We start from the raw sequence: 72,089 nt of genomic DNA on the forward strand, positions 1-72,089 counted from the left end.
AGGGTGTTCAAATACTTATTTTCCTCACTTTATTTATTTATTTATTTATTTATATACAAATTTGCAAAAAACAAAAAAACATTTTTCATGTTATTATGGGTGTTGTGAATAGAATTTTGACGGGGAAAATGAATTTCATCCATTTTGGAATAAGGCTATAACATAAAATGTATTAAAAGTGAAGCACCGTGAATACTTTCTAGATGCACCGTACATTTGTCCATGAGTTCAGTTGCTCATAGGCTCAAGGCTAGACTTGTAAATGCATTTTCTTTTCTTCTTCAAAACACTGTTTGTCCTATTAACAATTTTCTATTAGTATTAACAGTTTGTGGCTTCAACTTTGCTTTAAGTGGATTATAAGATTAGCCAGCAGTGTTTTCACTCCACCATTTCAAGGCCGAAGTCAGACAGCAGCCACACGATCGACGCACTTAAAGAAGATGGAGCTGAATCATATCAGTCTGAAGTTTGTATTGTTGGTAAATAAAAGACAAAAATGCATTTGTTTTTCCACAACAGATTTTATTGCATTTGAAGCTCAAAGGTATTGAGAAAGAATACAACTTATTAACAGATCTGGATGCACAAATTTGCATGTGTTAATCAAAAACTGAATAGGCTGGTGTTGTCGATGCACAACAGGCTGGATTGTGATAACATAACTGTGCACGTGTGTGGCTTTAGGAAACCCTTTAACTCAAAGTGAAGTCTTACTTTCAAAGTGCCTTTGGAAAAACTACAGACTGTAAAGGATGCTACGCGGAGGAGAGAGTGGAGGCGCCGTGGCTACCCTCCGTCTGATGTGTGTGGCAGCGTGTGATGGTCCGTGCGAGCGTGTTTAGTGTGTGTATCTGAATGAGACAGAGGGAGAGTCTGAGGCCCGATCAGGATGTCAGATAAAGACTGGCTGTCCAGGCCACTGTCTGCTGGATACAGCTGCATTACTGCCCCCTCCTGGGCACCTTCCTTACTGCATGACTGGCAGCTACAGTGGAAGATCCTCTCCACCAACTTGTCCACGTGAGGAGACTCCACGCTGCCCGGGCACTCCAACGTCACCTGCTCTCACACACACACACACACACACACACACACACACACACACACACACACACACACACACACACACACACACACACACACACACACACAATTTTTTATTATGATGTTTTTTTTTTTAAATAAGGTTTGTAAATTATTTGTTTCATTTATATTATGAAATAAAGAATATTCTCAAATTTCTTTTTTGCTTAAATACGAATGTTTAGACTTTTAAAAATTGTTTTGATGTTGATCTGCTTATTAAAAAAAGGACACCCCCCCCCCTCCACACACACACACACACACACACACACACACACACACACACACACACACACACACACACACACACACACACACACACACACACACACATTTAATTAGAAATCTAGGGTGCCTGATTTTTTTTTTTTTTTCAGAATCCTATAGGTTACTTGGGACATTTTGTTACTGCTAAAATACACAACTACAAACAGTAAATCCATTGTTCTGTTCTTGCCCTGCTGCATCTCTTGAAAAAACCTGAAAAGTCTCAAAGGTGCCCGACCATGCAAAGTGATGTTGCAGAACTTAACAGCATACTATTTATGTTGAACACAATGTGCACCCCCTCATGGCAACAGCCAGTGTAGATCGGCAGCTGGGAGCTTTCCCGAATTGCTTTCGAGCATAAACCAATCTGAAAATGCCAGCTTCATGTTTCATTGGAGATGAGGGAAAATGGAGTTTTTCAACAATGATTACGTAACTCAGCTTAGACACATCTGGAATTAAGCAGCAATAAAGTTTAGAAGAGAACTTCCTGTTGCCTCCAACTCTCTTTTATCAATCATATTAAATGTCACAACAGCCAACCGCACAGCACAGCTGTAGCATTAATGATTATCCTTCCAGACAAACATAAAATGCTGTTTCGAGTGCTGACAAATTACTATATGCCTGTTTACTCACTAGCATTCATGAGCCCTGATCAAATCACAACACTGGAATAGGAGAAGGTTTTGGACAAAAGAAACAGCATACATGAAAACAGGACGCAAACTGGACTAACCAGAGGTTAACGGTGATTCCTGTTTGCTAATGAGCAGAAGAAGAATTTTAGCTGTTTTCAGAGATATTTTTAGCAAGTAACACTCCACTTTGAAAATGAAACTCTCAGAAACTGACAGCTCATTTGAGCCTACAGTACATCTAGAATGTATTCACAGTGGTTCACTTTTTCTACATTTTATGTTACAGCCTTATTCCAAAATGGAGTAAATTCATTGTTTCCTTGAAAATTCTACTCACAATACCCCATAATGACAACACAATTTTTTTTTTTTAATTTTTGCACCTTTGGCAGCAATTACAGCCTCAAGTCTTCTTGAATATGATGCCACAACCTTGGTGCACCTATCTTTGAGCAGTTTTATCCATTCCTCTTTGTGGCACCTCTCAAGCTCCATCAGGTTGGATGGGGAGTGTCAGTGTACAGCCATTTTCAGAGCTCTTCAGAGATGTTCAATCAGATTCAGGTCTGGGCTCTGGCTGGGCCACTCAAGGACATTCACAGAGTTGTCCTGAAGCCACTCCTTTAATATCTTGGCTGTGTGGTTAGGGTCATTGTCCTGCTGAAAGATGAACTGTCACTCCAGTCTGAGGTCAAGAGCACTCTGGAGCAGGTTTTCATCCAGGATGTCTCTGTGCATTGCTGCATTCATCTTTCCCTCAATCCTGACTAGTCTCACAGTTCCTGCCACTGAAAACATCTCCACAGCATGATACTGTCACCACCATGCTTCACTGTAGGGATGGTGCCTGGTTTCCTCCAAACATGATGCCTGGCATCCACGCCAAAGAGTTCAATCGTTGTCTCATCAGACCAAAGAATTTTGTTTCTCGTGGTCCAAGAGTCCTTCAGGTGCCTTTTGGCAAACTTCAGGTGGCTGCCATGTGCCTTTTACTAAGGAGTGGTTTCCGTCTGGCCACTCTACCATACAGGCCTGATTGTCCTTCTGGAAGGTTCTCCTTTCTCCACAGAGGAAAGCTAGAGCTCTGACGAGTCACCTCCCTGATTAAAGCCCTTCTTCCTGATTTTGTTATATGGCTGGGGGGGCCTGGCTGCCTTTTTGTTTCTGTCCTTTGCTTCTCCTTCCAGGTGGTTTGCATTTGGAACTGAGTGGCTGTGTTGCTGAGTTTATCAGGACCTCACCCTGATCACCTGAGGCTGATCACCTGCGGCTCATCAGGACTCACAGCTGTGGTGCATCTGCATGGATTGGAACATGGTGGCATTTAAGACTGGAGTGCACAGTGTGTATTTGCCAGAGACTCGACCTTGTGACCAGACGGGTGAGATCGTCGTCTTGGGAGCCATCTCATCATCAATGGATGCAGAGAACGTCCAGGTTTGATGCACGGTCTGTGAAAGAGGAGGGGGTGAGGTCTCACGCTCGTCAGCACACTTCCTGAGGTACGTTAGATTTTGTGACTAACATTTATACAGTCAGTAAATGTGGTGTCCCTCACACCTTTTTATATTGAGCTGTACGTTAGTCATGTATCGGCTTCCACTGCAGTGGAGTTTTGTGAACTGGATGTTCCATGCCTGCAGGTTGGGAAGCTGATTAGTAATCAAGCCAGGAAGTGTTTGCTGTTTGTACACCTTTAAGTGTTCTCTCTGTGTGTAGAGTGTGGACTCACATAATGGTTCCTTCTTTCACAGACTCGGTTTGTTGCAGCCACCTGGGGGGTGTCGGCGGGGTCCTTGAGTCTGAACAGCTTCTGGCTCCGGACCGTTAGCGCTGCTGGGAGCGCACCACGCCAGACCACACTTTGTTTTTTATGTATCACTGTTATGTATTAAATTCAGTTAGCCTTTGTACCGTGCTCTGCTTATTTCATACTGGGTCTTTCAAACGCTGGTCGGTTCTCCGAGCTGCGTCCGACACATAACAGATTTCTCATTTTACAGTCAATTCCTTTGACTTCATGCTTGGTTTGTGCTCTGACATGCACTGTCAACTGTAGGACCTTATATGTAGACAGGTGTGTGTCTTTCCAAATCATGTCCAATCACCTGAGTTTACCCCAGGTGGACTCCACTTAAGCTGTAGAAACATCTCAAGAATGATCAGTGTAAACAAGATGCAACTTAGCTCAATTTTGATCTTCATGGCAAAGGCTGTGAAAACTTATGTACATGTGATTTCTTCTTCTTCTTCTTTTTTTAATACTCTTGCAAGAATCTCATAACAGTTTTTTCACTTTGTCATTGTGGGGTATTGTGTGTAGACCTGTGATGGAAAAAATTATTTCATGCATTTTGGAACAAGGCTGTAACATGAAAAATGTGAAAAAGTGCAGCAATGTGAATACTTTCTGGATGCACCATATAAAGTCTTAACCACATATGTTGATAGAGAGAAGAGGAAGAAGAAGTAGTGTGTGCTTCTGTTAAATGTCTTCCACATTGTTGTGTGGGTTTGTATCTGTTATTTGAGTTTTATAGTGTACCCGTTGTTAAACAGCCAATAATGGTTTATTTCTCTGATTTAGCTCTCTCTCCATATGTGTGTATATATATATATATATGTATATATATATATATATATATATATATATATATATATATATATATATATACATATATATATATATACTCTTTTTCCTTCACAAATAAATTCATACAAAATCCTTTCTGCAAGGGTTGTTTGGCAGTGTGGCCATCATATATGAGTTTTAAAATATAACCTCTATGAAAGTTGCAGTTTACTTGTCTGATTTAGTATATTTCTCTACAGAAATAGTTTCTTTGCGACTCTTCACTGGCAACCACACCTGCTTATAATAAATTCATCATCAATCCAACATCTCTGAGCTGTCCAGCAGGTGGCAGACAAATCTATGGGATGTTACATAAACAAAATAATGTTTCTTTTTATTTTTCTGGTGAATCAAAGTTCATAAAATTTTAATGAGTATGTCATCACTATATGCTATATATTAAATTGGTGAGTTACAAGATAATAACATTTATTGTGTTTGAATCATTGTGTTAAACTGGAGGGGATAGACTCATCTATCTCTGTTCGCTCACTACATTTTACAGGGTATACAGTTGTATGTAAAACTTTGGGCACCCCTGATGATTACCATGATTTTCCTTTATAAATCATTGATTGTTTGGAGCAGCAATTTCAGTTAAATATGTCATATACCAGACAAACACAGTGATATTTGAGAAGTGAAATGAAGTTTATAGGATTTACAGAAAGTGTGCAATAATTCTTTAAACAAAATTAAGCAGGTGCATAAATTTGGGCACCCCAACAGAAAAAAATACATCAATATTTGGTAGATCCTCCGTTTGGAGAAATAACAGCCTCTAAACACTTCCTATAGCTTCCAATGAGAGTCCTGATTCTGGTTGAAGGTATTTTGGACCATTCTTCTTTACAAAACATCTCAGGTTTTTTGGTTTCTGAGCATGGACAGCCCACTTAAAATCACACCACAGATTTTCAATAATATTCAGGTCTGGGGACCGAGATGGCCATTCCAGAACGTTGTACTTGTTCCTCTGCATGAATGCCTTAGTAGATTTTGAGCAGTGTTTAGGGTCGTTGTCTTGTTGAAAGATCCAGCCCCAGCGCAACTTCAACTTTGTCACTGCTTCATGAGCATTGTTCTCAAGAATCTGCTGATATTGACTGGAATACATGAGACCCTAAACTTTAACAAGATTCCCAGTACCTGCACTGGCCACACAGCCACACAGCATGATGGAACTACCTCCAAATTTTACTGTAGGTAGCAAGTGTTTTTCTTGGAATGCTGTGTTCTTTTTCAGCCATGCATACCACCCCTTGTTATGTCCAAATTACTCAATTTTAGTTTCATCAGTCCACAGCATCTTATTCCAAAATGAAGCTGGCTTGTCCAAATGTGCTTTAGCATACTTCAAACGACTCTGTTTGTGGTGTGTACACAGAAAAGGCTTCCTCTGCATTACTCTCTCATCCAGCATCTCCTTATGAAAAGTGCGTATAGTTGAACAATACACCGAGACACAGAGAAAAGGGAAGAAGCTTGTTATCTGTGAGGAGCTCGGAGTAGAGCTGCTGCTCCTGCAGGTTGAAAGGAGCCAGCTGAAGTGGTTTGGACATCTGGTAAGGATGCCCCCTGGGTGCCTCCCTAATGTTCCAGGCGCGTCCATCTGGGAGGAGACCCCGGGGAAGACCCAGGACTAGGTGGAGAGATTATATCTCCACACTGGCCTGGGAAAGTCTTGATATCCCACAGTGAAAAGTGGTTAATGTGGCCCGGGAAAGGGAAGTTTGGTATCCCCTACTGGACCTTTTGCCTCCCCTGGCCCAATCCCAGATAAATGGTTGAAGATGAGTGAGTGAGTGAGTGAGTGAGTGAGTGAGTGAGTGAGTGAGTGAGTGAGTGAGTGAGTGAGTGAGTGAGTGAGTGAGTGAGTGAGTGAGTGAGTGAGTGAGTGAGTGAGTAACAATGCCAACAGGTCAGATTAAAAACTTCATTTACTCTGTGTGCTGCCAACAAGTCTCCTTTAAATGATGTAAACTTTGTTTTCAAGATCAACTCTGTAGGTCTTTGGAGCAGGTCTGTGGGTTGACTATGACTGTTCTCACCATCCTTCATTTCAGCTTATCTGAGATTTTTCTTTGTTTGCCACTTGGAGCCTTAACTAGTACTGTGCCTGTGGGCTTACATTTCCTCACTACATTCCTCACAGTGGAAACTGACAGGTGAAATCTCTGAGATAGCTTTTTGTATCCTTCCCCTAAACCATGATGTTGAACAATCTTTGTTTTCAGGTCATTTGAGAGTTGTTTAGAGGCTCCCATGTTGCCACTCATTGGAAGTGATGCATATAGGGGAAACATTTGCAAATGGCCACCTTAAATACCCTTTCTCATGATTGGATTCACCTGTGTAAGGAGGTCAAAGGTCAGTGAGCTTACCAAACCAATTTTGTGTTCCAATAATTAGTGCTAAATGTATTCAAATCAATAAAATGACAAGGGTGCCCAAATGTATGCACCTGCCTAATTTTGTTTAAATAATTATTGCACACTTTCTGTAAATACAAGAAACTTTATTTCACTTCTCAAATATCAGTGTGTTCATCTGCTATATGATAAATTTAACTGAAATTTCTGATCCAGACAACCAATGATTTATAAAGGAAAATTATGAAAATTATCACGGGTGCCCAAACTTTTGCATAGTGAACAGCTACATTAGAATGGATGTAGTCTTAATCAAGCAAATCCAACTTAGATCACAAGTTTGATTTGTACTGGTGTCTTGCCCATTAGCACAATAACCACATACTTACCTTTTGTTATTACTGTTTATATCATTCTACGAGGAATACTGGTCAAAAGGCAAATAGCATAAAATAATACGTTACGGTTAGACATGATCGTAAATCCTAAATTGGTTTTACAGATTTCAAATAAATTTGGTGAGCAGATAGGTAATGTTCCAGGAAAAAAGTGCTTCCGTTTTGGAGGTGATCCAGAGTATATTCTAGAACCCAGATCCTGAAGAATGACAGAGAGTCAGTCTGTGTGGGTATGTGCCGGGTGAACTGCCTGAAGAACAGCGTGCCAGACTCTTTATATTCTCCTTGCAGGTGGTCAGCCCACATGGAGGAGACACCAGGTGGTCTGCATCACAAAGAGCCAGCTGAGGTGGTTTGGGTATCGGGTGAAGATACCCCTTGGTCGTCTCCTGAGGGAGGTGTTCCAGGCACATCCAACTGGAAGGAGGCCCCATGGAAGACCCAAGACATGGTGGAGGGATTATATTTCCCAGCTATGGGACTACTTAGGGATCCCCCAGGAAAAGTCAGAGGACTTGACAGAGCATAGGAAAGAGTGGGATGATTTGCATGATCTGCTGCCACTGCAACGCGAAGAGGGAGAGGTGGCAAAAAATGAATTAAAAGAAAGATCCGGAAGAATGTTTGGCACATTGCGACATTTAACTCAAAAGATTGTGAGAGCACGTTGATTAAATTTGGTGAGCAGAGGGATAATGTCCTACAAAAATAAGGATTTTAGTTAGAATTTGATCTGGAATCATTTTAATCCAGGAACCAGAAAAAGTTTTAAGCATTTAGGAACATTAATTCAAAACATTCTTAATAATGCAATTTGATAACATTTTGTGACCAGTTCAGTAATGTCTATTGACATAATGGATTCAATTTTTGAGTCCATCTGAAACACATTCTGGATACTGGATCCAGAAGAATGTTAGAGATATAGCAATATTTAACTCAAAAAGTTATGAATGGCTCTTAATGACATTTTATGAACATACACACAAACACATATATATATTTTTAGGAAACCAGGCATGATGCTCAGTGTGAGTGAAAGTGGGTATTTTGGGGAATATCTGGCCTTGGTGGAGTTGTGCTCTCGCTGAGTGCCTTTGAGTTAAAAATGTATTAACTGTTGAAATGTCTTAATTCTTGAATTTCCAAACCAATTCGTGGAAAAGGTTATAAAGAAGAACAGAACCAAATAGGGGCCACTTCTTTTACTTTATGCTCTCCTCAGTCAATCCTGCTGTCAAATTAAACTGAGAGTGAGAAGGCTTCCTCCAGTCTTTCAGATTTAAATGAAACAAAATCTCCACATTGCACAAGTTCAACTGACCACCTGGACAGCAGTATTGTGCTTCAATCCAAACAATTATTCAGCACTTTTGTCAGGCACATGTGCCAAACCAACATGAAGCAATATTCTCTTTCATCAGAGTCAACTTCATGTATCAAGCTGAAGTCTTGCAACAACAATTGCAGCCGCAGACATAAATAACCACTAAACTAAACACAATGTAAAATCAGACTGTAAATCCGCCTTCTGAGGCCTTTCTCACACACAAAGCTGGAATAAAATGAAAAGAATGTATCAGGTAAGAGCAGTAAAGGAAGAGATCCAGCCACTTCCCCTGAAACATGAGGTGACCTCACCTGCGCTCCCACCTGCCGAGCCAACCTGGCAACCTGCCAAACTACACACATCTCTCCACAAAGCCGTTGTTGTCGTAAAACTGGATTCTTTCTGGCTACGGCAGGTTACGAACTTTAGAAGAATATAAAATACACCCTTGCTGTGCAAGATGCCACAAAGGTCGTGGCAGGAACGCAGTCAGAATCATCCATTTATACGTTTTCTTCACCCGGCGGTTTTACACTCTAGTGTCTAATTCATGTACGCCATTGTTCTGCATGGAAGCTTGTGCGTCAGTCTGAGTACTCACAGTTGGTGTGTGCAGTTTTGCAATGACTCTTACCACTTCCCACTGAGTCTGAGCAGGCATGCAGGAGTCACAGTGCACCAGCGACTCTGTGGACTGTGGGAAGGTGTTGGGTACGCTGTAACTGAAACACTGCCCCAGACAAGCTCTGCAAGAAAAACAGCATGCACTATTTCAACAAAGACACTCATCAAATATAATTTTCAATGACTAAATAAACAAATTACCTAGATTTCGTTATAGATGTGCTGCCTGGTATAACACATTGTAAAAATAAATAAAACTAGACCAACTTCAAAAACTACTGTAATTTGTCACACATAAATGTATTAGTTTTTGTCAAAGTATATTTAAAATTTGGTTGAAATTTTGGGTACCAAAATTGAACCGCTGCTCCTCCACATCGAAAGGAGTCAGTTGAGGTGGCTCGGGCATCTTTTCCAGATGCCCCCTGGACGCCTTGCTGGAGAGGTGTTCTGGGCACGTCCCATTGGGAGGAGGCCCCGGGGAAGACCCAGGACACGCTGGAGGGACTACATCTCTCGGCCGGAGGAGCTGGGGGAGGTGTGTGTGGATCGGGAGGTCTGGGCGGCTTTGCTTGAGCTGCTGCCCCCGCGACCCGACTCCGGATAAAGCAGAAGAAAATGGATGGATGGATGGTTGAAATTTTAAATTATCCAAGTTTGGTCCACATTTCACTTTTTTCAGTGTGTTTGCACCAGGTAGCACATCTCCAGAGAAATTAATATGATTTGTTCATTTATATTGATAGTGGAGCAGATAACTGCCATTCATTTCTGGAAAGAAGCACCACAGTTGGCACACATACTCCTTACACATTACTCTTTTGAAAAAAAAAATGATTGGCCACTTGAATTTTCAATCGGCAACCAGGTAGGGGTCAATTGAAGAATTACACAGGGGTCGGAATTAAAAGATGCTCCAATCATATTGAAAACTACACTACATTGTTTGTCTGATCAAAAGCATTTCTCCAATTTTGGTAAAAAGTGATGCCAATTATTGGTTGAGTTAATAGGGTTTTTAAAAGGAATAGTTTGCACCATGTGTCATGCTTCATTATCACGTTACAGGGTTACATATGTCACATGTCATAAAATCCAATGGACGTCGACATTTTTTGGCCTTTACTTTGCAGACCAAGCACTCAACACAGTCAAAACTATTCCATTTATTAATCCTAATATCTATATGTCACGGACATGAATGAGCAAAGCTCTTCAGCATCTCACCGTGTCATTTCCAGTTTGTGGCTTCATCTACCGCAGATGCTTCGATTTACCGATCGATCTACGTTCCGATCCTCACTTATGGTCATGAGAATTGGCTCATGACCGAAAGAACGAAATCGTGAATACAAGCGTCGGAGATGAGTTTCCTCCGCAGTGGGGCTGGGCGCTCCCTTAGAGATAGGGTGAGGAGCTCGGTCACTCGGGAGGAGCTCAGAGTCGAGCCGCTGCTCCTCCACATTGAAAGGAGCCAGTTGAGGTGGCTCTGGCATCTTTATCTTTTCCGGATGCGCCCTGGACGCCTCGCTGGAGAGGTGTTCTGGGCACGTCCCATCGGGAGGAGGCCCAGGAAACGCTGGAGGGACTACGTCTCTCGACTATCTTGGGAATGCCTTGGGGTTCCCCCGGAGGAGCTGGGGTAGGTGTGTGTGGATCGGGAGGTCTGGGCGGCTTTGCTTGAGGTGCTGCCCCCGCGACCCGACTCCGGATAAAGCGGAAGAAAATGGATGGATGGATGGATGGATGGATGGATGGATGGATGGATGGATGGATGGATGGATGGATGGATGGATGGATGGATGGATGGATGGATGGATGGATGGATGGATGGCTTCATCTACCATCAGTTTGTGTTTTTTTTTATGTCAATGTTGTCTGGTTTGTGGCTTTTCTCCCACTGGGCAGATTTTTTGTGCCAGTTCCGGTTTGTGCCTTGGTCTACCATAGAGTGAGCTTTGCACCGCTGTGCTTCGCTCGTATTAGTTCAGCCAATAATTTGAAGCACTTTTTACCAAAATTGTTGCAACTTTAACTTTTGACCCCTGTACAAACTAAAATTGACCTTTGTCACCATTCTTGCTGTTTTTACCCCATAACATAGATAGTCCAAACTATGTATTTTTGGAATATTTATGATCAGACAAATAATGTAGTCAATATGATTGGAGCTTTTTTAAAGTTTGACCCCTGTGAAATTCTTCAATTGACCCCTACCTGGCTGCCTTTTGAAAATTCAAGTTGCCCGTTGTTTTTTTTTTTGTTTTGTTTTTTTCAAAAGAGTATTTGTGCTGAATTTGGTGCTTGTTTCACCATTTGAAAGATTCCTCTGTAAATATTCTGTTATCTGCTGCACTAAGAAACTGAGGTTTGTAAATTCATATTTTATTAATCATTTTTATTGAAATTTAAAAAACTCACATATAAAAATTTTGGTGTACTAAATTACAGTAATTTATTTTAAGGTGGTCTAAGATGCACTTTTTTCAGTGCAGGGGTGGTTGATAATCTGTCACCAAAAAGTGATTGTAACAACCTAATTAAAGGTAACTTCTCTTCTCTTAGGATTATGTACCAAGAAGAAAGTATGCAAATTTGTCATCTAAATAAAATTTCATTTTTAAAAGTCAAAACTGGACATAGAATATGCCCATTGATATTTTTACACATACTAGGTATTTAGCAAGGTGTCATTGTTTTAAATGTTTTGGATAGTATTACAATTAATTTGTGCGTGTTTCCAGTCGGACCTCTTTCCCAGATGGACTGACTCCTCAGCGATCGGATTGAATGGTGCTCTTCCATTTAATACATGCTTGTAATCGTCCCTTTTATTTTAGTTACCTGTGCATTCCTTTTGTTAGTCTTTAAGTGCAACAGCTACATTTTTAGCTCATTATCTTACTGCTGTGTGAATCCTAGGAGAGGTTAGTTTCTCATTAGCCCTTACCTTGTAATCCAGTCATTTTATGGTTTGACCCAGAACAAATTGCAACAGAAATGATTTTGGTGGCATTTGAACTGTGAAACTGTTTTATAAAACATACTAAAAGTCTAGAAAGATAAAAAAAATCGGGAACACTCCCAAAATCCAAGATGGCCACCCGAAAACATGCAAAAATTTGGTCTTTCCCAAATAACTCAAAAAATATCAATATTTAAGCACATAAATGTATTGATGTTAAATATAAACTTGGGTATTGTGGACATTTTGACACCAAAATTAAGCCTCTATCTGTAACGGTTCTTGAGATACAGTCTATTTGTAGTTTTACATACACTCAAGGACGGCAATTTGGTTTGTGTCCTATTACGTTAAAAATATTGCAGTTAAGGCCCAGAAATGTATTGAAGTTGAATATAAACTTGTATATTGTGGACATTTTAGCACCAAAAGAATGGCTGTAGCTCTTACAGTTTTTGAGATACAGCACATAAGCCATCTACACTTGGCTAAAAATGGTGAAACTGTTATGTTGAAACCAAGTAACTGTTCTGAAATGTTCATTTAAAGAATGTAATAATAATATTCTTAGTGCTTGTCAGCTGCACTAACTTTTTAATGACACAGATGTAATCACACACTAATTTTACAGTAAAACCAATGAAGCATGATAATAATAAAAGTTCAGGTGAAATCAGTATTGTGTACATCATGACACTTGAAATTTTACTTGTTCAAATTTCAGTCTCATCATCCTGGTTATCATTGAGTTGGCCTGCATTTGTACACCCTGTACCTTTGCAGTTGCCACACGCTGCTGAGCAATGTAAGTTAAGTTTGCGACATGTACATCGCAATGTACTACAGTCAGTACTGCAGTTACATCTCACAGCATGCAGAAGAGAATCTGGTGCTGCTTGCAAGTCAGTCATGATTGGGACAACCTGACTATCAGAAACTTTCCATCCCCATTCTTGCAATGGCATGTTGTCACCTTCATCTTCACCTTTCCATTCCTGAACTTGCAAGTAAACTCTCAGACTATGAAACTTGGCAGCTGCCAAAGTGGATGGCAAACACTGTGGCTGCACATGAGTTGTCTTTGTTGCAACCTTATCACAAAAGCGCCTGTATCTGAGAGAATTGAGGCTTTCTCCAGGTTGTCCACACAGCAGTGGTGTCACCAGTGTGCCCTGGTTGTGCATTGACATCCACTCTATTATACATAATATATGAGTAACTTCTCTATTCATATTCCAGTGAAATATTGACTCAAAAAGATTATTATTACCTTCTTTAGATGAACATTTCAGAAATGGTACTTAGTTTTCAACATAACAATGCTCAATTTCATCAATTTTTATCAAGTGTAGATGTATTTTTATACCATATCTCAAAAACTGTAAGAGCTACAGCCATTCTTTTGGTGCCAAAATGTCCAAAATGCACAAGTTTATATTCAACTTCAATATATTTATGGGCCTTAACTGCAATATTTTTAACGTAATAGGACACAAACCAAATTGCCATCCTTGAGTGTATGTAAACTACATATAGGCTGTATCTCAAGAACTGTTACAGATAGAGACCTAATTTTGGTGTCAAAATGTCCACAATACCCAAGTTTATATTTAACATCAATACATTTATGTGCTTAAATATTGATATTTCTTGAGTTATTTTGGAAAAACTACATTTTTGCATGTTTTTGGGTGGCCATCTTGGATTTTGGGAGTGTTCCCGATTTTTTATCTTTCTAGACTTTTAGTATGTTTTATAAAACAGTTTCAGGGTTCAAATGCCACCAAAATCATTTCTGTTGCAATTTGTTCCGGGTTGACCCCTTTTTTTCATAAAATGACTGGACTATTGTGCTAGCTTTGCTACTTGCTTATTCTTTTCTTAGTGGACAACACTTTAAAATAACTTACACAATGTTGTTACACATCTGTTCATGGTTTAGCACCTCCCTACCTAGCTGACCTAATTACACCTTATGTACCGGCCCGGGCTATGCATTTTCAGGGTCCAGAACTGCTTTGTGTCCCTAAGGTTAAAAAAGTCAGCAGCCTACAGAGCCTTCACTTATTGTGCGACTTCCTTGTGGAATGGTCTCCCTGCAGAAATAAAACAGATTCTGTAGAGACATTCAAGTCCAGACTAAAGGTGCATCTATTCTCCCTCTGGTATGGCTAGCATACTGGTGTAGTATGGAACTATGCTTCCTCTCCTTTTAATTCATATTATTAGCAGTGGAACAAGTCTCAGCCTCACTACATCTAAATTCTGGGTCTGTTAGTGAAGCACAGGGCTAGCTGCCAGTGACCACCTTAGTCATCTCTTTGCTTCCCTGTTGATTTAATGCCTCAGATGCAGTTTTTTCCGGCCGATTCTGCTGTTTTTCTCTCTGTCCAAGACACTGACAATACCAATGAGTGATCCTCGCCCTGCACCCCAGAGCCCCGGACTGACCTTAGGATGCCACGCCTGTTGCACCACTGTCAGGAGGTCATGTCCTGCAGCCAACTGGTGCTAGACATGGACACCTATGTATTAGAGACCCGAGATGGACTCTACTTTATTTTCAATTAAGGACTCTGTCTTTGTTGCTCTTCCATTTATTTTGTTTGTAAAGAAACTCTTGTGCAATCTGTAAAAACCTTGTAACTGTTAGAATGGCCTTAGCAGTGGGTCACCCCTGTTGACCCCCCAAAACGTGAATCTGCTGCAAATCATGAATTATCCGCAAACTGTGAATATCCGCAAACAATTAATAATTTTGCTGTAAACCATGAATAAAATGTCTCAAAAAAGTGAACGCAGGTCTTGCAAATCGTGAATATCATTGATTTCACTTCAAGTAGTTTAAAAATTTCTGTTTACGGATCAATTACTTCAGGAAATCTTGATCACAAACCCTATGTCCGCAAAAATATATTTTTGTGGTGGGGGGGAGGGTGTCACTACAGTGAGGAGTTGAGGTGAGAACCGAGTGGGCTCTCGATTCTGGTGTCAAGTGCCCGGCCCTGCTGGGCGTGACCCGCTCCAGGGACAGTGGCAGGTAGGGAGTCTGGTTAAACCGAGCTCAGGGAGGACAGAACCCTCCTGTGGAGCAGAAGGGCAAAAGCTCACTTGAGCCTGATTTTCAGTATGAATGCAGACCGTGAAAGTGTGCGCAGAGCCTCACGATCCTTCTGACTTTTTGGGTTTTAAGCAGGACGTGTCAGAAAAGTTACCACAGAGATAACTGGCTTGTGGCAGTCAAGCACTCATAGCAACGTCACTTTTTGATCCTTCTATGTCGACTTCTCCTATCATCATGAAGCAGAATTCACCAAGCGCTGGATTGTTCACCCACTAATAGGGAACGTGAAAGATCCCCCACACTGTCGTGCAAGTGCAATTCATCGTGCCAGTGCATCCCGCTTTGTCCCGCTGGATGCCACACTACGTAAAATAATCATTTGTAGCCAATTATGCATTTGCTCTCAGAACATGGTCAAGAACTTGAAAGTATCAAGGTCGCATGCTGCGAGTCGAGGACGTGGCATGAAGCCCCCTGTTGCAATGAAAGTGAGAGGCACACAGTCATAATCCCACAGATGTTCACACCATTGGCTCATCAGCCAAGCGCATACACCAAATTGTGAAGAAATTCACATTTTGCAACTTAAGTTTTGCGAGACCTGAGGTTCACATTTCTGGAGATATTTTTTCAGTATTCACGTTTTGCAATTCACGGTTTGCGGATAATTCACAATTTGCAGCTGATTCACATTTTGGGGGTCTGGTCTGCTTGAGGTTTCTTCCTCATTATTACCAGAGTTTTCCTTACCACTGTTGCCTGTGTGCTTGTCCAGCTGGGTTGATAAGATTAGATCTTACTCATGTGAAGTGCTTTGAGGCAGCATTTTTGTGATTTGGTGCTATACAAATAAAGTAAATTGAATTTGTGGATTTTTTTCCCCTCACAATTTTCTAATCGTGCTCGTGGGATTGTTCTCAGATTACTCAGACAATAATTAAGAAATTTTCCACAAATTTGGCAAAAAGTTTCAGCCTGCCCTTGAATAACTTACATTTTGAGCGGATCTTAATAAGGAGGTAAATCCACAATGTCTCCCTCAAACAACCAGCAGAGGAGGGTGGAGGTTATGATCACCACCATCTGTCTGACTGCTGACACAATAAATCAGAAAGTGGTTTAGGGATTATGATGATACTGCATAGACAGATGGTCTTTTAGTCAAGAAAGAGTTGCATCCAGACAGGATTTATTTTTCCTTAACCCCTTAATGCCCATCGTCGCATATATGCTACAATCTCTGACTCAAATATGCAGCTTACCAAATTGACCTGTATGCCCGTTGTTGCAAATTTGCAACATACCATCATTATTATTATAACATTATAACATAAAGTCATTACCAGAATACCCAATATTACTATCTAGTTTTTGTGCAAAAGTGAATTTAATAATCTCAACATTATTTACCATCTACTTAAAGGCAAAAACACACACAAAACATTTTTTTATATACAGCTATATAAATTCGGGCGTTAAGGGGTTAAATCAGATTTTACTTTGTCCACTCACCTGTTGGTTGGTGGAGGTCATGATGATTTGCAATCATGTACCCTTCTGGTTTTTAAACGATTCAACAAGAAATACGTATAAGTATGCACACCGGCACTTTCTCTTCTGCATTTTCTGAATGTTTAGTTTTTGCTTTTATAATTTTGTACACAGCTGGATTACCAGCAGGAAGTAGAAAAAGACAAATGAATATGACTGAGAGCTTGATGTAGCCTCCAAATGCTGATCTGACATACTGACATCCAGACACGTCTGTATTATTTAGTTTATTCATCTGCACAGTCGTAGACAGCAAGACGGTGCGGCCTTGATCCTGACCTGTTTTGAATCGAGCGAGGCTGACATCCCGTGTGTCCGACTATCTGCGTGATGTTCTTGGCTTCACACCAGGCACTCTTGTCAGGGAACAGAGCCAGGCGGTTAATGTGTGCAGGCGGTGCCGCTGAATACAGTGCAAACAGTGCGCAGCAAATCTGAATCCTCTGCCACATGACTGCACCTAAAGCGGCAGAAAACCACAACATGTTAGCACTCTGTGAACACAGTCTGAGCCAAAAACACAAGTCACAGCAACGTCTCTCACTGGTCAGATGTTTTGAGGGTCTACAGTTGGAAAAACAAAGTTGAAAGTAGACATGTTGTGCAAAACCAGTTTCTATTTTTCCTACTTAAATAGCATTAGCATGTCGTGATCAACAGTCATCAAAATTCTGTCTCTGCATGAACAGACTCCCCAATTATAAGAACATTTAGGCCTGAAACGACTCTGTTCAGATTTCCGTGGTACATTTAACAAAAGTCCATATATGGACTCCTGCTTTCTGTGTGACACACCCACTGATCCATGTGGAACATCCCCACACGGTCTTGGTGAAAGAGAGACAGCAGGTCCAATAACAGGTCCTTTGCAATTAAAGCAAAAGCACAAAAACATGCTATGTCATAGAGAAATGTTATTTATTTATTTATTTTTAAGCAGGCATCACATCAGTCTCAATGGTATGTTTGGCTGCAAACCACACTGCCACTAAATTATACAGGCCTGTTCAGCTACTTATTAAAACAAATAACTAATCAGTAAATTGCATGGCCAAAACTCAGTGCATTTATGCACGTAGACACAGAGAAGAGGATCTGCTTAACCTCAAAACCAAACATCAAAATAGGGATGAAAGATGATTTAATTGACTTTGAACGTGGCATGGTTGTTGGAGCCAGATGGGCTGGTTTGAGTTTTTCATAAACTGCTGATCCAGTGGGATTTTCATATACAACGCCTCCAGGGTCTACAGAAAATGTTTTGAAAAACAACCTACATCCACTAAGCCACAGTTCTCTGAGGAAAAAAATGCCTCATTGATGGCAGAGGTCAAGAAAAAAGGGCCGGAGTGCTTAGAGGCAATAGAATGGCACCCATAACTCAAACACTTGTTACAACCAAAGTGTGTAGAAGAACACGTCTGAATGCACCACACGTCAAACTTCGAAGCAGATTTGACATCAGCAACAAAAGACCACACCAAGTGCCACTCCTGTCACCTATGAACAGGAAAGTGAGACTGAAGTCATCACGGGCTCACTTACATTAGACAACAGAAGATTGGAAAAATGCTGTCTTGATTTCTGCCACAACATTCAGATGGTTGGATTTGAATTTGGCACAAACATAAACCCATGGATCCATCTTGCTCTGCATCAACAATTCAGACTGGTGGTGTAATAGTGTAGCAACAGCATAATTCCATCATGTCAATATGGTGGAAAACCTCTAAGGAATGTGTGCAGTACCTTGTTGAATCTATGCCACGAAGAATTAAGGATGTTCTGAAGACAAAAGGTGGTCCAACGTGACACTAGGAAGGCATATGTAATGAAGTGTCCAGTGAGTGTATATTATCTTTAAACTTTGCATCAACTAATGGTATCTAGTTCAGTTAACAAAAACTGTCCATCTGAAAGGTTGAAACTGAAAATCCGAATTGTCCCAAGATTACATAAGGTTCTTAATGTCCCAAAGAAACAATAACACAAATATCTGCTCCACACCTCCCAGCTCTAATGTTCTGCCCCCCAACTCCCTTTAAGAAAAAATATGTCCCTCATGCCATTTACAACCAACAAAATCATTTTCTTGTAAAAAGTTGTTTGTGGTTATCCACACACATTTTACACACTTTTTCAGAACCACGGCTCCCTTATAGCCCTTAAACAAGAATCAATGTCCAAAAGGAGGACTATCCAAGTTGGAAATATTAAACTCAAGGATGTTCTGACCACTCTCATGGAACTGTTCTATTTCCAACTTTTAAATGGGAATACCTTTTCCTGCAACAGAATTTAGCACAGTCAAATTTAGGGTACAACATGAAGAACGGCTATGGCATTTAAACACGAAATGTAGCAGGTAAACATTAATAATATGGATTTTGGAGTGGTTTTATATGGTACCAAGTAGATTTTAAAAATGGAAGAACAAAATAAAATATTACAAAAACTAAGAACAGTTACCAGGCAGTTCCAACCTGCTCAGGCGTCTTTCGCGGGATTTTATTCGTCACGTGACATACTTTTTAACGTACATTTGAGTTCTCAAATTTTCTCCAAAGTAACAGATTAGTTCCGGGGTAAAAAATTAACAGATGCAGTTGTGGAGGGCTTACTTTAAGAGGGCAGCGGTCGCAGGACGCTTCCCGCCGCTCGCGGGTCACCGAGGAGCGGCCAGTCGAGCGCACCGTCCCGCCGAGCCGAACCCGCTGTCCGAGGCTTCAGAACCGGATGAAAATGAGACCGTGCGCCGATAGCAAAGTGAAGTCAAGTACGAGCACTTGGTGAAGGGAGAGAGGAGGATTCAGCCTGTCATAAAACAGTTACATCATCCGGAGAGATGGGGAAGGACGGATGGAGGGGACGGGAAGGTTATGATTCAACCGTCCCACCCCTTTTGTTCTCTTCCCATCCAGGGTTAAATTCCCGTGTAAAAACACTTTCCAAGTGGTTGTCTTTTGTTGTAAAAGTCTGGAGCGGGGCTCGTAGGCGCGGCTGAGCCCGCAGACGGGAGTCCTGCTGAGCCTGGACAAGGAGACGGGGGAGGGAAGGTTTCCAGGGTTCCTAACTCAGGCAAGATCAGCTTTAAAAAAGAATAAGAAAAAAAAAAAAAGCAATTATAGTCACATCATACAAATAGGCTGTATTTACAGTTGTGCATTAACTGTCTGGGACTACTTCCCTAATTACATTCGAAAATTGATCCCAAAGTGAAGTACAACTGGAAAACAGATGTTCGATCCCTTTAACTTTCCCTTCATCTGTTCAGAAAGGTCAACTCTAATGAATAACAGGCTACTCCAGATCACGATGACTTTATTTAATTAAGAAGTAACAAACCACACCAAAGCCAGTCAGTGTTCTGGGTGTTATTAAAACACTTTAAAGGGGTGATGTTGTGCACAATTGTTTAGGAACAACGTTGTAAATCACTGTCAAAGTCCAGCAATTCTTCGTGCATGTGCAGTTATGTCCACAAGTAGATCGACACTGCAAATCTTGTAATTAAAGTATTGCATTCATTATTTATGAAGTATGGCTATGAATATGTCTTGGGTTTCATTTGTGGACTCTTGGAACGTTTAAGAAGCTCAAGACCTATGCTTGCTTTAAACTAGTTTTATGTTATTGCTCTTTTTAGTTTCTGCATTTTTATTTCTGTATTGTTAAATTCCTGTAAAGCACTTTGTGATTTTATCTTGAAAGTTGCTATACAAATAAACTTTACTTACTTCATTTCCATCACTCAATAACAACAGCATGGTACTGTATGGAAAACCTGTCTGAAGTAGGCAGTTATCTAAAACTGAGTGATATGCAAAAAGGAGACAAGTGAGGGCAGCCAACAAGACACTCCTGACAAAGATGAAGGAGTTATAAAAACTGGTAGTGTTTTCTGTTGCATCACCAGTTGACTGGATGATGAACCGCTGTCTCAACGAGAAAAATTGATGTAACAATTTGCATAGATTTTTTTATGTTATTTCAACTTTCAGCTGAGTTAAGGCCATACGACTTCTCTAGTTAAGTTGAAATAACTTTAAAAAAATCTATGCAAATTGTTACATCACTTTTTCTCGTTAAGACAGCGATTCATTTTTTAGAGTGTACCTTCTATAAATTCAGGTGTTCGCTGTATGTTTTAGGTGTATGCTTAAAAGTAACAGTGAGGCAAATAAGTATTTGATCCACTGTCTTTTTTTGCAAGTTTTCACACCTACACAGGAAATTTTGCTGAGTAAATTTTGTCATGCTGGAGCCCAGCTGCCCGTATGAGTCTCCACCCAAAGCGATCAAATGGATTAGTGGGATTATTAACCACCAGATGACAAGGTAAAACCTCTTAAATCATTTTGAAGTCAGTTTTAAGCAGAAACGAGGTGATTATCAGTGAACCGCGGCTGATGACGTAAGCACAGTGAAGGTAGGGCGGACAGAGGACCGTATGGTCTGCAACATCGTGTGTTCAATCCAAGTGGTTTTACTCCAATAAGAGTTGATTTTACAGCTGTTTTGAGTTGATTTAGTTCTGTAATAGTGTATAATTGACTCTATTTGGACTGGGATCAAATGCTATTCCAGCAGATTAAATTTTACTCAGCAAAATTTCTTGTGTACAAAGAATGGAGAGGTCTGTAATTTTTATCGTAGGTACACTTCAACTGTGAGAGACAGAATGTAAAAACAACAAAATATCACTGTATGATTTTTAAATAAGTTGCATTTTATTGCATGAATAAGTATTTGATATAATAGAGAAACAGACCTTAATATTTGGTAGAGAATCTTTTGTTTGCAATTACAAATATCGGATGTTTCCAGTATTTCCTGACCAAGTTTGCACACTGCAGCAGGGATTTTGTTCCGCTCCTCCATACAGATCTTCTCCAGATCTTTCAGATTTTGAATTTCAACTCACTCCAAAGATTTTCTATTGAGTTCAGGTCTGGAGACTGGCCAGGCCACTCCAGGACCTTGAAATGCTTCTTACGGAGTCCCTCCTTAGTTGCCCTGGCTCTGTGTTTGGGGTCATTGTCATGCTGGAAGACCCAGCCATGACCCATCTTCAATGCTCTTACTGAGGGAAGGAGGTTGTTCACCAAAATCTCACGATACATGACCCCATCCATCCTCCCTTCAATACGGTGCAGTCGTCCTGTCCCCTCTGCAGAAAAGCACCCCCCAAAAGCAGGGGGACCTTGCTGCCCTGCAGGATTTTAAACAATGACATCGTAGTGTGTTACTAATTTAATCTTTGTGACTGTGGTCCCAGATCTCTTCAGGTCATTGACCAGATTCTCCTGTGTAGTTCTGTGCTTTCTCAGAATCGTCCTTACCCCACGAGGCGAGCTCTTGCATGGAGCCCGAGACTGAGGAAGATTGACAGTCATCTTGTGTTTCTTCCATTTTCTAATAATTACACCAACAGTTGTTGCCTTCTCACCAAGCTGCTTGCCTGTTGTCCTGTAGTCCATCCCAGCCTTGTGCAGGTCTACAGTTTTGTCCCCGGTGTCCTTAGACAGCTCTTTGGTCTTGACCATGGTGGACAGGTTGGCGTGTGGTTGATTGAGTGTGTGAACAGGTGTCTTTTATAAAGGTAACAAGTTCAAACAGGTGCATTTAATACAGGTAAAGAGTGCAGAATAAGAGGGCTTCTTAAAGAAAAATTAACAGGTCTGTGAGAGCCAGAATTCTTGCTGGTTGGTAGGTGTTCAAATACTTATTTCATGCAATAAAATGCAAATTAATTATTTAAAAATTATAGTGTGAGTTGCCTTTTTTATAGTTTCTGTCTCTCACAGTTGAAGTGTACCTACGATAAAAATTACAGACGTCTCCATTCTTTGTAGCTGGGAAAACTTCAAAATCGACAGTGGATCAAATACTTATTTGCCCCACTGTGTACATACATTACATATATATATATATATATATATATATATATATATATATATATATATATATATATATATATATATACACATATCAGGTCTGATTAAATGCTGAGAATGTGGACACAGCTACTGCTTTGGTCATACTGGATTGCACACTGCAGCAAAACTGATACCCCATATTTCCGCAGCCCCCCCCCCCACAGAATACCCCGAGGGACTTGGTCATATGGTTTTCCAAGTTTACAAAACACATGTAGACTGGTTGGTCATACTCTCAAGACTCCTCTATTGTCCTCTAATACATATATCAAAGTGCATATGTAAGCTTTATTTTTTCTACAATAATAATACTAGTAATGACAATAATAACAGACATGGGGTAATCACAATCTGTAATCGCCCTTGATTATAATCATTACAATTTCATGTAATTTGTAAGTCAACTCTATCTACGGTTACAAATAAAGTCACTTTAACCTGAAACTGAACTTAATTTTAATCAAAATAGATCACTGCAATCGGAATTTGATTGTAATCTTTGGAGAAAAATTGTAATTGTGAGAATTATGTCAAGATTACTCTAAAATTAAATTGATTATCTTAAATAGTACATCAACAAATTTGTTCAGAAGATTTCCTTTCCATTAGTGCCAACAATATGTAAGGAATTTAAGGTATTTTTGGTGATCACTTGAAGGTGTTTCAGCATTAACCCTCTAAAAACCCAAATATAGAAAAAGAGTAAAAAAGAAAAAATCAACTATTCAGATCAGTTCAGTGTCACTGGATGCATGTTTGCATGAAAGACAACAAGAAGTTGATGTATTTCTGTCAATAAACATAATTAACAACGCATTTACTTTATTCTTTTGTTAGTAATCACACTTTATGTTGGGAAGGTGTCGTAGCACGGACCCACAACAGGGGGCGCAAATGAACGGACAATGAGTAAGCCAAAAGGTAACAATTTAATGTTGTGACAATACACAACTAAATATACAGAAATTGCAAAGTCAATTAACACCAGGTGACGTGTGGGCAGGCTCGAAGATAGAAGACCCCGACGAGAGAGAGGCCGCGTCCCACACGGCCTCCACCACCAACGGTCTGAAGAACACCGGAGCCGCCAAGTCCCGAGTCCCCAGGTGACCTCTGTCTTCGGCTGTCGAACCTGGTACTGCTGGCAAAAAGCAGAGACAAGATGAATGAGTGTAAGTCCTTACACTCAGTGGTCTACAGTCTGTACACAGTCAGGAGGAGGACCTCCACCTCCGAATCACACACTCGTGCAGCTCCTTGTGTAACCACTTATCTGTAGCGCAGTCGTCGTCGTCACGCCACACGCCAATTCCCCAGATAAGGGCGAACACCACAGGATACCGGCTGCAACAGAAGTTCAGAATTCACTCAACGATATGAGTCAGCAGAGAAGTTACCTCTCGGTAGTCGATTTCTCGGCGGGGAGGTGGAGTTGCAGTCCGGCTTAAGTACTGGTGTAGATGAGTGACAGCTGGTGTGATGAGTGGCAGCTGTCACTTCCTCTGGGTCTGGCGCCCTCTCGTGCTTGGAGCCCGCACTCCAAGCAGGGCGCCCTCTGGTGGTGGTGGGCCAGCAGTACCTCCTCTTCAGCGGCCCACACAACAGGACCCCCCCCTCAACGGGCGCCTCCTGGCGCCCGACCGGGCTTGTCCGGGTGACGTTTGTAGAAATCGGCCAGGATGGCCGGGTCCAGGATGAAGCTCCTCTTCACCCAGGAGCGTTCTTCAGGTCCATACCCCTCCCAGTCCACCAGATATTGGAACCCCCGGCCCTTACGACGGACGTCCAGGAGCCTGCGGACCGTCCAAGCAGGTTCCCCGTCGATGAGCCGGGCAGGAGGCGGCGTGGGTCCAGGTGTACAGAGGGGCGAGGTGTGGTGCGGTTTGAGACGGGACACGTGGAAGACAGGGTGGATCCGCAGCGAAGCCGGGAGACGGAGCTTCACTGCGGCCGGGTTGATGATCTTGAGGATAGGGAATGGTCCAATGTATCTGTCCCTCAACTTCGGGGAGTCCACACAGAGGGGGATATCCTTTGTTGACAGCCACACCTCCTGCCCGGGCTGGTACGTGGGGGCCGGGGACCGTCGGCGGTCCGCATGGGACTTGGCCCTCGTCCGGGCCTTCAACAGGGCAGAGCGGGCGGTCCGCCACACCCGGCGACATTTCCTGAGGTGGGCCTGGACCGAGGGCACACCGACCTCTCCCTCCACCAGCGGGAACAATGGGGGCTGGTACCCCAAACACACCTCAAAAGGGGAGAGGCCGGTAGCAGACGAAACTTGGCTGTTGTGGGCATACTCGATCCAGGCCAGATGGTGACTCCAGGCCGCCGGATGTGCGGAGGTGACACACCGAAGGGCCTGCTCCAACTCCTGGTTGGCCCGCTCTGCCTGGCCGTTGGTCTGTGGGTGGTACCCGGACGAGAGACTCACGGTGGCCCCCAGCTCCTTGCAGAAACTCTTCCACACCTGTGAAGAGAACTGGGGACCACGATCTGAGACGATGTCCGAAGGTATCCCATGCAGCCGCAAGACGTGGTGAACCAGGAGGTCTGCTGTCTCTTGGGCCGTCGGGAGCTTCGGGAGGGCCACGAAGTGGGCCGCCTTGGAGAACCGGTCCACTATCGTGAGGATTACAGTGTTGCCCTGGGACGGCGGGAGGCCCGCGATGAAATCCAGGCTGATGTGAGACCAGGGGCGATGAGGCACTGGCAGGGGTTGGAGGAGGCCCGTCGTCCTCCGATGGTCTGCCTTGCCCCTGGCGCAGATGGTACAGGCCTGGATGTAGTCCCGGACGTCGGTTTCCAGGGACGCCCACCAGAAGCGCTGCTGGACCACTGCCATGGTCCTACGCACTCCGGGATGACAGGAGAGCTTGGACCCGTGACAGAAGTCCAATACGGCAGCTCTAGCTTCTGGTGGGACGTACAGTCTGTCCTTGGGGCCAGTCCCCGGGTCCGGGCTCCTGGTCAGGGCCTCCCGGACGGTCTTCTCCACGTCCCAGGTAAGGGCGGCCACGACAGTGGACTCGGGGATGATGGTCTCGGTGGGGTTCGACAGCCCCGCTTTGGCTTCTTCTTCGTGCACCCGGGACAATGCATCTGATTTTTGGTTCTTGGTCCCGGGGCGATATGTTATCCGGAAGTCAAAGCGCCCGAAGAACAGAGACCAGCGGGCTTGCCTGGGGTTCAGCCGCTTGGCGGTCCGGATGAACTCCAGGTTCCGATGGTCAGTGAAAACCGTGAAGGGCAACGACGCCCCCTCCAGCAGGTGTCTCCACTCTTCAAGAGCCTCCTTCACCGCAAGAAGTTCCCGATTGCCAACGTCATAGTTCCGTTCAGCTGGGGTCAACCTGCGGGAATAAAAGGCACAAGGATGGAGAACTTTATCAGCCTCCACGCTCTGGGACAGCACGGCTCCTATCCCTGAGTCAGAGGCGTCCACTTCTACTACGTACTGGCGATCAGGATCAGGCTGCACCACCACTGGTGCAGTCGAGAACCGGCGTTTCAACTCCTGGAACGCGGCTTCGCACCGATCCGACCAGGTGAAGGGGACTTTTGTGGAGGTCAGGGCAGTCAGGGGGCTAACTACCTGACTGTAACCTTTGATGAACCTCCTGTAAAAATTTGCAAAGCCGAGGAACTGCTGTAGTTTCCTGCGGCTTGTTGGTTGGGGCCAATCTCTCACCGCCGCAACCTTAGCCGGATCAGGGGCGACGGAGTTGGAGGAGATGATGAACCCCAGGAAGGACAAAGAAGTGCGGTGGAACTCGCACTTCTCGCCCTTCACAAACAGCCGGTTCTCCAACAACCGCTGTAGGACCTGACGTACATGCTGGACATGGGTCTCAGGGTCCGGGGAAAAGATGAGTATATCGTCCAGATATACAAAGACGAACCGATGCAGGAAGTCCCGCAAGACGTCATTTACCAAAGCTTGGAACGTCGCGGGGGCATTAGTGAGGCCGAACGGCATGACCAGGTACTCGAAATGACCTAACGGGGTGTTGAATGCCGTCTTCCATTCGTCTCCCTTCCGGATCCGAACCAGGTGGTACGCATTTCTAAGATCCAATTTCGTAAAGATTTGGGCTCCATGCAGGGGCGTGAACACTGAATCCAACAGAGGTAACGGGTATCGGTTGCGAACCGTGATCTCGTTCAGCCCTCTGTAATCAATGCATGGACGGAGTCCGCCATCCTTCTTGCCCACAGAAAAGAAACCAGCACCCATCGGGGAGGTGGAGTTCCGGATCAGTCCGGCAGCTAAGGAGTCCCGGATGTAGGTCTCCATTGATTCGCGTTCCGGACGTGAGAGGTTGTACAACCTACTGGACGGGTACTCAACGCCCGGGACTAAATCGATGGCACAATCATACGGTCGGTGCGGAGGAAGAGTGAGCGCCAGATCTTTGCTGAAAACGTCAGCAAGATCATGGTACTCCTCTGGCACCGCCGATAGATTGGGGGGGACTTTGACCTCCTCATTAGCTGTAGTGCCGGGGGGAACCGAGGATCCTAAACACTCCCGGTGGCAGGTTTCGCTCCACTGCGTCACAACCCCGGACGGCCAATCGACCCGGGGATTGTGCTTCACCATCCATGGAAAACCCAAGATCACTCGGGAGGTAGACGGTGTTACATGGAACACTATCTCCTCCCTGTGATTCCCAGACACAACCAAGGTCACTGGTTGTGTCTGATGTGTGATTAATGGAAGCAGGGTGCCATCTAGTGCTCGCACCTGCACTGGTGCCGGCAGAGCCACCAGAGGGAGCCCTACTTCCTTTGCCCATCTGCTGTCCAGCAGATTCCCTTCTGACCCCGTGTCTATCAGTGCTGGGGCGTGAAGGGTTAACTCCTCACAAAGGATTGTTACTGGGATTCGTGCCGATCTGCGGGGTCTTTCCGCGTGTGTGTTATGGCCCACCCTTAGCCCAGGTTCTAAGGACGGGCGTTGTAGTTTGACCATTCAGGGCAGTCCCTCTGCATGTGCTCACAAGAGCCACAGACAAAACACTCCCCGCGGGCCAGTCTCCTTTGTCTGACATTTAATCTTACTTTGGCCCTGCTCGTGTCCATAGCCTCCTCAGCAGGGGGAGCTGTAGCCCCACGGGGCTCTCTGGCAGTGAAGCGTGGGGACGACGTCACCTTGTCGGAACCGGAAGGGGGAGGGACGGCTCGTGCCCGGTCACGCCCCCCGGCCTGCTCCCGACGATGCTCATTCAAACGGTTGTCTAAGCGTATAACCAAATCGACAAGCCCGTCAAAATCCCGCGGTTCCTCCTTAGCCAGTAGGTGCTCCTTGAGGACCGGTGACAGTCCATTTACAAAGGCGGCGCGGAGCGCGACGTTATTCCAGCCGGACCTCGCTGCCGCGATGCGGAAGTCGACTGCATACTCGGCTGCGCTACGGCGCCCCTGTCTCATCGACAGCAGCACGTTTGAAGCGGTCTCGCCTCTGTTGGGATGATCAAACACTTGTTTGAACTCCCGTACAAACCCAGTATAAGACGTTAGGAGCCGTGAGTTCTGCTCCCAAAGCGCCGTAGCCCATGCGCGTGCCTCTCCTCGAAGCAGATTAATAACATAAGCTACCCGGCTGGCGTCTGACTCGTACATGACAGGGCGCTGTGAAAAGACGAGCGAACACTGCATGAGGAAGTCCGCGCACGTCTCGACACAGCCCCCGTACGGTTCCGGAGGGCTTATGTATGCTTCAGGGGATGGTGGGGGGGTTCGTTGAACGACCAGTGGTACGTCTGATTCAGGCCCAGGACCAGCCAGAGGAGGAGCTGCAGCAGCGCCCTGATCGTGCGCTTCCACCCTGGCGGCGAGAGCCTCCACTCTCCGATTAAGGAGGACATTCTGCTCGGTCACTAAATCCAACCGAGCCGTGAAGGCGGTTAAGATCTGCTGCAGCTCACTCAACACGCCTCCCGCTGACGCCTGCGCCTCCGGCTCTTCCATTGGCCGTTCACGCTCGAGCTGACGCCCCTCGGAATCCATGACGATGGCCGAGAAATCCTGTTGGGAAGGTGTCGTAGCACGGACCCACAACAGGGGGTGCAAATGAACGGACAATGAGTAAGCCAAAAGGTAACAATTTAATGTTGTGACAATACACAACTAAATATACAGAAATTGCAAAGTCAATTAACACCAGGTGACGTGTGGGCAGGCTCGAAGATAGAAGACCCCGACGAGAGAGAGGCCGCGTCCCACACGGCCTCCACCACCAACGGTCTGAAGAACACCGGAGCCGCCAAGTCCCGAGTCCCCAGGTGACCTCTGTCTTCGGCTGTCGAACCTGGTACTGCTGGCAAAAAGCAGAGACAAGATGAATGAGTGTAAGTCCTTACACTCAGTGGTCTACAGTCTGTACACAGTCAGGAGGAGGACCTCCACCTCCGAATCACACACTCGTGCAGCTCCTTGTGTAACCACTTATCTGTAGCGCAGTCGTCGTCGTCACGCCACACGCCAATTCCCCAGATAAGGGCGAACACCACAGGATACCGGCTGCAACAGAAGTTCAGAATTCACTCAACGATATGAGTCAGCAGAGAAGTTACCTCTCGGTAGTCGATTTCTCGGCGGGGAGGTGGAGTTGCAGTCCGGCTTAAGTACTGGTGTAGATGAGTGACAGCTGGTGTGATGAGTGGCAGCTGTCACTTCCTCTGGGTCTGGTGGTGGTGTGCCAGCAGTACCTCCTCTTCAGCGGCCCACACAACACTTTAACTGGAATCATTGAAATGTAATCATAATTTAATTGTAATCTAACTTTCTATCTGTAATTGTAATCATAGAATAGCAAACAAAAAAAAATGTAATTGCAGTCATTACAATTTGCCCCATGTCTGAATAATAATTTCTTTGTTGGCGTACTGGCCAGTAGAATGCTACACAAGCTCAGTTGCAAGTGATTATGCAATATTAAAATTATTGTAAAACACAATACTTTAATTTATGTTATCCTTAAAATAGTTTTGAGGTCCCTCAATTTATACTCTGGTCCTATTTAAATACTGAAGAATCACACGTAAATATAACCCAGTTTTCATATTGATTGTCATCAAAGTTGAAATTCTTCGCACTTTTAATTTATTTGTGAATATGTCATTTTTAATGAGTTTATGATGAATTAAGTCTGCCTAAAACGTTTGCACAGTACTATATATATATATATATATATATATATATATATATATATATATATATATTTTCACAGCTCTACACTTTTTCCCCATTTTGTTATGTTACAGCCTTATTCCAAAATGGATGAAACAATTTTTTTCGCTCAAAATTCTACAAAAAATACCCCATAATGACAGTTTGAAAAAGTTTTTTTTTTTTTTTTTTTTTTTTTGCAAATTATTAAAGGAAAAAAGCTTAAGAAATCATATGTATTTAAGTAGTCAGAGCCTTTGCCATGAAGCTCAAAAACAGTTCAGATGCATCCTGTTTCCACTGATCATCCTTGAGATGTTTGTACAGTTTAAATGGAGTCGACCTGGGATGAATTTAGTTGATTGGACATGAATTGGAAAGGCACACACCTGTCTACATATGAGGTCTCACAGTTGACAGTCCATATCAGAGCACAAACCAAGCATGAAGTCAAAGGAATTGTCTGTAGACCTCTCAGACAGGATTGTCTCAAGGCACAAATCTGGTCAAGGGTACAGAAACATTTCTGCTGCTTTGAAGGTCCCAATGAGCACAGTGGCCTCCATCATCCAAAAATGGAAGAAGTTCAGATCCACCAGGACTCCTACTAGAGCTGGTCGCCTGTCTAAACTGAGCAATCAGGGGAGAAGGGCCATAGTCAGGGAGGTGACCAAGATGTAGAGTCAAGTAGAGTGGCCAGACGGAAGCTACTCCTTAGTAAAAGGCACATGGCAGCCCACCTGGAGTTTGCCAAAAGGCACCTAAAGGACTCTCAGATCCTCAGAAACAAAATTCTCTGGTCTGATGAGACAAAGATTGAACTCTTTGCCATGAATGGCAGGCGTTGTGTTTGGTGGAAACCAGGCACTGCTCATCACCTAGCCAGTACAATCCCTGCAGTGAAGCATGGTGGTGGCAGCATCATGCTGTGGGGATGTTTTCAGTGGCAGGAACTGGGAGACTAGTCAGGATTGAGGGAAAGATGAATGCAGCAATGTACAGAGACATCCTGGATGAAAAGCTGCCCCAAAGTGCTCTTGACCTCAGACTGGGGGAACGGTTCATCTTTCAGCAGGACAATGACCCTAAGCACACAGCCAAGAAAAATAAGCTTTTTTCATGTTGTCATATGTGGTGCTGTCTGTTGAATTTTGAAGAAACAAAAAATTAATTTACTCCATTTTGAAATAAGGCTAAAACGACAAAATGTGAAAAAAGTGAAGTGCACTGTAGCGTACAAAACAAAATGATCTACAGTCTGTCAATCATTTTGTTATATTAAAATCTTTGCCTGCTGCACTCCAACATGAAGCTGTGACTTGTGATACATCAAGCACACTGCCTAATGTGCAGTTTATTCATTCACAGACACAGAAGTGTATAACTTTCAGAGTTGAGATTGGTGTCTTCTGGCATGGTCACTCAATTTCTGAAAACTACCCAAGTTTACCATATAATACAAGTCTGCGGTCCCCTGCTGCAGCTGTTGCCCCCGCGACCCGAACCCAGAAAAGTGGTTGATGATGAGTGAGTGAGTGAGATGACAACACTGTATTTCTTGACTGAAGTTAATGAAACCCAAAACATATTCAGTGACTTGGAAATGTTCATGTATCTATCTCCTGACTTATCAAAACAAATCTGGCTGTAAAAGTGATGATTTGTTTTTACAATAATACTGAGTTTGTTCCATTACTTATGGACTGTGGATTTTTTTTTTTTTTTTTTTTTTTTTTTTTAAGAATAACGTAAAACAACATCCAGTTTGACCTTGTCACTGCAACAAGTGGAAAAAGTTGAGATTTTCAAACCTCTGATGGCACATACATTACAGTGTACGGGTGCTGCACACAGCCAGCGGTCGAGGAATATTCAGTCATCCCCTCATTAAAAACAACGTAACATCAGTTTTACCATCTGTTACTATAACCACCATGAATGCAGCAAACAACTCAGTTTTGCTTTTCACAGAAGACTAATGTAAAAAAAAAAGGAAATATTTGCGCTGTTGGATAGATATGCCCACTGAGCTGTTGTGTGACACTCATCAGTGGGTGTGGCAAGCAGCAGATTTTTCCATTTAAAACTACAAGCATACACACAGGTCATTTCTTCACAAATTGAAGTTTTGTTCTTTTGAATGAGTATTTTTAGATAGAATATTTGACAGCTATCTGCTTACTGATAAAGTGCATAATATACACTTGTAATGTTGTTGACCCATGGTTATTGGTTTTCAGTCTAATTTCAGTGGTAACCCCTTTAAATTTCAGCTGAGCACAGAGTTGTATCAGTGCATTTCTGCTAATTAATGCCCCATTTATCTGTGTCATCGCTTAAATGTATGCCATAGTGTGAGGCAATAATGTGAGGCATTATTGTAAAGGGCTTTGAGCGTCTGATGCAGATGGAAAAGTGCTATATGAATGCAGTCCATTTGCCGTTTACCATAGGTGTGCTTTTGTATCATTGAAGTCTCACTGATAACAAAATCCATTACTGCAACACTCGCTGGTGAAAGAAGTGTTCAAATATTTGTCTACATGTTCACCAAAAATGTAAGAATACTCCATTATAAGTAAAGCATAAATAAATCCATAGAAATCTCAGATGTATTAGAGAAATAAAATGCAGGGATGCAGCAAAGATCTTCTCTGGAGGGTGGCTCCAAACCATCCAATGAGCTGTACTTCTACACATATTCCAAATGACTTAAGTGTTATTGCATAAGAAATAATAGGGCTTTTAATCAGGAGAGCACATACACATTTTGGCTTTCTTCTTCAGGCACACAATCTTGTACCACAAGCCTTTTTCCATTTGCACATGCTTTCCAAACAGTTTTTTTTTTTCCAATAGCTCACCAGAACTCCTGCAATATCCATCAGTCTTTGTACTTTAGAGACAAAGGTGTGATACATGAATATATTTTCTAACCTGTTCAGCATTTCCCTCTGTCACTGCTTCACAACCTTTTGGCTCAAGTAACACCTTTTTGGTGAGGTGTCTGTACGTTATACAGTGAGCACCTGTCTGTTACAGTGCTAAAGCAGATGTCATTCATGACATTTTAACTTAAAAAGGTAGTTTGTGAAATTGAAGGTCAGATCATTTTTGTAATGATTCGACTCTCACATCTATTCATATCATAATCAAAAACCAGTGTGGGTTTGTACTGAACAACAGGTACACGTAGTCTGCACTAACCCATGGCTTCCTGGGCAAATGTTTATAAAATTATTACTGACAAATGACACTTTTCTGTAGAAGGCTTTTACGAAGTACAGTTCAGTGATTTTGACCGTTGACCCCCAAAATCCTTTTGGCCTCTTGGAGTCACCATGCCAAACACACATACCAAGTTTAGTGACAATCAGGCAATTAGGAAAGAAGTTATTGCGTTAACAAGATTTGTACATAGTATGTGCGTTGTCTTGACCTTTGACCCCTAACTCAATACACTTCTTGGAGTCACTATGCTAATGCATATACCAAGTCTGGTGACAGCTGAACCTTAGCCCACTGGCTCTTCAGATTGAAATATGAACTAGGTCAATTCTTGTTTTCTCACATTTTATTTTGAACATAACCTCTCACCAGCTACAGTTTTGAACCACACATTCTGTTAGCAGTAACAAAAATAGCTTTATAAGTAAGTGTACATTACCTAAAACATATTGTGTAGGTAACAAAACAACTTTGTTAGCATTCACAGCGCTGCCAGTGCACCTGCCTTGCAAAGGGGAGGTCCCTGGTTCAAAGTCATCTACGCACCTCTTTTATATTTTATGTTGTCGAACACCTTTTTCCCCCACAAGAGACGTGTCGCTCGTCACAAGTTCAAAGGTCACATGTGTTGTCTATGCAGTGGTGGGCACAGCTAACTGAAAAGTTAGCTCCGTAAAACATCCAAGTTAACTTTTATAACGCTAAACCAATAAACTGCTAAAAAAAATTAGCGGACCGCTAACTGGTAACTTTTAGTATTGACTCGGTCGCGGCCACATCTGTCAGATATTGTTTTGAGTTTAACCACCACAGGGGGCCTGCAGGATCACAAACACAAAATGAACACACCAAAAATGAATTTAAAAAATTAAACTACAAACATGATCATTATCTTTATAAAAAGCAGTAAATCGCACTATTAATAGTCACAGTTTATCTCATTATTATATTTATAAACACAGGAATAGTTCACCCGTGTTGCGTTCAACTCCACTGGTAAAATCTACACCTCATCCGTCACACTGAGCTTCCCCACCAAAGAAAACCCACGTAAGTTTTGTCTTTACATAAAAATACAACAATAAGTGTTTTTTCACTTTAAAAAGTAATGATTTACATGTACATGCTGTCTTCAAACCAGAACTGTCAATTTACGCTACAGGAGCTCATCTTGACAGAACATCGGCCTGACTGTTGCAGACACACAACAGACAGGAACAAACATGTATGATTTTAGGGTTTACAAATGTTTTTGACCATTAAGCTTTACTCACTTTACCAGCAAAATAAAAATGTTAGCAGACTGAAAGTTAGCAGGAACTAAATTTAGCGGAAGCTAAGTGGTCCACTGATGGTTTTCAGTTAGCTCAAAAGCTAATCCGCTAACAAAAAAGTTAGCTTTGCTAATTAGCGGTTATCGGATTCGCAGAACTGCGCCCACCACTGTGTATATGGCATAAAAAGATTAAACACTGTGTTGTTTGAATTGTCCAAAGACACCCTCTTGGCCCTTTCTGGAATGTCTTTGGACATCAATCATGCTGATCAGCCCCGGTTTATCTTCTGCTTTTTGTCTTTGTTGAATCATGTAAACTAGAGAGTAGCCAAGTTTCTAATTCAGTTGAAAAGTTTTACTTTCTGGAACATCTTGCAGATACAGATTCTTTATTGTCATTGTAACAAGTATAACGAAAGGTAAGGTGAAAGCCTTCCAGTGCAAATATAAACCTGAGCAAACCATGCGCAGACTTGAAAGGTCTGGAGAAGAAAAGAAACTAAACATAAAATTTAACAAAATGGAAAAGGTATGCCCGGAAAACAGAAAAAGAAGAAAAAATCTAAGTACTGTACGTAGAAGCAAAAACGAGATTACATATAAAAAAAAAAAAGTAGCGAAGCTTGAATCTTCGACTGGACTGGGTTTTTTTTCTCAGCTAAATTTCTTGCTCTGGTAGTCTGACTTCTGTCTGACCCTTGTCGAGAAGAACAAACAGAAGCCACAAAAGCTGGAGTTTTAAACCTAACCAGACGCCTCCTACCGAGAGGCAGACTGCTATTAGCAGATGACTAAACAATTGCTTTAATTAGCACCTATTGTGCTCTAGTTAGCACCCTCCTAATGACAGGGAAGCTGTCCCTCCTAACGATGGGACTGACGCCTCTCCTGATGGCGTGAATGACTCATTACCATGAACAAAAGACTGAAACTGCTTTGATCTGAGTACCCCATTGTAAACAGGGGACAAAGCATGTCTCAGACCCCCTCCCCGTTTAAGGCTGGGTCTCAACTGTTTCACATAGAATGCCTCTTTCACCCCTCTCTCAAACCATTTCTTCTCTCAGGCTAAGATTTTAACTTCCTTGTTCTCAAACGTGTGGTTAGTGTCTTTAAGGTGGAGATGAACTGCAGACTGAGGTCCACTGGCGCCCTCTCTGCGATGATGGTATAGCCTTTTGTGTAAAGGTTGCTTAGTCTCACCTATGTAGTGTTCGTTACAGTCGAAGATTCAAGCTTCTCTACTATGGAAACCACCTGGACAACTGAGAGCCTACACAGAAACATATAAAAAAAGAGAAAAGTATGTACAAAACTGTGGATATTTCAGTGGCAGTGGATATTGCACATAAACAAATATTGTACTCATTTCATGTGTTGCATGTGACATGGCTATTTGGTTCCAGTAGCATTAATAGCTTCAACAGCAGTTGGGTAAAAACTGTTTTTCAGTCTATTTGTACTTGCTGGTCCTGTACTGTCTGCCTGATGGCAGTAGCTCAAACAGGGAGTGGCCAGGATGGGATGAATCATTTTGGATGGTGTTGGCTCTACTGAAACAGTAAGAGCCATGAACGTGTGGGTAAAGGGACCTTTGCCATTTTTCTTTCATAAAATGTCAAATATACAAACATTTTATACTCATTTAGAAGATTAACATTTAGAAACGTTCACTGACATAATGGCTGGGGGGGGGGGGGGTTGCTGCAGACAGAAGTGTGTAGGTTCTAAAATACATTTCATTAGACACGATGAGTAAATCTAATACACAGTATTTATATCAGGCCACCATAATAAACAATGATGATCCTTCAGACAGGCATGGACTTGTATAGTCTGTGGAAATATGCTGCTCTGTTGCATTTCAGTTGTGTCTCTGATCTTGTCCTCTCACACTCTCTCCCACACACCTGCACTCGATCCCACAGGTGTTCAGGCTGGCTTGTGTCCATGAAACCCCCCCATCTGTCATTCACGCTTCACTTGCAAACAAATATTTTAATGGACAGGGGACGAGTGAGGCAGCTTAATTTCCATCAGGGTTACGCTCATGACTGACGCTTTGTAGTATGTCAACGTTCAGGAAAACAGGCCTTTGAACACAACAGAATGAATTCCTTTCACTTGTGTGCAACAACGCGTCTGCTCCCTCTGCTGAGAAACTATTGCTGTGACGGAGATGCATGAAGCAAAGTTTGCTTTATATGAATATGTGCAACAGCAGTTGTGTTCAGACACATAAAGTGCAAAACTCACCTGTTAGCAATAAGACAGAGCTCCAGTCCAGAAATGGCATTCCATTGCATTCCACAGATTCTGCTTCACCAGGGGGGCTGGATCAACGTGCACACAGGCTCACACAAACAACCCCTCTCGCTCTCCTAGCAAGCCCACGCAGCAACACACAAGTGATCCATCACACACAAAACAACCTTGTCAAACACGTATGAACATACAAGTGACCTTTGTGACACAGAAATGTTAACACACATTCACCCAGTACACCAAAAACACACCTCCCTCAAGCACACGCTATCGTTTACGCATTACAACCAGAAAGGAGCATCTCTCCATGGCCGTGCACAGAATCTTAAAAAAAAAAGTGCAATTCACAAATAACAAAAACTGGCCCTACACTTACAATAGTGTTCAGAATAATAGTAGTGCTATGTGACTAAAAAGATTAATCCAGGTTTTGAGTATATTTCTTATTGATTCTCACAAATCCAACAAGACCAAGCGTTCATGATATGCACACTCTTAAGGCTATGAAATTGGGCTATTAGTAAAAAAACATAGAAAAGGGGGTGTTCACAATAAGTGAAGTAGTGTGGCATTCAGTCAGTGAGTTTGTCAATTTTGTGGAACAAGCAGGTGTGAATCAGTTTTCCCCTATTTAAGGATGAAGCCAGCACCTGTTGAATATGCTTTTCTCTTTGAAAGCCTGAGGAAAATGGGACGTTCAAGACATGTTCAGAAGAACAGCGTAGTTTGATTAAAAAGTTGATTGGAGAGGGGAAAACTTATACGCAGGTGCAAAAAATTATAGTCTGTTCATCTACAATGATCTCCAATGCTTTAAAATGGACAAAAAACCAGAGACGCCTGGAAGAAAACGGAAAACAACCATCAAAATGGATAGAAGAATAACCAGAATAGCAAAGGCTCACCCATTAATCAGCTCCAGGATGATCAAAGACAGTCTGGAGTTACCTGTAAGTGCTGTGACAGTTAGAAGATGCCTGTGTGAAGCTAATTTATTTGCAAGAATCCCCCGCAAAGGGACTTTGAGAACACATCAACTGGCCTAAAGAGAAATGGAGGAATATTTTGTGGACTGATGAGAGTAAAATTGTTCTTTTTGGGTCCAAGGGCCGCAGACACTTTGTGAGACAACCCCCAAACTCTGAATTCAAGCCACAGTTCACAGTGAAGACAGTGAAGCATGGTGGTGCAAGCATCATGATATGGGCATGTTTCTCCTACTATGGTGTTGGGCCTATATATCGCATACCAGGTATCATGGATCAGTTTGGATATGTCAAAATACTTGAAGAGGTCATGATGCCTTATGCTGAAGAGGACATGACCTTGAAATGGGTGTTTCAACAAGACAATGACCCCAAGCACACTAGTAAACCAGCAAAATCTTGGTTCCAAACCAACAAAATTAATGCCTCGCAGATGTGAAGAAATCATGAATAACTGTGGTTATACAACTAAATACTAGTTTAGTGAGTCACAGGATTGCTAAAAAAGCAGTTTGAACATAATAGTTTTGAGTTTGTAGTGTCAACAGCAGATGCTACTATTATTGTGAACACCCCCTTTTCTACTTTTTTTTTTTACTAATAGCCCAATTTCATAGCCTTAAGAGTGTGCATATCATGAATGCTTGGTCTTGTTGGATTTGTGAGAATCTACTGAATCTACTGGTACCTTGTTTCCCATGTAACAATAAGAAATATACTCAAAACCTGGATTAATCTTTTTAGTCACATAGCACTACTATTATTCTGAACACTACTGCACATATATTCTTGCCATAAAACTTATGTTAAGACATCTTTTTTATTTTTCAGTGTCTTGCGCACCAACTTCTTTAATCCAAGCGTGTTTTCTCCATCCCATCATTCTCCCACTTTTACAGGGCTGCAGATGCTGAGCCTGGCCTTCATTCTGAAACAGCAGGAGCTCCGGTCTCCAAGCTCATTAACACAAAAAAATTACTTCCCACCCCCCAGTCCACATTTTGTTCTGTACAAACATACACACAAACCCAGAGAGAGAATAGCCATCTCTTTTGTATTATTGTTATTAAATATGTTAACTGCCTTTGGAATACTTTTGGTTAATGTGGTGCGTTTTTGACTGGATATTAGTGTCAGGACAGATAAGAGCAGCAAAACCATAAGGACGACACAAAACAGGAAGAGGGAGGTCTGACATCTTCATCTTTAATCCTTCATTACTGGCCCTGAAAAACACAGAACAGTCATGTTACGTGTCGTGTTAATGCGCCGCAGAGAGCTTATAAACACATTTTGCCCTCTGGGTTCACCATGCAGCTGTGAATCAGGCACAGTGACCTGAAGTCATGCCGGCAGTTGGAGTGTCCCATACCCAGTCTGAAACCCCACCTGAAGGAGATGGGCCACGTGCGCCCTGGAGACGGAGGGAGAGAAAGAGAAAATAATCAAAAATTCATGGATTTTAAAGTCCTATTTAAGTTTTAAACACACACAGCCTTTATTTATTTCCCACAAAACAATCAACACTTACGTTCAAAGAAAAGAATGGAGAACACAATGGCCACACCAAAACTAGTTATTGCAAAATTAAAAAAAAAAAAACAACATCCAAGATGACATTAAATGCACTGTTCAAAAGCTGCAGGCAAATTTAAGATTGTTGCCATTTTTTAAACACATAAATGCAAAAAAAAAAAAAAAAAAAAAAAAAACGGTAATGAACAGCTACTATTTATTACTACATTTCTTTCTGATGCTCTCTTGCATTTCATAGTAAAATTAGTTGTGTTTAAACAGTGTTTGCAACTGAAGATGTTGTGGCCAGCCTTTTGGCGGCCTCTTTCCCCTTCCCTTTTTAACCACTTGTGTGTAATTTGTCTGTTTTCCAGGTGGCGCGCTGCAGAGCTGAGGAACACCTGCTGCTCATCAGCTACTCGCACCTGAGGCTCATCAGGAGTGGATTACTTAAACCCCAGCTTTGAGCTCAGTCACTGCCGGATTCTACACTTGTCTCTCCATGAGAAATCCATGACCTTGTCTACGCTGATGCTTCCATGCGCTCTGACATCTGAGCTTTCCACAGCTCATCTCAAGGTAACCTGGCCACTCTGCACTACGCCACTTTGGAACTCTCTGGCTCTCAGCTACAGAGCACATAGCTCTGCCACGCTTCAGTTATGTTCCTGCATGTCTTTGAGATCCCGTTCTTACGCTGCTCCTGTTTGTGACTTTGCATGACTAAGAACTTTTTCCAAGAACTAATACCAAGAACTATTTCCAAGAACTGTATGAACTCTGATTTTGAACCGCTAAGAACTTTCCAAATCGTTTCTAAAAGTAAAGTCCTGCTGAATTGTAACTGCGTCAGAAGACGTGCAGTACCTGACCTCTGACCTCTGAAGATATTCATGAACTGTGAACATTGTTGTTTTAAGCCTTCAGTGAACTGTCTGTTGTTAAAGGCTTCAGTCTTACAAGTGCAATCACTCACCTCTGCTCTCCTCCGTTCCTAGTTCCTGTTCTCGGCTCTGTGTGTCCCACCTGTCCCTGGCTCCAGTTCCATATACTCCAGGATTTCAGTACTCTTACAAGACTGGCTCGGGAGCTCTGTAATTTCTACCGCTACAAGTGGGCTGTCTCTCCACTCTGCAGGCAGCCCCAGCGCAGCATTATTATTTTCTTATTTATTGTAAATAAATATCTATCTTTTCATTCACAACTAGTTCTGTTCCTTGCTCCGAGCATATGAGTTCATCATCTGTACCGGTTCCGTCCCATCCGGACCTCTAACCATAACAGAAGAGTTCCTATGCAAAAAATTAATTAATCTAAATTTGCTATTTTAATGAATTTGTTTTGTTAATGCTTGAGTCCAGATTTTTTTAATATCTTAGGCTGAGCATTTTTTTTTGGGGGGGGGGGGGGGGTGCAAATTCATTCAAACAGACAAATTTATTCAAATCCACAGACATTTAAATAATAAAGTTAAAATGCATGGACTGATAACATCCTCCAGTCAATTCAGCAGTGCTGAATGAGTTTGTTTCAGCAAAGTGACAGAGTAGGACGGAGCCTGAGTGATACCGAGGCAAAATTGCTTCAATCACACCGGATGGGAAAAGAAATTAATTCTCAAAAAAAACAGCAAAATCATAATGTTCAAGAAAGAAAAGATAAAAAGGGGAGAAAGACCATTAAACCTGAACTAGGAGTGAAAAGTGTGCATGAAGCAGGAGGCTGGAGCTTAAGAAGCAGTGTGACAGTCAGTTGACACAGAAGGTGAAGAATCAACTCCAGCTACAGATGGATTCGGAAGAAGAATGCGTTTATTCACTTAACTTCACCTCACTGCATGCAGGCCACGCCACACCCAAGTGCAGGCTAGCCAGCACAGAAAAGAAATTAAAAAAAGAAAGCAGCCATTTGGGGCCCCCTGACTCCTAATTGGATTCAGAGAGCTATGCAGCATGACCGATTGGCCTAAACCCTCCGACTGTTCTCTATTACACAACTTAGAAATGTCAAACAAGAGCACAGATCATCATGGATGTCTTCAATATCAATACACATCAACAAAGTCATTGTCTTTTCTTTCCAGTTCAGGAAAATATTTACTCAAATTTAAGATTCTCCTTCTTTCATGGCCTCATTGTTTGTTTTCAGTGGAGCCAGGACCTTATGGAGCCTTTGATTTTCCACTGACAGTAATACAGTAATAGCATTGGCAAAATATGAGATCAGATCAACATCTCGTCTTGGCTCTCTTTTTCTTCATCTGGACTTTTCCAAGATGAATGGATTATAACAAAAACATTTGAGTTGGAGAAGAATGAAAAGTTCATGTAATAACCCACAGGCCTGGAAATACTCAGCAGGTTCTGACTGCCAGCATTATGGAGTGCAGAGTAGGTTTCTTCATTTATTTACTAGTTCAAGCATTTCCTGCAAACTGCACCATTTTAGACATTAAAACCATAATATTATAGTGAATTATATAATGGCTGAGTGGATCCTTGTCATTTGATTGGTGGTTTGTATGTCAAGTGACATGGATTATTTGTACCATTTGCCATTGTGTTTCATTGACCGTGCAATAGTTCTTTTTAGCATGCAATTTTGGTGCTATATGAAATGTTTTATTGCATGCCCAACCACCTCAAGCGCTCACACTACCAGGGGTGGCATTCAACTAAATGTGGTGGAGTTTGTTTTGCTGGCGGATGAAGATTTGAAGGAGCTAATTGACGCTGCTAATTCTTCTAACACACACACACACAAATCCATGACACTGTAAGCCTTATGGAGGCATGAAGAGCTGTTATGAAGTTTGGATGAAAGCTGAACAAATTTCTGACACAATTTTTCGCTGGAGTGAGGAAAGCAGACGGCAGTCTGTACATGAAGTCAGTGGACAGTATCATGGACTACTGAGAACAATTTTGGACTCCTACTTAAAGTCCGTGTTGGACTGTTAAGTACCAGTGACACACACCATCATGTAAGTCGCTTTTCTGTTGTTTATAAATTAATAAAATATCAAATGACAAGGATATATTTTTGCTGTTATATAAAACAAATAATGTTTTACCATTCTTTCAATGGAACAAATATTTAATTCTGTGAAATATTTCACCTCATGCAATATTTGTACCATTGAACTAATAAACATTCAATATTTGTATAATGTGCAATATTCACTGCCACTGAAATATCCACACTTTTGTACATATGTTTATCTTTTTTATATGCAGTCTCTTTTTTGCTACTATTTACTTTTATTTTTTTTTATTTTTTATTTTTTTTTTTAATTCAACAAGACATTGAATGGCATGTTCCATCTTCCACCGAATTAAATATTCATCCCATTGAAAGAATGGAAAAACATTCATTATTTGTATACTGACATACTGAATTAATTACAGGGATTGTTTTACAACTTCTCATCTTTCAGCATGTAACCAGGAACGAGTTGATGTTTTAGGAACTGTACAACCTTTATCCCAATAAAAACTTCAGACAGCGTATAGGCCGGTTTGTGCCATTCTGCAAACCTCAATAAGGCCTTGTGCAGAAATCCCCTGATGTCTAATAGCCTGTGGAAGTAAAATGTAGTCTTTTGCAATTAGCAAAGACTGAAAGGCTTTAATGTTGAGGTGACATACAAACACACTGGACAGTTCAACTTCACTTTGACTATTTACTTTCACAAATATTAAGGTCATGCCAAAGAGACGATAGAGGAGAACATCTTACATGCTGGTATAAATGTTATGCTGAATGCTAGGCAGTCGTTAATTTCTGGCAATGCAACACTGAAAAGTGGTGAAATAAAGCAATGTAGACTTCATTCATGGTGTTATAAGGGCAGAAGGAGGGTATTAACATCCATGTGTGTCAATACAAAACTATGGCTTCAGCTGACTTGAATTTTTTAAGAAAATTATGATGTCAGTGTGACTCAGACCTCCATAATCAAGAAAACAGAATTTTCACAAATTTCTTACATGAATTCCCTACCATTTTGCAACCCTGCATCACCAAGAGAATGCACATCCACCTCAGATCTGCTGTGGCAACCTTGACTAAAAACAAGAGAGCAGCCGAAGGGACTTACTTACAATTTACATTTTAGCTTCAGTCTCCAGTGTTGTGGCTAATCCTAACAAGGTGAAAATATGTAACGTTCATTGTGCTCAAAATATAAATACATTAGCAAATAAAGCAGTAAACACAGAAATACAGAGAGGAATATCTCCAACAACAAAAGAATACAGGAATTAATCTTGTACTATAAAGCGGAATAAATGACAAGTTAACAATGTAATACACTAATTATATAATACACTAATACAATAAATATGTATAAAAAAATACAAGAGCTCATAGACATGGATTCTTTAGGGGGGGTCGATACAGATATTAGTGAGTAAAACAAAAATTACGATACTGATAATTACATTAAAAATGGCAATGATTCCTAACATTTCATTGTCAAACCCTGATGTCACATAAATGTAATTGAGGTTTAATGTTGAACTGCTTAAACGTGAACTTCACTACATGAACTTCACTATAAATAACTGTAATTATAATCAACAACCAACCAATGTATGTCACGCTGCAGTCATGCTGCCTTCAGTCAGGTTGGCAGTCGCTGCATCACATCACTCAGCATATGTATAAATTAAAATGTATAAATTCTTCCCTATTTTGGCTCTGTCTAGCTGGCAGCACAGCAATCACATTTTTCTTGTCACTGTAAAACGCCAAATATCACTGAAAATGAATGGCAGCTGGTCACTTTAATTGCAGAATTTCTGTTGTGTGGGCCGCTGAAGAGGAGGTACTGCTGGCCCACTTCCAAAGGGCGCCCTGCCTGAAGTGCGGGCTTCGGGCACGAGAGGGCACTGCCACCTCACAGGAACGGTCGGGAGTGACAGCTGTCACTCATCAACTACGACAGCTGTCACCAATCACCAAATCTTCACCCACACACACAAAAGCCGGACGACATCTCCACCTCGACGCCGAGATATCGTCTACCTCTAAGGTAAACTCTCAGCCGTTTTGACTGTGCCATACACACATAATTCTCTGAGTTTGTTGCAGGAGCGCCTGAGGATCCTACTCGCAGCGGGACACTGAGTTTGGGGAAACGTGACGGGTGACGGACTTCACTCCGCACGTCAAACTAAGTAGCCCTCAGGTTCTGCACTAAGTGTGTTACTGTGTTGGAGGTGGAGGTGTTGTTTTCCCACCTGGAGAGAAAGACTGCAGTTTGCTGACTGTTTACTGGGTGTGTTTTCTCACACACTCATTACATCTGTTCTTCTGCTTCCTGCCAGCAGTACCAGATCCGACAATCGGAGATGGTGACCACCTGGGGTCTCAGGACTTGGCGGCTCCAGTATCCTTCGGGTCCGGTGGCAGTGGAAATCGTGTGGGATCCGGTTCTACTCGGGACGGACGTCTTCTATCCTCGAGCCTGCCCACACTTCACCTTGTATATTTTGATTGTGATCCAAATTCTATGTTTGTATTTTTGTTGTGCACGTTTCACAACAGTAAAGTGTTGTATTTTTGGCTCATCTATTGTCCTTTCATTAACGCCCCCTGTTGTGGGTCCGTGTCACTACACCTTCCCAACAATTTCATTGTATCTCCCCATACAATGGCAATAAAGACTATTCTGTTCTTTCTATTCTATTCTCTTGTAGCTAATACAATCAGGGGGTGGGTTAGGGTTCCAGACACGCTTACTTAGTGACATCATTTCCAACAGCTACAGTGTTTTAGTCCATAGTTTATTCTGTAAAATAAAATTTTTCATAGTATCTGCAAAAATAAGGCAATGTTCATGAAAGGCTGATATTATCAGCCAACAGATATATCTCAGGCTCTAAAACATACAGTTGTATGTAAAAGTTTGGGGACCTCTGATGATTTCCATGATTTTCCTTTATAAATCATTGGTTGTTTGGATCAGCAATTTCAGTTAAATATATCATATAACAGACAAACAGTGATATTTGAGAGGTGAAATGAAGTTTATAGGATTTACAGAAACTGTGCAATAATTCTTTAAACAAAATTAGGCAGGTGCATAAATTTGGGCACCCCAACAGAAAAAAATACATCAATATTAAAAGCAAAAGTCTAACCAGCTGTTTTTGATGTGTCTAATGGTCTAGTTTAAAGATGTGAAGAAAAATTTAGAGGACATTTTATGGCCACGGGATCCCCCTCAGCCAGTGGACTATTTGGACCGTTCTTCTTTACAAAACATCTCCAGTTCAGTGAGGTTCGTTGGTTTCTGAGAATGGACAGCCCGCTTAAAAACACACCACAGATTTTCAATAATATTCAGGTCTGGGGACTGAGATGGCCATTCCAGAACATTGTACTTGTTCCTCTGCATGAATGCCTTAGTAGATTTTGAGCATTGTTTAGGGTCATTGTCTTGTTGAAAGATCCAGCCCTAGCCATGCATACCGCCCTTTTTTTATGTCCAAATAACTCAATTTTAGTTTCATCAGTCCACATCACCTTATTCCAAAAGTAAGCTGGCTTGTCCAAATGTGCTTTAGCATACCTGAAATGACTCTGTTTGTGGCGTGTACGCAGAAAAGGCTTCCTCTGCATTACAGCATCATCCAGCATCTCCTTGTGCAAAGTGCGCTGTATAGTTGAATGATGCACAGAGACATTATCTGCAGCAAGATCATGTTGTAGGTCTTTGGAGCAGGTCTGTGGGTTGACTATGACTGTTCTCACCATCCTTCACTTCAACTTATCTGAATTTTTTCTTGGCCTGCCACTTCGGGCCTTAGCTAGTACTGTGCTTGCGGTCTTACATTTCATCACTATGCTCCTCACAGTGGAAACTGACAGCTGAAATCTCTGGGATAGCTTTTAGTGTCCTTCCACTAAACCATGATGTTGAACAATCTTTGTTTTCAGGTCATTTGAGAGTTGTTTAGAGGCTCCCATGTTCCCACTCATTAGAAGAGATGCAAAGAGGGGAAATATTTGCAAATGGCCACCTTAAATACCCTTTCTCATGATTGGATTCACCTGTATAAGGGGTCATTGAGCTTACCAAACCAATTTTGTGTTCCAATAATTAGTGCTAATTGTACTTAAATCAATAAAATGACAAAGGTGCCCAAATTTATGCACTTGCCCAATTTTGTTTAAATAATTATTGCACACTTTCTGTAAATACTAGAAACTTCATTTCACTTCTCATATATCAGTGTGTTCATCTGCTATATGACATATTTAACTGAAATCTCTGATCCAGACAACCAATGATTTATAATGGAAAATCATGAAAATTATCAGGGGTGCCCAAACCTTTGCATACAACTGTATAAATATGAGTAATAAAATGAGGAAATGTACACACACACACACACACACACACAATTATATTTCTTCTTTGTTTTACCAGTTATATTTTACAGAACAGATATTTCACAGTTACAATGTCATGCAGATGTATAGCGTATGTTAATTTGTTTGTTTGTTTAAGATACCCCCAAACTAACTACAGGTGCAACTGGTAATGATGTATCTGAATGAAGAAATTCAAGTTTATTCTGGGAATATACGAGGTCTATTAGAAAACTAACCGGCAGTTTTATAAAAAAAAAAAACTATATGGATTTGAATCACGTGCGATTACACCAGACATGCTTGAACCCTCGTGCGCATGCGTGAGTTTTTTCACGCGTGTCGGTGACGTCATTCGCCTGTGGGCAGGCTTTGAATGAACACTGGTCCAGCCCTCTCGGCTGAAATCCTTTGTCTGAGATGCTGCTGGAGACGGCGCGCGTTGCTTTATCAAATTTTTTCAGGACCTGTGAGGGATATCCAAGTGGACACTATTCGAGAAATTCAGCTGGTTTTCGGTGAAAAGTTTAACGGCTGATGAGAGATTGTGGAGTTTCTTTCGCTTTAAGGACAGCTCACAAAGCGGATCGGCGCGGCGCTGTCGGAGGTGGCGTCCGTCTGGCTGTTTCGAGCTGAAAACATCCTAATTTAAGGCTCTGTTCACCCAGGTCGTCGTCAGAGAACGGAGAAGTTTCAGAAGAAGTCGGCATGAGGAGTTTATGCGGACATTCCACTGTTAAAGGAGATTTTGTAATGAAAGAACGTGCAGGCAAATTCGCCGAGTCGGTTCCGTGACGACGACGCAAATCCGTCTGCGCCGCGACAGGAAAAACACCTCTGTGTTGAAAACCATTTGTAAAATTCAGGCGGCTTTTGATGGCTTTCAACAAGTGAGTATCTGAGAAATTGTTTAACAGCTGGGCATGTTCCAACTTGTCTGTTAAGGTTTCCAATGGAGGTGTTTTTCCTGTCGCGCCCCCCACGGTCAGGTCCGGCCCAACATGCGAATCTGCCCGCACGTTCTTTCATTACAAAATCTCCTTTAACAGTGGAATGTCCGCATAAACTCCTCATGTCGACCTCTTCTGAAACTTCTCTGTTCTCTGATGACGACCTGGGTGAGCAAAGCCTGAAATGTAGAAGTTTTCAGCTTGAAACAGCGAGACGACGCCACCTCAGAGCGCAGATCGCCGTCAGGCGCCATGGGCCGTCCTTAAAGCGACACTAACAGACCAAAATCTCTCATCAGCCGTTAAAATTTTCACCAAAAACCAGCTGAATTTATCGAATGGTGTCCACTCAGTTGTGCCTTACATTTTTTGAAAAAAATGTTATCAAACAAAGCAGCAGTCTCTGAGCCATTCCTAAACAATGAAAAAAACAACGAGAGGGTGGGCCACTCCTCACTCAAAGACTGCCCACAGGCGAATGACGTAACCGACAGGCGTGAAAAAACTCTTGCATGCCCACGAGGGTTCAAGCATGTCTGATGTAATCACACGTGATTCAAATCCATATGGTTTTTGAAAAAAATAATAAGGTCGGATACTTTTCTAACAGACCTCGTATATATATATATATATATTCTCTCTCTCTGTAATCACACACTGAAGACTAAAATCTACAACATGATCTAAAATAAAATAAAAAAAAACACAGGAATGCACAAGTGCACACACCCTTTAATATAATATAATTTTTACACTTTACAGCTGTTTGGCTACAACAAAACAAGTGAATGATATTTTTCAGTTAACTCACTCAGCAAGAAAATTCTATGTAGATAATAGAGATTTGTTTTCCACATGACATATGTAAAATGGCCACTTAATATTTATGTCATGTCATAAACATTTTACACATGTAACTGAATCAAAGGTGTATGATCTTTTATGTACAAGTGTATTTTTAGAATTAAATGCAAATAAATTGACACACTAGGGAGCTCTTGTGTGACTGAAAGCAAACAAGACTGCAATCAAGAGTTATGCAACAGCACTGCCTTTCCTAATGGTTGTGAAGTTGCACTGTACACCATGGGCTGTTGTTTCCTGTCACAAAGGGGATGTTGTTGATTGCTTTCCTCCTTTTAAAAAACCCATGTGTTTGGCGTCACTTTCATAATATAAATAGATGACATGGTGGAACAGATTTTTTTCTTTTACTGGAAATGCAGCAAAAGACTTTTGCTTCATGACAGAATATTAAAGGTGTTCTAGAGGAAAATGGCCAAAATCAATGTAAAATATTATATTGTTCTATCGTTATAAAATTGTTGGGCAAAAACATCCTTTGAACTGAATTTGAGAGCTAAAATGACAAACCTCCAAGTACACTAGACAAATTCAGCCATTCTAATAATCCACAAACAACATGATACATTGTGATCAAATGGTGCCCTGACACTTGCACAACTTTGAGCCAGGCATGTGTACGCACATCGTTGTGACGATCCCACCCGCTGGACGCTGTGTATATAAAAAAATTATTTTGTAGCAGATTAATCATTTTCTGTCCGAGTTAGCTATTGAAAATGCCTCGAATCGCTTCCAGAATTTCAGAGGAGTGCTCCAGCTGCTGCTTTTCTCGCACACTGAATGAGGTGGAGAAAGCATTTGGAGCCGTCTGAAAAGGTAATTATTTGTCATGATTATATTGTAATAGCTTGATAAAACAACTGCATGTTCTTTCCTTCTTGTATACAGCTGTAAAAGTATCTTTGTCATAGTTTTAACATCTCGTTATAATCGTTCAGACGAGCTGCACTTTGATGCAGTGCACTGACGCAACCACTCATACTGTTCACTTCTTTACTCGATTTGATGAGCTGCACGTAGCATTGCCGAGTAGATGGTGCAACGTTCACTAACACTTCACGTTTGTTGCACAACATTTATGTGTGAAAGATTTTTTGAACATTTCGAAATTCTCTTTGCACAATTGCACGCACCAGTGCCCCTCTCACGTTCAGTCTACACCCATTAACAACGATTTTACTCTCCTGTATGACACAGTGCATGCAAGTACATGCATCAAAGTCGTACAAGTGTCAGGGGGCCTTAACCAGTCATCAATACAATGGATGGATAGATGGATGGATGAAGGATGAGATTTATTGTCATTGTCATTACAAGTGCAACAACAAGACTACATCCACACTCAAATTGCCACAGACAAGATACAGCAATTAATTCACAATTATTACTTGTTTACCATAATAATGGCACACATCAGAATTAAGACAACACATATACATTTGACATTGTTTATGTGCACTAAACTTGAAACAGTCTGTTTTCCGAATTGAGGCGATGTGAGTGTGTGGTAGCTGCAGCAACATGTAGTCGCGCCGCCGCCAGCTTGGGGGGAACAGGGACCTACCACAGTTAAAACTGTACAGCCCCCGGAGGGGGAAAGGAGTGGCGTGAGCGGGGGCCAGGATGGGGTGGTGGATGGGGACGGCGGGGAGTAGGGAGGAGATGGAGCATGCTTTCAGTCTCTGTCCATGTGTGAGTCAGTTTCTGTCCGTGTGTACTGGAGTTTAGAGAAGATAAGGAGGCAGCCAAATGTTCACCAAGGCCATAGAAATTCTTCTGGAGGAAAACAGCAGGGCGTTTTGTCCTTCAGAGGCTGATAAGCCTGCCATTTTTATGGTTGAGCAGTGAAAAACCCTTTTTCAGCTTCACATGAACAACCAAATCCAATTATGAATATTCTCTGGTCTCTAACATCTTCCTTTGCAAAGTGTGCATTGCTCTGAGATGTTATCCATTTTGCGTCTGAGTTCAAGGGTTAACGCAGTCTGAGAATGTATCCCCTTGCCCAACTCATTAATCATGACGGACAGGTGGGGGTCATGGTTTTGGTGGCAGCCATCTTGCCAATTTTCCGGTAGGTCAGGGCAGCACATAAACCAATAAGTACCAGCCCTCCTAAAATGAAACCAAACATAATAAATCCTTGACGTCCTCCACAGAGAATGGCGCAAAGCAAGCGACCCATCACGACTCCCAGGTGTCAAGAACATATCCTGCAGGGTAGGTTCCATCTGGGCACGCAGGGTCCCCTGGCCCTGATCTCCTTGTTGAAAAAATGGTGTCAATAGCGTTCAGAGACCAGCTGATCAATCCCATGGTTAATCCAATATAGTTTGAAGAATTCACAGTCTGGTGAAGTAGGGACTTTGAAGGTTGGAGCAGAGATAGAGGAGAGAGGAGGAGATGTGACTGCCATTGGCAGAGTCCCAAGCTGTGGGACTCCGGCATGTGCTACTATGATAGTGTGCTACTATCACACTATCAATACTATAACACTATCCTTGTACATATCCTGCACCACCCTCACATACTTATCTGCCACTCCCAGATTTCCTCATGCAATACCATAACTCTTCTCTTGGTCCCCTGTCATAAGTGTTCTCTAAATCCACAAACACAATGTAACTCCTTCTGGCCTTCTCTATACGTCGCCATCAGCTTTCAAAACAAACATTGTATCGTGGTGCTCTTTCTCTATTCCAATGCATTTAATATACCCTTCCTTTAATATGACCCCAACACCACAACTTGAACCCATTTCCTGATGCTTCGTCATAATGAGAGAACCATTCTTACTTTAATTCTATGAGGCCCCAAGATGGCCCATTCAAAATACCTGTTTAACAGGCAAAATTTATATATATATATATATATATATATATATATATATATATATATATATATATATATATGAACATGCTCAATGGTCACTGGGAGCCAGAGACTATCCCTGCAGTCACTGGGCAAGAGAAGGGTATACCCTTGACAGGCTGCCAGTCTACTGCAGGGCAGAGATGTATAGACAAACAAACATACTCATGCTCTTACTCACACCTTCAGTCAATTCAGAGTCACCTTACCTTCATGTCATGGGAAGTGGCAGGAAACCAAAATGACCACGTTGGACTTGAACCCAGAAACTAAGCAGCACGGTGACTTAGTGGTTAGCATTGATGCCTCACGACAAGAAAGTCGTGAGATGGCTTCCTTCCCTTTCTGTGTGGCGTTTGCATATTTTCTCTGTGTCTGTGTGGGTTTTCTCCAAGTGCTCCGGTTTCCTCCAACAGTCAAAAACAGGTTTATTGGGGTCTGCTCCTTTTTCTGCCACTGACCAAGGCGGAGTCTCTAGATCTGGAGTTGGTCCCCGGCGCTGGACTGTGGCTGCCCACTGCTCATAGTGGCTGGATTGTGTCTAACTGTAATTAGGATGGGTTAAATGCAGAGGACAATTTTTGTTTTATGAATGTGCAATGACAAGAAAGGAAAGTTCTATAATATCATGGTCTTCAAGGAGCTATCCCAGTGTTCAATGGGTGGGAGGCAGGAACACACTGGGTGGGCCACCAGTCCATTGCAGAGCCACATATAAACAAACACTTTCACGTGCTCACTCACATTAAGGTTTACAATTTACCTAACAGGTCTTTGGAAGGAAGCTGGAACGCCTGGCGCAGATCCACACAAACACAGGGAGAACATGCAAACTCCACACAGAAAGGACCAAGGAAAAGTGATCCCTAGGCCTTCTTCCTGTGAGACAAGAGTGCTAACCACTAATCCATCATGCCACTCAAATTACATTAATGTGATATAAATTATTGATTTAATTTTATGGCTGGTCAACATTTTCAATCTTTGGCTCACCCGAGAGAGTGAACAAGGATTTAAGATAAGATAAGATAAGATAAAACTTTACTGAACTCACAGAAGAGAAATTCACGTTATATCAGCTCTTAAAAAACACACAAGATGGGTGCAAGTAGAGGAAAATGTTCATCAAACAGCGTGTGCAAGGATAAGCAATAATACTTGTAACAGTACAAGACATAATAAAATGAGGTAGAAATAGAATATGTACAGTATGTATGTGTATATATATATATATATATATATATATATATATATATATATATATATATATATATATATATATATATGTGTGTGTGTGTGTGTGTGTGTGTGTGTGTGTGTATATACACACATACATATACATACACATACGCATACACACATGCACACACATACCTATACATATACATATGCATATATATAAACATGATTGGGATCGAAAAAGAGATAGGAGCAATATGTGAGATGGAGTTTAGATGTGATAAGGTGACATTAGTGCAGGGATTTGTTATTGCACATGATTTGTGGACATATTGATATTGCACGTGATTGTGGACATATTATTGCATGTTTGACATATTATTGCATGTCAACATATTATTGCATGTAATTTATGACCCATTCCATGCATTTCTGTTGAAATGTTTGCCATCATATAACTAAATTATCATCCTTATTGACATGAATTCACACAGTGCAGCGTGTCATTACGTCTCAATCCTCAACTAGATCCAGAACCCTTTTTTTTTTTTAACTACTAGCACTGATGGCATGACAGAGACAGTGGCATGTTTCAACCTAGAATAATAATTCATAAAAATAAAAGTCAAGTGAAAAAGAATTTTGGAGCATAACAAGTGATCTGCACTGTCTGGGAGGTGTCGGCTGGCACTCTGCACAAAGTAGCTCCACCAGAGGTGACAATGGGTGCCTAACAAATGGTGCAACTGCTTTTGTCGTGTGTTCACCATCATATTGTTATTTACACTCAAGTCCATAAGTATTTGAACAGTGACATGTTTAGAAAAAATTCCTCTGTGCACAACCAATGGAGATAAAATTTAAACATTCAACGTGTATTTATAATGTAGACTTGATTTTTCATGTCATAAGTAATTGGAAAAACTAATCATCACTTAATAGTTTTCTATAAACAAATCTGAGGATGGATACATGAGCATTTCCAAGTTACTGACTATGTCTTGGACTTTATTTACATCAATCAGTAATAATTACAAACAGCGTGGTACCGTATGGTAAGCCAGAAAATAATTAATTACAGTAGTCAGTTCTGAAAAAGAAAAGCATGAATCAGTGTTTTAGCATCAGCGGGATAGGTCTAAATCTTCAAATGCTGTGTAAATGAAAACAGTCAGCTATCTCTCTGACACAGATTTACCAGAGTGCCATACTGTTTGCATTTCTACATAACTGATGTAAATAAAGACCAAGACATATTCAGTGTCTTGGAAATGTTGATGTATCCATCCCCTGACTTATCTGAAGAAGATTGCAGGTAAACGTGATGGCTTGTATGTGTTTATAATAAAGGGGGTACTTACTTATTCACACCATCAATTTCAATTTAATTTATTTAATTTCGTCTTTTAGATTTTTATTTATTTTAATTCATGATGTAGAGATTACTATTCACTGTGAGTTTAAAGGGCAGAATTTTAGAAATGTTAATATACAAAGCCTGAATTTTTGTTTGGTTTTTTGATGTCCTAAAAAAAAATTCAAACATGTAAAAGCTCAAAGCGGCACTAACTTTTTCACACCACTGTAGAACGATTAACATGGGTTTTACAGTTAATTAACATGGCCTATGTGCCCAGTCTGGATTGTGTGTATTGCGCCTTGTTATATCTGCACAATTTGGAAGCTGGAACATAAACTTTCAACACTAACTTGTTTGGATTATGACATGTTCACCTTCAACTTCTGTACCTTGATATTGCCTGGCAGTGCCTGAAATAAAATGTGAATCCCCAGCTAACAATTTGACGTTGCCACAACGTTGCCGGAACATTGCACAGAAGTTGCAACGACGTTGTGTTGCAACGTTGCTATAACGTTGTCAGCAACGTTGCTGACCAACGTTGTAGGGAGTCTACAAGTTCACATTGCTACAATGTTGTCAGCACACCTTCCAGCAAAGTTGCATTTAAAGCACTTTAAAATGTAGAATTTTGTATTAAAGTTCTATATAACTAAAGTTATTATTAGTATTAGTATTGTACAGCAGCAATCCGAGGTAGGGCATGATGTATTTTGTGATTAAAATCTGTAGTAACAATAATGATCACTTTGGCAAACATAACTGGTTACATTCTATGATTATTAATGAAATCAGTTATGCAGTGGTGAGAATTTAAAAGCATTTCGTATAAAGTATATTGCTTAGACATCTGGCATCTGATGTTTTATGTTTTATGGATATTAGCTAACAACAGTGAACAATGGATATTGTGCTGCAGTGCACCATGGGAGTTCAGGGTTTTCAGGTTTTAAATGTTGTTATCGTGTTCATGTTAGTTTAACAGTGTTGTTAGTGTTATTGCTAAGACAAGATATTTAATGTTCAAACTGATAAATGTTTTTGTTTTTGTGAAAATATTTGCTCATTTTGAAATGGATGCCTGCAACACGTTTCAAAAAGTTGGGACGGGGCAACAAAAGACTGGGAAAGTTAATGAATGCTCAAAGAAGACCTAATTGGAAACAGGTGAGTGTCATGATTGAGTATAAAAGGAGCATCCCCAAAAGGCTCAGCCGTTCACAAGCAAAGATGGGGCGAGGATCACCACTTTGTGAACAACTGTGTGAAAAAATAGGCCACCAGTTTAAGAACAATGTTTCTCAACGTTCAATTGCAAGGAATTTAGGGATTCCATCATCTACAGTTCATAATCTAATCAGAAGATTCAGAGCATCATCAGAATTTTCTACACGTAAGCGGCAAGGCTGAAAACCAACACTGAATGCCCGTGACCTTGGCACTGCATTAAAAACTGACATCATTGTGTAAAGGATCTTACCACGTGGGCTCAGGAACACTTCAGAAAACCATTGTCAGTTAACAAAGTTTGTTGCTACATCTACAAGTGCAAGTTAAAACTCTACCATGCAAAGTGAAAGCCATACATCAACAACATCCAGAAACTCCGCTGCCTTCTCTGGGCCCGAACTCATTTGAAATAGACAGACGCAAAGTGGAAAAGTGTGCTGTGGTCTGATGAGTTCACATTTCAAATTGTTTTTAATCATGGACGTTGTGTCCTCCGGACAAAAGAGGAAAAAGACCATCCAGATTGTTACCAACGTCACGTTCAAAAGCCAGTATCTGTGATGGCATGGGGGTGTGTTAGTGCCCATGGCACGGGCAACTTACACATCTGTTATGGCACCATCAATGATGAAAGGTACATCCAGGTTTTGAAGCAACACATGCTGCCATCCAAGCAATGTCTTTTTCAGGGACGTCCCTGCTTATTTCAGCAAGACAATGCCAAGCCACATTCTGCACGTGTTACAACAGCGTGGCTTTGTAGTAAAAGAGTGCGGGTACTAGACTGGCCTGTCTGTAGTCCAGACCTGTCGCCTATTGAAAATGTGTGGCACGTTAAGAAGCGCAAAATATGACAATGGAGACCCCGGACTGTTGAACAACTGAAGTCGTACATCAAGCAAGAATGGGAAAGAATTCCACAAAGCTTCAACAATTAGTGTCCTCAGTTCCCAAACTCCTATTGAGTGTTAGAAGGAAAGGTGATGTAACACAGTGGTAAACATACCACTCTCCCAGCTTTTTTGAAACATGTTGCAGGCATCCATTTCAAAATGAGCAAATACGAGTATTTGCACAAAAACAATAAATTTTATCAGTTTCAACATTAAATATCTTGTAAAAAAGAAGAAATAACTGGTGCAGCTCAGAAATAAGTGCAAAAAGTCTTTAATAAGGTGCTAAAAAAAAAATGTTCAAAGGGACTGATGTTTCGATGTGAGAGTCACATCTTCCTCAGAGTCCTGCCTGGTTGCACCAGATTTGTTTGTGCTGTGCAGAAGCGCGGTAAACTCTTTGTCTTTGCATTAAATATCTTGTCTTTGTGGTGTATTCAATTGAATTGAAGAGGATTTCCAAATCATCGTATTCTGTTTTTATTTACATTTTACACAACGTCCCAACTTCATTGGAATTGGGGTTGTATAATGGATCTGCTGTGGTGACCCTGAGCAAAAAAGGAGCAGCCAGTAGAAAGATAAACTAAGTGGTGGGCTGAGACCAGAGGCTCCCTGTCTGACTGGAAAATCACAAAGGGGCATTGTATGGGATAATGTTTGTGCCACCTTCATGAGCAGATGGTACAGGGCCATTAAAGCAAATACAAATACCCAACTGCCCAACTGCTGTTAGAGCTATGAATGGCATTGCAAACAAATAGCCACATCACATGCCACACTTGAAATTATTGCAATATTTGTTTATGTGCAATATCCACTGCCACTGAAATGTCGACAGTTTTGTACATACTTTTCTCTCTTTTTTTTATATGTAATCTCTTTTTTGCTACTACGTACTTATAATTTTTTCCTCTTTTTTTAAATTTGAGCTTTGGACATACCTTTTCATTCTGTCAAATTTATGTTTATTTTCGTTTCTTCCCCAGACCTTTCAAGTCTGCGTGTGGTTTACTCGGGTTTATACAGGGTGACCCCCCCCCCCAAAAAAATACAGAACCCTAATGCTATTATTCCAGTTGTCTTCCCCAACATGTCTTGGTCAACCAAGGAAAGACATTTTGCCTGGAGGCGTATTTTGCCAACAAATCATACCATTGGTGCAATCTTCTTCTTCTTCTTTGTCTTTCGGCTGTTCCCGTTAGGGGTCGCCACAGCAGATCAATCGTTTCAATCTCACCCTGTCCTCTGTATCTTCCTCTGTCACACCAACCACCTGCATGTCCTCCCTCAGCACATCCAAAAACCTCCTCTTTGGACTCCCTCTTCTCCTCCTGCCTGGTGGCTCCATCCTCAGCATCCTTCTCCCTATATACCCTGGGTCCTTCCTCTGCACATGTCCAAACCATCTCAATCTCTCTGACTTTGTCTCCAAACCGTCCCACCTGAGCTGTCCCTCTGATATGTTCATTCCTAATCTTGTCCATTCTTGTCACTCCCAAAGAGAAATATATATATATATATATATATATATATATATATATATATATATATATATATATATATATATATATATATATATATATATATGTATATATATATATATATGTATATATATATATATATATATATTTATATATATATATGTATATATATATATATATATATATATATGTATATATATATATATATATATATATATATATATATATATATATATATATATATATATATATATGTATATGTATATATATATATATATATATATATAATACAAATAATGAATGTTTATGAGTTCAATGGTACGAATATTTCATGAAGGGAAAGCTGTTGTGTGTTGGGGGGGGGGGCGTGGCTGGATGTTTTGGTGTTCTTTTCTTTTCTTTGCTCTCCAGGTGGCATGAGGGCTGATTTGTCTGTGAAGAAGGTGCTGGCTGAAGAGTCTTCACCCTCATCAACATCATGGAAAGCACCTGTGATTGGTGCTCACGTGCAACCTGGACGAAGCTGAAGCAGATAATTGGATGGCGTTCTGCATTTAAGTCATGTGTGATTTCAGCAGAACTGCCGGGAACTCGACCTTGTGACGTTCGTTTGTGAGACGCTGAGGACCGCGCCTGGGTTTTGACACATCGAGCCCGTGAAGCAGGGAGGGGTGAGGACACATGCTGTCAGCACACACTAAAGGTAATTAAGTGTTTAAGTAATTGTTGATAGTAACTTGGTGTTTTGTTACACAGTATACTGGAATTGTGAAGAGAATTGTGCAGTTTGCTTCTCACTGCTGTGGCGTGAAGGATAAGTGATCCTCCACTTGTTGTGAGAAGCTGCTCATTTGCATAAAGTAAAAAAAGGACACTGACCTGAGTGTGTTGCTGATAGCGTGTGTTTATTGGAAGATATAGTTGTATCTGTTGACTTACCTCACCTTCTCTTTGCTTCACAGAGAATCAGTTTGTCGTGTCCACCTGGGGGGTGTTTGGCGGTGGTAGGAAGTCCAGGAGCGCTGGCTTTAATCCTTGCGGGCGCTGGAGAGCGAGCCACGAATCACTCCACCAGAGGGACGTTGTTTTTATGTTTTTACACTTTTAAGCACAGGTGAATAATAAATAGTTTCTGTTTGGAACCGCTTTCTGGTTATTTTTAGCGCTGGGTCCTGTCTGACGCAGGTCCGCTCCTCAACCCGCGTCGACACATAACAAAAGCTGGAACATACCTGTTGTGTGGGCCGCCCGAAGAGGAGATACTGCTGGCCAACGCCAGAGGGCGCCCTGCCTGTTGTCGGGTTTCAGGCACCAGAGGGCGCAGTCGCCAGGAGTCACCAGGAGCCAGGAGCTGACAGCTGTCAGCAATCATCATCATCATCATCACCCCATAAAAGCCTGAAAGAGACACCACAACTCTGCCGAGTTATCAGCTTACCACGCAGGTAAACTACTCAGCCATTCTGTGCCGTACGCACACGTTTTTGCAGCAGAGCTTTTTGCAGTCGTAACCTTTTTATACACTTGCAGCTTGTAGCCGAGTTTGTGGAAGTTGGAAGGAGTTGGCGTACCCACTCCTCACTCCAGACTTGATTAAGTGTTACATAAGGCACTGCACGTACTCTGAGTTCCTGTGTTTGGAGGTGGAGGTTTTTCCCTCAGGAAGGAACTGTACCTTTGCTGACTGTTTGCTGGGTGTACACACACCCACCTTTAACCTGTGGCTGTTCCTGCCAGCAGTACCGGATCTGACAGCTGGAAGCAGAGGCCACCTGGGGACTCGGGACTTGGCGGCTTCGAAGTACTGCAGGTCTCCGTTGGCAGTGGAACCTTGTGGGTCCCGGCTCTTCTCTGGATAGGCGTCTCCTACCCTCGGGCCTGCCCACATGTCACCTTTTGTACTTGTGATTGACTGACTAAAAGCAGTATTTGACCTGTTGTGCACATTTGCTGCAATAAATTGTATTTATTGGCTTATCTATTGACCGTTCATTTACGCCCCCTGTTGTGGGTCCATGCATTACACTTTCCCCAACAATGTTACAGCTTTCACCAAATTAAATATTTGTTCCATTGACAGGATGTAAAAACATTCATTATAATTGCTAAAATAGATCCTTGTCATTTTATATTTTATTAATTTATAAACAACAGAAAAGGGACTTACATTTTGGTGTTCCACTGCTGCTGAAGTCCAACACATAGTTTAAATAGGAGTCCAAATTGTGATGTGTAGCTCTTCATCCCTCCAGACGGCTTACAGTGCAGTGGATTTGTTTTGTGTGTGTGTGTGTGTGTGTGTGTGCATGTGCGTGCGCGCACCGCACGCGTGTGTGTGCGCAGAAAGCAATGGTGCGAAACGTAAGGAACCAAATTTGCATGCTAAATGGAACCAAATTGCACTCTAAATGCAATGCAACACAAATTGGACAAATAATCCATGTCACATGACATACAAAGCACCAATCAAATAAGGATCCACTCAGCCATCTTTATATATATATATATATATATATATATATATATATATATATATATTCCATATATATATATATATATATATTCCAGCATGAATATTACACATGTTATTGCAGAGCATTTAAAAATAAATAAAATAAAATCATGCGTCTCATCAGTAAGCAGGGGCATCGGACTGTGTGTGTGGGGGGGGGCAGAGCATGGGGGTCCCCATGGGGGTCCCCATAAAAAAACTGGCATTACATTTTTGTGTTGCATGTTATTAATATCTGTACAATTCATGTTGTAAAAGAATATAATTAGAATGAATGTATAAATGTTGCAAAACAGAATTCTGCTCTAACAATAATATTGAAAGACCTCTGAGGACCCTTCCCACCCCTGCACAGTTGTACAATGGTTTAGTCCAGGCGCACATGTGGCACGCTGCCACACACATCCCAAACGGGATCTGACGGAAAGGGGAGGTATTTAGTAGTGCTGAAACAACTAATTGATTTAATCGATTATTTAAATAGTTGTCAACTAATTTAGTCATGAATTAGTTGTTAAATAACTTTGTTTTACCGCAAATGTTTCGTTTCTTTCATATAAATCAACCGTTTCTGCAGCGCAGCTTTGCTTTAAATCTTGAACCAATCGAAGCAGTGATTCGCAGATGTTGATTCTTAATTTTTCCCCACTAACCCCAAAGAGCATATGTCAGGTCCATTGCCCTAACTGGACCTGGCACTTAAACTGTGCCTGAGATCGTATCCTGCAAAACACAGTTTCTCAAAGCATAATCACATAAAAAGAGACAACATTAGACAGAGATCTCTTTTGTGAGCTTTGCGCAAAGGGGAGAAGCTTCGGAGAGAGCGTACAAACATAAGACCAACCTTGCTTCTCCTGCTCCTCTCCACCGCCCCCCCGGCGCTTGCTCTTTTATTAGAAAAGAAAAAAATCATAAACAATACAACGTAGCATTAGGGTACATTGCGTTTGGGGAAGGGAGGGGTGAACGGTTGCTTGCGAGTTACGGTTTCCTGTGAAACATGCTCGTTTCTTTTACCGAAAGAAGGGAGTAAGCAGTTAAGTTTCAATGTCATCAGAGTCCTGAAACAACCTTTAGTTCATCACTGTGGCTGAGCAATCATTTAGCTTAAATGCAGCATATATGAATGGGTACATAATTATTATGATTAAATGAGTAAATGAAGTATAAAAGAATATAATTCAGACAATAATAAATGTAGAATCCTTTAACAAGTCAGCTAAGACATATTCTTTCAGTCTTGTTAGGGTTAGGGTTAGGGTTAGGGTTAGGTCTTGGTTTCACTCCCACATCACACAGATAACATAGTTGATACAGTTCATTTCACAAGAAACAGAAACTTAACTCAGACTACTTTTGATTACATTGAATATCATATAAGCAGGCAATGATTAATTAAATAAATGATAACTCATAAAATCTCCATCATTTCCCTCCTCTTTTAGCATTTATTTGTAGTTAACTAGTGTAAAAATAAATGTATTTACAGTGTATGACAATAATTCAGCATAATTTCACTCATCCATCATGAGCACTTGTTCACACATTTTCACTCATAACTTCATTAATTTACATTTTCAATTATCATCATAAGTGTCTTGTCCTTAGTCCACATTATCACATCCTTCCTCGAGGTTTAAAAGTGTATAGGTTGGTGTGTGAGCCAATTGTAATTGCACAAACAGCTTGGTTGCCAGCCTGGTAACCATTGCCTTAATACAGGATATGGCACAGCAGGAGAAAACAATCAAAACTCCAATCAAAATCATAACTGGTGTAAAGAATTTTAGCAATATTTGCCACCAGGAGCCGGAGGTAAACCACCCCCACAGGCTCCATCGTGCTGCTGTTTACTGAAACTCGGTGGTCATAGTACTTTGCATTTTTTCCAGGACCCTCATCGCCTGTTGTGCCGAATCAGAATTTATCTCATCAGATATATATGTACAGCACGTGGCATTTATCATTCCACATACTCCGCCTTGTACCGCTGTTAACAAATTTAACACTAATCGATTTTGGAGGACCATGGTACGGATTTCGGTCAACATTTTGTTTTGGGCTTTGTTTACTACGAGAGATGCGTTTAGGAATACAGCCAATCGATAATTTACTGTTTCTAATCAAAACTGTAAGTTTGGGATACCCAACCAGGGCAATACAGACAGACCACCCCTCTCCCAATCTTTCCAGATCTTAAACTCCTCGGGCACATCATCGCTCTGCCAGATGTGTTTTACCTGGTGAATCTCCACGTCGTCTAAATTCCGCCTCACCCTTTCTGGCCTTTTGGGCTCGGCCGCGACGACAAAGATGTGATCTGACACCTGGGTAGGGGTGCAAATTCCATCCCATCCCGGTGGGAGATTCAGGTACAAGCGTGTACCACAAACCCAGAACACGTCATCCACTGGCCATGTTCCGTTCCGGGCCGGTAACCATAATTTTGCTATCCTGAAGCAATTGTGATCTGTTGGACAGGAGGGTCTGTCCTGAGCCCATTTTCCACAATACAGGGTTTCAGATTTGGTTGTGTTAACTTGAATACACTCTCCAATATTTAGGCGAGTCTCTACACATCTCTTAGCAGTCAACCGTCCCACTGATACATTCCCTTCCTGATAATAACAAATTGGAAATTTAATTCCATGGGGTATTATAGCAGTTTTGGCCACAAGTGCAGATGCCTTAATCCTAGTCAAGGTTACTAATTGACTACACGGGTCATAAATTTTCCCCCAATGAGATCCATTCCATCCGCTGTATGCTTTGGACATATATACGTGATCCTCACCAGTCATTGTTACGTACATAGCTTGAACAATACAGTCAGTGACACCATAACTAAATGGTCGTGCCCATAAAGTTGGTTGTGTGCTGGATATTGGGATGTATGAACAGACATAGCAGTCTGTCTCATTAACTGATTGAGCTACGATTGTTGCATAACTGTACCAAGAGTTTTGCTGTAATGGATTGTCTGTGGTATCGTTTTTTATCTCATCGAGTAGTGCTAGCATCTGTTTAGGTATGTATCGTTTATTGATTTTTGCGAACGCTTCGCTTTGTCTAGCTGTCCCTTGTAACCGGAAATGATGAAGTAAATATATTACCCCTGCTAACAGAATCAACATTATCATACAACAACAAAAACAAGAGCATTTCTTTCTGCTATGAACCTCTTGGATTTCTCCCTTACATTGTCTAACTCTTTCTCTCCTCAGCAGGAGCTCTTCGTCCTTCATGTTGACTGGTACAGGTGTCATCTTTAGTGACAGTTCAAAAGGTGCAGTTTGTCTGGGCTTAGGGGCTGAAGGTGACAGTTCACAGTCTCAGTTCAGTTCAGCAAGGGACTGAGGGAATCTGGAACCTTTTTTTTTCTGTTATTTCCCTTCAGTTGTAGTGCATAAATCTGTACTATTATCAGTATGTGTAAGGCATGTTGCAAGTGGACTTAAGATAATGTGTCATGTACTCTGTCCTGTGCCCTGTTCTTGATGTTTCTTTTAAACACAGGTGCACAGGATTAGAACAGGATCGTCTTGTCTCCTGTTTTCAAAGATGCAGTTTCGTCTGCTTCTGTCTCCTGGTCTGGTCACGTCAGCTTCAGTGCTCTTATTTCAAGCTTGTAGTATGTCTGCTTCTGATCTTGGTCTGAGTTGACAGGCCTCTTCTTGGTCACAGCTGGTTACTCGTCTGCTTCAACCTTTGGTCTTTGTCTCTGTAGTGAGATAGATGCACCCAAGATGACCTTTTCCTCTGGGTTGTCCAGGAGTTTTACCAGCTTACAGTGACTTAGGTGGATCCAACTCGACCTCTCAGCGATTTTAACTGTAGTTGGTGTTGTCAGTAACACTTGGAATGGCCCTTCCCACTTTGGGCTGGACCAAGATTTCCTTTTGATTACTTTAATGTAGATCCAATCTCCAGGGTGTACTTCCAGAGTCTGTAAGTTGTGATTGTTGTTGTTGTACTTGTGAATTCTGCTGTGATGGTTGTTGTACAATTTGTTGTCCAGGTTGTGGTCTCGGCTGTAATGGTGGCTGTTGCCGTCCGGTCACTGTCTCATTATCTTCAGGTCTTACATACATTATCTTGTCCTTTCCTTTCTGACTCGTCTTCTGGCTACGGAGGGAGGATGTGTCGACGCCCCACGTTGGGCACCAGGAAAATGTCAGGTCCATTGCCCTAACTGGACCTGGCACTTAAACTGTGCCTGAGATCGTATCCTGCAAAACACAGTTTCTCAAAGCATAATCACATAAAAAGAGACAACATTAGACAGAGATCTCTTTTGTGAGCTTTGCGCAAAAGGGAGAAGCTTCGGAGAGAGCGTACAAACCTAAGACCAACCTTGCTTCTCCTGCTCCTCTCCACCGCCCCCCCGGCGCTTGCTCTTTTATTAGAAAAGAAAAAAATCATAAACAATACAACGTAGCATTAGGGTACATTGCGTTTGGGGAAGGGAGGGGTGAACGGTTGCTTGTGAGTTACGGTTTCCTGTGAAACATGCTCGTTTCTTTTACCAAAAGAAGGGAGTAAGCAGTTAAGTTTCAATGTCAACAGAGTCCTGAAACAACCTTTAGTTCATCACTGTGGCTGAGCAATCATTTAGCTTAAATGCAGCATATATGAATGGGTACATAATTATTATGATTAAATGAGTAAATGAAGTATAAAAGAATATAATTCAGACAATAATAAATGTAGAATCCTTTAACAAGTCAGCTAAGACATATTCTTTCAGTCTTGTGGCTGGTTTCACTCCCACATCACACAGATAACAGATAGTTGATACAGTTCATTTCACAAGAAACAGAAACTTAACTCAGACTACTTTTGATTACATTGAATATCATGTAAGCAGGCAATGATTAATTAAATAAATGATAACAACTCATAAAATCTCCATCAGCATATATCTGTGAGTAATATTTACCTTTTTATGTTCATCTGACCTGTTATGGTCTTCTGAAACAGTTGATAGATGTATTTTAAAACTTAAAAACGGGGCCGATGCTAAAGCGTTAGCATGTCTATGGCGTTTTCAATGTGAAAGTTAACATTAAGCTGTTAAGCTGTCAGCACATTTGCGTGCTTTTGTTTTCTGTATAATAATTCATGGCTCAGCGTTTGTTGTCATAAAAGAGTCAAATGTATTACAAACTGTAAGATTTTTTAATTCATTTTTTTATTTATATATTAGTAATGTAATAATAGTAACAACAATAATAGCAATAATAACCAGTAATGCTACAATACAATTTTAGAGAAAGAAACAAAAGAACCTGATTAAACACAACAGAAAAGATAAATCCAACTAACAATGAACATAAATAAATAATAAATATAGAAATAAATTACTGTTTCCTGTGAACACCTAGTGACTCTTAAACCTCCACTTCATCCCTGTCTTATTTAAGTTTAATGACTATTTGTTTCGGTCAAACCACATCTAAGCTGTTTTTACACAAGAAAAAAATAAAATGCAGTAAACTGCACATTTGTGTCTTTTTTGTTGAAAGTATGTTTTTAAAGATCACATATTACAGTTTAGTCAGGCCTTTTAAAATAGTTTTGTGGACTCTTGCTGTAATATGTTGTCAGTGGTTGAGATAGCTGCTGTAGGAATCTAAAAATGCTCATAATTCATAAGTCATCACCAAACACAATCTTCAGTTTCATTTTTATGCCGATGACTTCCAGGTTTATATGCCAGTTGTGCCTAATAATACAAGTGCTTTGGACTCCATACATAGCTTTTTTAAGGATATTAAGGACTGGCTGGCTCAGAATTTTCTGCACCTTAATGAAGCCAAAACAGAGTGTATTCTGTTTGGAGCTAAAACTAACTCTGATCCAGATCTTGGCTCCCTGGCTCCTTATCGTAGGGCTGTGGTAAGGAACCTTGGTGTGCGGTTTGACGACTGTTTAAAATTTGAGAAACAAATTGACAGTGTGGTAAGAGCCAGTTTTTTCCAGCTGAGACTCCTGGCAAAAGTCAAACCCTTTCTAAGCCAAAAGGACCTTGAACAGGCTATGCATGCTTTTATCAGCTCCCGGATTGACTATTGCAATGCACTTTATGTTGGTATCACTCAAGGCTCTCTAAACCGACTCCAACTGGTCCAGAATGCTGCTGCTCGCCTGTTGACCAATACCAGGAAGCACAGCCACATCACTCCTGTACTTTACTCCCTGCACTGGCTTCCAGTCCGTTTTAGAGTTGATTTTAAACTGTTAATGTTTGTTTTTAAAGCTGTAAATGGCATTGCACCTTCTTATTTATGTGACCTGTTAAAAACACACAACCCTGTCAGAGCACTTCGGTCTGCTGACCAAAACTTTCTTGAGGTTCCCAGGTCCAGGGTGACCGTTCTTTTGCAGTAGAAGGTCCTAAGTTGTGGAATGCATTACCTCCTGAACTGAGGTCCATTAATAGCTTGCCTCTGTTTAAAGCTAAGTTAAAAACATACTTGTTCAGGACAGCTTTTTGCACATAATTGCTTTGACACTTTTTTGTCTATTTTTATTCTATTTTGGATGCTCTTATTGTGTTTTATTGTGTTTTTCCTACTTTTCTTTTTATTTTATCTCTAGCTGGTGCTATTGGAAAGCACTTTGGTTCAGTGAAAACTGTTGTAAATTGCTATAGAAATAAAACTTGATTGATTGATTGATAATTGGGTGAAACCTGATGGAAATCTCTTTGTGGTATGTCAGTGATGTATGTATGTGCAAAATAAAACAAAACACTACTTCAGGTATGTTTGTGACGAAAATATAACATAACTTTGTTACAAGCTCAAACATTGATCTGGCGGTTAGAGCCTGTGTGGTGCCGCTGGTTGGCTCTGAGGACTGTCGGCCCGGCCGTCCACGGCTTCGCCGGATTGATGTGCGCCAGTGGAGCTCTCTGAACCTGGGCTTGCTTCGCCGGGTTCCGAACAGTGAGACTGTCATCCCCACTGAGGTCCTTACCCTGGGTCTCCTGAACATCAGATCACTGTCCTTGAAATCATTGTTGATTAATGATTTAATCATGGATCATCATTTAGATATGATTGGCTTGTGTGAAACCTGGCTCAAACCCACAACTCTCCTTCCTTCGAATGAGGCCTGTCCACCAGCGTACACATTTAGTCACGTGTCTCGTGGTGTGAAGCAAGGCGGGGGTGTGGCTTTTATTTACAAATCTAGGTTTTCTTTATTAGCTGTTGGGGGTCACAAATATAATTCCTTTGAGCATGTGACTCTCCGTTATGCCCATGATGCTAAGTACTGTCAGGGTCATAAAACTGGAGCTCAGCTATGTTATTTTGTCACTGTTTATAAGCCCCCTGGCCCATATTCTGACTTCTTAGATGAATTTGGTGCATTCATCTCTAGTTTGTCAACTAGTGCAGATAACATTTTGATATAAATAAGCCCTCTGATCCCCTTAGCAAATCATTTATGTAAATTGTGGATGCTTTAGGATTCCAGCAATGCACTCAGGACCCGACACACATTAGTGGAAATACCCTGGATCTGGTTCTTGCACGTGGGTTTTCTGTCACAAATATTGACATTTTGCCTCTCGCATCTATAGTCTCAGACCATTCACTTATCAGGTTTACATTTACGCTGCCACGTTTAGTGGAACAACAACCTTGTCTACAACTGCAGCGTTGTATTAAACCCTCAACTATGACTGAACTTGAGGCCAGACTACCTGATATTTTAGCTTTGAATCTGGAGAATGCTAAATCAGTGGACAGCCTCGCGGATAGTCTAAATTTAACGCTTAAAACTACACTTGATAAGATTGCGCCTCCTCTTTTAAGGTCACGCCCTCCTAAGGCACAGTCACCTTGGTTCAATGATTATTTGCGTGACCTCAAGCAGAAGGCTGGAGGTTTGGAACGGAAATGGCGTTATTCCAAATTAGAGGTGTTCCGCCTTGTGTGGCAGGATGCTATTTTAGATTATAAGCATGCACTACTGGCCACAAAGCAGACCTATTACTCGGATTTGATCAGTAAAAACAAACATAACTCAAAGTTTTTGTTTGACACAGTCGCATTTCTTATTCACGGGCAGCCACCTGTTAGTCGTTCTCCCTTTTCAGCACAGGATTTCTTGGATTATTTTGAGAAGAAAATAGAAGATATTAGGCTGAGCATATCTCAGCACGCCTCAGCCCAGCCATTAAAACCTGCTATGGAGGTGGGCGCTACCATTAAGGTGTTACCTAGATTGACAGAATTTAATAGTATTTCATTGGGCGTGCTGACGAAACTTGTGGCATCTACAAAAAGCACAACCTGTTTATTTGATCCCATACCAACAAAATTGTTTAAGGACCTGTGGCCCACTCTTGGGCCGACTGTGCTGGAAATTATTAATCTGTCATTAACCTCTGGATCTATTCCGAAATGTTTGAAATCAGCAGTGATTAAACCGTTGCTTAAGAAATCTAATCTTGACCCTAGTGTATTGAAAAATTACAGGCCGATATCAAATCTATCATTCTGTTCCAAAATTTTAGAAAAGGTGGTTTCACGGCAGCTCATAGACCACCTCACTGAGAATGATCTTTTTGAGCCGCTGCAGTCTGCTTTTAGGAAATATCACTCCACAGAAACAGCGCTCACTAAAGTTGTGAATGATCTTCTGTGAGCAATGGACTCAGACACCACTACAGTTTTGCTGTTGTTAGATCTCAGTGCTGCGTTTGATACCGTGGATCATCATATTTTGCTCAATAGGTTGGAGAATTTTTGGGGGATTACTGGAAGTGCCCTTGCCTGGTTGACGTCATATCTGTCCAGTCGTTCTCAATGTGTCTTGTATAATGGCACTACCTCTGACCTTGCTGACATGAGATTTGGGGTTCCACAGAGATCTGTTTTAGGCCCCTTGCTTTTCTCCCTGTATGTGGCACCCCTTGGGCATATACTGCAGAGTTTTGGGATTGCCTTTCATTGTTATGCTGATGATACTCAGTTGTACATGCCGATAACTGCGGGAAATCTCACTCCCATAAAATCCCTGGAGGACTGTCTTCTATCAGTGAGAAGTTGGATGTCTAGTAACTTCCTACTTTTAAACTTTGATAAGACTGAAATGATGGTTCTTGGTCCAGCGAGACATCTACATCAGTTTGACCAGCTGACGCTCAGCCTGGGTACCTGTGTCATACATCATACGGACAAAATGAGGAACCTTGGGGTAATTTTTGATCCCACGTTGTCTTTTGACCTCCACATCAGGGATGTTACTAGGACTGCTTTTTTCCATCTGAGAAATATAGCAAGGATCCGCCCCATCCTGTCCATGGCTGATGCTGAGACCCTGATTCATGCTTTTGTTTCTTCTAGACTAGATTACTGTAATGTTCTATTTTCAGGGTTACCACAGTCCAGCATTAGGGGTCTTCATCTGGTTCAGAACGCTGCCGCCAGACTTCTGACACGTAGCAGAAGGTCTGAACATATCACACCCATTTTGGCATCTTTGCACTGGCTCCCTGTCTCTGTGAGAGCAGATTTTAAGAGCAGCTGTCTGAGAAAATCAACCATAGGGGCCCAAAACATGGAAAGTGGCATTTCACGGATTTTAATGAAACTGGCTGTGTGAACAGTACTTGGCTAGTGTAAAACTTCCCCAAAATATTTGGCCATAATATTAAGTAGTTGTCATGGTAACCAATTGTGTTTTTTTAAAGCAAATGCACCTCCAAGTCAGCAAGTTGATATGACCAAAAATGGCATTTTTGAGTACATAGAAAACGTCATAAAAAACACTTTTTAAACAATGTTTTAACACTTGTTTGTGAAGTAGCATAACTCTCCTTGGTGTTTTAAACATACTGTGTCTTTTGAACAGAAATTTGAGAAATTATGAATTAAAAAAAAAAACAAGTCCTATGTGGAGCTATTGAATTACAACCCCTGGCAAAAATTATGGAATCACCGGCCTCGGAGGATGTTTCTTTCAGTTGTTTAATTTTGTAGAAAAAAAGCAGATCACAGACATGACACAAAACTAAAATCATTTCAAATGGCAACTTTCTGGCTTTAAGAAACACTATAAGAAATCAAGAAAAAAAAATTGTGGCAGTCAGTAACGGTTACTTTTATAGACCAAGCAGAGGGAAAAAAATATGGAATCACTCAATTTTGAGGAATAAATTATGGAATCACCCTGTAAATTTTCATCCCCAAAACTAACACCTGCATCAAATCAGATCTGCTCGTTAGTCTGCATCTAAAAAGGAGTGATCACACCTTGGAGAGCTGTTGCACCAAGTGGACTGACATGAATCATGGCTCCAACACGAGAGATGACAATTGAAACAAAGGAGAGGATTATCAAACTCTTAAAAGAGGGTAAATCATCATGCAGTGTTGCAAAAGATGTTGGTTGTTCACAGTCAGCTGTGTCTAAACTCTGGACCAAATAAAAACAACATGGGAAGGTTGTTAAAGGCAAACATACTGGTAGACCAAGGAAGACATCAAAGCGTCAAGACAGAAAACTTAAAGCAATATGTCTCAAAAATCAAAAATGCACAACAAAACAAATGAGGAACGAATGGGAGGAAACTGAAGTCAACGTCTGTGACCGAACTGTAAGAAACCACCTAAAGGAAATGGGATTTACATACAGAAAAGCTAAATGAAAGCCATCATTAACACCTAAACAGAAAAAAACAAGGTTACAATGGGCTAAGGTTAAGCAATCGTGGACTGCGGATGACTGGATGAAAGTCATATTCAGTGATGAATCTCAAATCTGCATTGGGCAAGGTGATGATGCTGGAAGTTTTGTTTGGTGCCGTTCTAATGAGATTTATAAAGATGACTGCCTGAAGAGAACATGTAAATTTCCACAGCCATTGATGATATGGGGCTGCATGTCAGGTAAAGGCACTGGGGAGATGGCTGTCATTACATCATCAATAAAAGCACAAGTTTACGTTGATATTTTGGACACTTTTCTTATCCCATCAATTGAAAGGATGTTTGGGGATGATGAAATCATTTTTCAAGATGATAATGCATCTTGCCATAGAGCAAAAACTGTGAAAACATTCCTTGCAAAATGATACATAGGGTCAATGTCATGTCCTGCAAATAGTCCGGATCTTAATCCAATTGAAAATCTTTGGTGGAAGTTGAAGAAAATGGTCCATGACAAGGCTCCAACCTGCAAAGTTGATCTGGCAACAGCAATCAGAGAAAGTTGGAGCCAGATTGATGAAGAGTACTGTTTGTCACTAATTAAGTCCATGCCTCAGAGACTGCAAGCTGTTATAAAAGCCAGAGGTGGTGCAACAAAATACTAGTGATGTGTTGGAGCGTTCTTTTGTTTTTCATGATTCCATAATTTTTTCCTCAGAATTGAGTGATTCCATATTTTTTTCCCTCTGCTTGGTCTAAAAAAGTAACCGTTACTGACTGCCACAATTTGTTTTCCTGATTTCTTATAGTGTTTCTTAAAGCCAGAAAGTTGCCATTTGAAATGACTTTAGTTTTGTGTCATGTCTGTGATCTGCTTTTTTTCTACAAAATTAAACAACTGAATGAACATCCTCCGAGGCCGGTGATTCCATCATTTTTGCCAGGGGTTGTAGTTAAAAACATGCTTCACTAAAAATTAAATTGTCGGCGATCGGACCTAATCTGTGACCGCATATTCGGTAGATATTGAGAAAAATAGTGTATCTTCCCATGCCTGTTAAAAAATTCAATTGCATCTGATGGAAAATGCACCAATAGGGGGGCCGAAACTTGTGAATTTACTGCCATTTTCAGTGTGATATTTGTCATTCAAACGGTTCAAGGAAACTTTAATCGGCATGTGTTTTGATGATCTTTCCTGGTGGTTGAACAACAACAGCATGAGCACAACTGTCAGATCAGCTTGAAGTGAAAATAGGACAGAGTAAGTATTTTTTGTGGTTTTTTTAATTGTTTGGATCAGTATTGTATTGGCAAGTTTCAATTTTTTTTTTTTTTTTTTCATGACATATACATCAGATATAAATTACCAAAG

The 72,089-nt window shown here is 41.4% G+C and overlaps 1 protein-coding gene and 1 long non-coding RNA gene across 4 annotated transcripts; both read right to left on the reverse strand.

Annotated features, from left to right (window-relative positions):
• Window positions 1-500: 500 nt before the first annotated feature.
• nbl1 (NBL1, DAN family BMP antagonist) lies at window positions 501-19,982 on the reverse strand. Of its 3 annotated transcripts, none has more exons than XM_034166553.1 (4): window positions 19,558-19,982; window positions 17,216-17,396; window positions 9,367-9,478; window positions 501-1,062 (listed from the first exon to the last, which is right to left on the reverse strand). In XM_034166553.1, the coding sequence occupies exons 2-4, from the start codon at window positions 17,386-17,388 to the stop codon at window positions 790-792; spliced, it is 558 nt and encodes a 185-aa protein (XP_034022444.1). In that variant the 5' UTR covers window positions 17,389-17,396; window positions 19,558-19,982; the 3' UTR covers window positions 501-789. The 3 variants fall into 3 exon arrangements, with proteins under 3 accessions (XP_034022444.1, XP_034022445.1, XP_034022446.1); XM_034166554.1 differs by lacking the exon at window positions 19,558-19,982 and adding an exon at window positions 18,686-18,707; XM_034166555.1 differs by lacking the exon at window positions 19,558-19,982 and adding an exon at window positions 17,481-17,498.
• Window positions 19,983-21,407: 1,425 nt separating this feature from the next.
• On the reverse strand, window positions 21,408-42,360 carry LOC117506890. The gene is made up of 3 exons (XR_004559568.1): window positions 42,349-42,360; window positions 33,021-33,027; window positions 21,408-21,537 (listed from the first exon to the last, which is right to left on the reverse strand). It is a non-coding gene; the product is annotated as an uncharacterized LOC117506890 (long non-coding RNA).
• Window positions 42,361-72,089: the final 29,729 nt, after the last annotated feature.

This window comes from Thalassophryne amazonica, chromosome 3, assembly GCF_902500255.1.
Source record: "Thalassophryne amazonica chromosome 3, fThaAma1.1, whole genome shotgun sequence".
In the NCBI taxonomy this organism is placed as follows: Eukaryota; Metazoa; Chordata; class Actinopteri; order Batrachoidiformes; family Batrachoididae; genus Thalassophryne; species Thalassophryne amazonica.

What these genes read in the sequence shown, in the direction of transcription:
- nbl1 (XM_034166553.1), bottom strand. Translation starts at nt 17,388, where the DNA reads ATGTGGCAGAGGATTCAGATTTGCTGCGCACTGTTTGCACTGTATTCA. An exon ending in CCTCGCTCGATTCAAAACAG is followed by an intron (nt 9,479 to 17,215) that starts GTCAGGATCAAG and finishes TTTTTCTTGCAG; the next exon opens with AGCTTGTCTGGGGCAGTGTT. An exon ending in CTCAGACTCAGTGGGAAGTG is followed by an intron (nt 1,063 to 9,366) that starts GTAAGAGTCATT and finishes GTGTGAGAGCAG; the next exon opens with GTGACGTTGGAGTGCCCGGG.